We start from the raw sequence: 72,089 nt of genomic DNA, 5'->3' as shown, positions 1-72,089 counted from the left end.
TTTTATTACCTCAACCTAAACTTAACCTCACATCTAAACCTGATTCTAAATCTAACCTAACCCTAGCCTTAACCCGTCTAATTCAATCTCAACTTATACTTAAACCTAAAAATGCATCTTAACCTAACCTAAACCTAACCTAACTTAACCTGTCAATTGCACTAACCCGTCTACTTTTATTACATACCAGGAGTGGGATAGAGGGGTATAAAGCCCCCCAGCATTGAGCTGTGGAGCAGTGGAAGAACAGTGTTCTCTGGAATGATGGTGGAGGAGCTCCATCCAGCACTTTTGGGATGAGTTGGGGATGAGGTTGGAGAGGTTTTATCAGGTACATATAAAATATAGGTGCACTTTGTGGGCACCAGTGGGATGCAGCATCATAGGACCACTCTGGCTCAGGTATCATTTGTTGGGTGGTCTTTATTAAACTACACAGAGTCTATAAAAATATATTCTAGACTGATTGAAGGGGGAGTGGTGTTATCTAGTAGGGATAAAATTCCAATCCTCCTCCATACAGACTTCTCCATACAGACTGCTCTTAAAGCTGGAGAGGCCGGAGTGACAGGCCACGGGCTGTGGGAAGATTATCAGCGCGACGCCACCAGCAGCCCGGCAGCTGAGAGAGAACAGGAAGTGGAAGCAGGAGTAAGATGAAGATCCAGAGAGTGAGGGCTGTGGGCGGACGCTCTTTATCTCTCTCTCGTTCTTTCCCGATGGTGAATGTGGTCTTTCTGGTGGGCACAGGGCAGGGCTGGTCCTTAGGGTGAGTAGCGGGAGGCGATAAGGCTGTGGAAGAGTGGAGCTCTTTCATGCGTCGTGCTGCGGGAGCTGCTAATCCACTCCAGCCCAGCCAAACCACACAGCCCAATATTAGCTTTCCTGCTGTCTCTGGCCCTGCGCAGCTAATGAACATAAGCATGTTTATTTGATTGTGTGCAGGCGAGTGTGCGCGCACGCGTGCTTGCGTGACATCCTAGTTTTCTAAGGGAAACACGCCGTCTCGCAAAGGCCTCTGTATATGAAGGAAGCTTCAGGCGCTGGGCCGCTGCCCTCAGTTTGACCTTTGTGAAAGTATGCACTATATCAATACGGATTCATTAATGAGCTTTTATTAAAGGATGCTGGTCTATGTATAGCAGCTCTATGCAGTCTGAGGCCTGGTCCGCACTTACACTGGTATATGTGGGGGTTTCCTCCTTTTTTTTATGAAGTGGTCTAGCGGTCTAAGATGCTGCCACTTTAACCTGAGGATCACTGATTCAATTTCCGGGTCGTGCTGACAGCCACCAGCAGCCGAAACTTGAGAGAGCACAACTGGCCTGGCTCTCTCTCTCACCCGATGCTTCAGTGTGCTGCTGACCGGCACGGACGTCTGCTAGCCGATGCATCAGAGCTGGGATCTATCCGAGCGTGTTGGTTGCTAGGTGACATTGCATCAGTGGCAGTGCGAAAAGGACGGGTTCCTGCCGAGGTTTCTCCTTTCAACACTGCCGTCGTTGACTTGCTCACCAGAGGGTCTTAGGTTTTATGGATCTCTTGTCCTCTTACTGGATTCCTTTAAAGCTGCTTTGGGACAACGTTGTTTGTGAAAAAGCGCTTAACAAATAAATTGGATTTGATTTGATAGAAGCTCCAGTAGGTGTAATTTGTAGGTGACCAAATACTTTTGTCTAAGCAGTTTAGTTCTGGTTTACTTGTTTATTAACCATGCAGCCTCGACAGATATACCTCACCCCTTCAGCCAACATTATTTATCATTCTAATGACTAAAATAAAACACAGATGGCTGTAAAGAAGCCAATCACATGCTCTGCTGTAATTATAACAGGAATTATTACCAGTAATATTTAGTTATCATTTATAATAATTTCACATGTTGTTCAGATATCATGAAGTCATTTTTTTTAATTATGATTAAGTCAAATAGTTTGTAGGCTGTTGGTAATTATTGCCTGTCCCACATCTTGAATCTATAATGCTAAAAATAACTTTTTTATTACCTTTATTTCAGAATTTATGCCAAACATCTCTATTCAAGCAAACAGGACAGAGTCACAACATGCAAACTTCATGACCTCGACATAGGTTTGTAAATCAAACAACCCCACCTTGGTCCCTTTTTTAAAGTTTAAAGTGTCAAAGTGCTATTACTGCTTTTATTTCCCTGTCGTTATCTGCTAACACCAGGCATAAGGCATGTTGTTAATAATCCACACTCTCTCTACTGCTCTCTTCCTCCCTCTCTCTGTTTATTACCTCTTTTTAATGAGGTCTTTCTCTCCGCCACCTCTCCAGGCTGATTTACTGGCCACCAGGCTGAGATCAGAGGACCGGGCCGTGCAGTGCACTCTGGGACGCCGGCAGTCCCTTCCTGACGCCCAGGGCAGGCCGGTATGGGCTGGGCATGGGTCGGGCGAGGGCTTGGGGTGGAGAGGGGGGTTGCGCGCACAGCTGGGCCCAACATGGTGAGAGGTGTGAACTCCCGACTCCTAATGAGGCAGCGCAGGCCGCTCGTCGTAGCCCGGGTCAGAGGTGGTGGGACTGGGGCCAGCAAGGCTGGAGATTATGGGACAGGAGGATTAAGAGTGAAAAGATTAGCCTCTTTGTGTTAAAAGTTCAGGAAAGTACAAAAAGTTAGAGTGAGCTGCGACTGTTCTGAACTGGTCTGATATATTTCCACTGAAAACAAGAGATTATACAGACAATAAACTTGGACATTTGGTCACATTTGAAATTCTGTATTTTAAAAGACTAAAGGATGAACTCTTCTCCTGAGGTGATTTCTCAAATGCTGCCATCCCATTCAATTTCATACATGTAGAACATGATCTGACGAGGCTGAAAATGCATCAGTTCATAGAAATAGAATCAGATTCCAGTTGCCTATAATTGACCGCTTTTCCACAGCAGCGCCGAATGGTTCAGAGCATGGAGGGCAACGGTTGAGCACAAAAAGCTTACACAGGCCTACGTTGCATGAGCTGTTAGCTCAGCATTGTTAGCACCAGCTGACGGGCCCGTCCAAGTATCGCTGTGTTATCATGACCTGGCTCACCTAGCACTGAAACTAGCATTGCCTTCGCAAGCCAAACACTTCAAAGTGAGCTGCAGGGTTTCTGCAATAACAGCTGATGTGGAACAGCTGTGCTGGACTATGTTCATGATTTTGTGGCAGTATATCAACTTTTATTCCAGGACCACGACTATAACTATCGTTAGCATAGTGCTAACTGCATGTGGAAGTCACCACACACTCACGCCAAACTCATGCCAGTGGATTCCAACATTATTTGGCATCCTGCATCTATTAAGTCCCCTCTTTGGCGTGATGAATTACGGCTTCAGTGCATTAGCTAGCATTAGCTAGCTACCTTAGCACAGACGTTGTGGTGTAGGACTAAAAAGCAAATCAGTTGCATAATTATTAAGAGATTCCTGGTCCTGATTTAGCCATACAGCAGATGGACAAAGAAACCGCAACCGATCTAAAAGAGGTTTACTCAGACTAAACAAACCAAAAAGAAGCCCTTAGCCATGTGATTATGTTCACAATACAGTTTTATGTGAGAATTGGTATTTCATGCTCCTGGGCTCCCCCTACAGTAGAGATATTCGCAATTTGAGTCACCACTAAAGAAGGACATGCTTTACACATGCATTTCTGGACGGTCTGAGAGATACAGAACCGTCACTGAAGGTAGAGAAGCATGTGGACCGAGGCGGTGGAGTAATACTACAGGATTTCACTCTAATATGAATATGAGTTTTGGAGAGAGGTTCTCATGCAGCTTCACCAGAGCACTACAGTTAGTGCAGTTAGCAGGGGACTGAGCCGGAGTAGCAACAGCAGAGACACTGATCTCCCTGATACAGTCAGTGGAGCGTCAGCATAATCCTGAAGCTGCTGATATGAGCTTCAAATGCAACGAAATGCTGCTTTAATATATATATATATATATATATATATATATATATATATATATATATATATATATATATATTAATACATAACCATTTACTCATTTATCAAAAATAATGAATAGTTATATAATAATAATAATAATAATAATTAATAATGAACAGTTTAAATAACTAAATTATCTCCTTTCAGTTCTATGCCTCGAAATAAAATCAGCAAAAAAGAAAACACCCTGTTACATAACATGCTTTTTTTCATTTCCATGCCAATATAAAATAAATACATAAATTAAATTAAAAATCAAGTCAAACTGATATATTTATTAATTATATAATATTGTGTATATTTACATTTGTGTTTATATATATAGTATTAAGGCTGTGGTGGGAAGCAGTTTGACCAATTGTTGATGTAGATGCAGGTACATGTAGATCAACAGTGGTGGTGAGAAGGTGGTGCTTAAACAGCCACAAATATGTAAAGCTGTAAAATATATATATGATGAGATTATATATATATATATATATATATATATATATATATATATATAGATAGATAGATAGATAGATAGATAATATATATATCATCACTTTTGGAACACAGCCTGTATTGGTTTCTTCAATAGGTCAAAATGTAAATGGCAGCCAGGGAGATCAAATTATATAAATAAGACTTAAGTGACAGTTAGAATAGACACATCAAAAACACATCATGTTTTGATCAAAAACAGCAATGCAGAAAATGACTAAACACTCAATTTCAGACTATTTTGTCAAAAGACTTTCATTACAACCATCGCAAACATGAGCACTGTGTTGTTTTAGATTTATTAGGAACGACTGTAGTGCATCCAACAATAAGGACAGCATCTAGCTGCTTTAATACAGTGAGAGAGAACACAATTACTCAAGCTGATCCATCTTATTTTGGTCAATACACACACACACACACACACAGCCTGGCTATCCTGATTGTGAATGCACGGCCACTGTCCTGTTGGGTCAGGCAGGGTTTAAATGCAGATGAAGGTAAACTCCTGGCAGTGAATCCTGAACTTTACTTTCTTTCCCATGTTTCAAACATGTTCTGATCTGCTCCTCAAAGGTTAAGTGTTAGTGTTGTGGTTCATCTCTGGTTATTTATGAGGGCGCTGAGCTCTTGGCTAAAGGCAGTGAGGAGAAGCTCAGGGCTTTTATGGCGCACAGTTTTAGTTCATGGCTGTGGAATGATCAGTGGGGCTGGTGGACAGGGTCTGTTTGGACGGTCACGCTGTTGGAGTTGAAGTGCCAGCAAGGGAAATCGATTGTGCCCTGGGTCAGAGCCTGGGGAGCTGCGAACATCATCCTCCTCAGCCCTCATCTTCCCTGCTGACAAAACTCTTTTCCCATGTTCCCATGATCCCCTGGGGTTACAGCGGCCGTCATCATAACGGACATAAGAGCTTCATTGGGGGCAGTAGAACAGAATGAGAAGTAATTACATCATTACAATTACAATTTATTTATATTCTGTACTGATAGATTTCAGTCAAGCCTTTATCTACAACAATGAGCTTCATCAAAGGCAAATCCTAAATAAACTGATGCAGTGTGGTCCCCATCTTCAGCTGTGGTCCAGTTAGCTACGTGTGAGGAGTCACTGACTGTGAATTAAACCATGATTTTGGGAAATTAGCTCAGAAATATTGTTTAAAATATTGTTTCATTGTATTTATTATTTTTTATATTAACCCTTTAAGGATAAAACGCCTTCCGGCAACATGTTCACATTTAAAACCTAAATTACTTCACAACCATTTGAGATGAGAAGCAGATCTTTACAACATATGTGTGTAATATTTCTCTGTGAGATCCCAGGTCTGATCTACGCTACATCTCTACTGTCATTTTCATTGCATATCTCTTAATTCACAATACAAACACAACGATCAGCCATAACATTAGTACCACCTGCCTAATACTAGGTAGGTCCCTGCTGTACCACCACAACAGATCCATTCGAGGCATGGGCTCCACAAGACCTCTGAAGGTGTCCTGCTGTGGTCTCTGGCACCAAGACTAACGTTCTAAGATGTGAGGTGGGCGGGGCCTCCAGGAGCATAAGTGAGCCTTAGGTGCACATGACCTTCACCCTGTCCTTTCTTGGAGCACTCGTACTGAGAACATCCCACAAGACCTGGCGCCTGATGTTCTGGAGATGTTCTGACCCAGTGGTCTAGAACATCACAGTTTGATTCTTGTCAAAGTGTCTCAGTGTCGCTTTTTTCCTGCTTCATCACCTTCATCACCTTCAAGACCTGACTGTTCACTCACTGACTAATAGATCCACCCCCTGACAGACAATCATTGTTTTTCACTTCAGCTGTCAGTGGTACTAATGTTCTGGCTGCTCTGTGTGTAAAGTAATAGATTTCAGCTTTAATGTGCTACACTAAAATGCATCGCTAGGCCGTTTGTCTTGCTTGTGCCAGTGCGGCGCCAGGGTACACATGACTTGAGAGAGGTCTGTGAGAGTGTGAGACAGACGCTGTCCTGTGCATGAGTGACGACTCCCCTTTCACCCGGCAGGTTTAGCCCATTGGCCCAGATCTTCCTAAATAACCCATGCCCTCTGACTGCACTCAGCAGCACCATCAATCTGTCCCTGCTCCAGCTCCAGCCCAGCTCTGTCTCTTCCGATTTGTGCCGGGTGTTCATATTCCCTCTCTATATGACAGTCAAAACAAAGAACTCTCAAACTCACATCTCTCCTAAAGTCAGTGCTTACACTGTCCTCCCCCAGTCAGGGACTCGTCTTCTAGAGGATGCCTTGTGGTCGGAGTCAACCAGTGACTTATCTGTACCATCACACCTCCTCCCCATACAAACACACTCAGCACCCTGCACTTACAACTGGATACACTTTGCTCAGTCACACACTGCACCCACAAAGACTTTCTCCCACCCACCCACACTACACCTGAACCCCCCCCCCCCACACAGTGTCTTTTATGAATAATGAAAACATTCAGATTAAATCAAACCTGTACATTTACCTGCTTTTACCAGAGCAGTTCTGTAAATAGAGAGTGTGTATAATGTGTGTAATGTGTGTATACAGAGCAGAGAGGAGAGGAGAGGAGAAGAAAGGAGCAGAGAGGAGAGGAGAGGAGAAGAGAGGAGAAGAGAGGCGAGGAGAGGAGAAGAGAAGAAAGGAGCAGAGAGGAGAGGAGAGGAGAGGAGAAGAGGAGAGAGGAGAAGAGAGGAGAAGAGAGGCGAGGAGAGGAGAAGAGAAGAAAGGAGCAGAGAGGAGAGGAGAGGAGAGGAGAAGAGGAGAGAGGAGAAGAGAGGCGAGGAGAGGAGAAGAGAAGGAAGGAGCAGAGAGGAGAAGAGAAGGGGAGAGAGGAGCAGAGAGGAGAAGAGAAGAGGAGAGAGGAGAAGAGAGGCGAGGAGAGGAGAAGAGAAGAAAGGAGCAGAGAGGAGAAGAGAGGCGAGGAGAGGAGAAGAGGAGAGAGGAGAAGAGAGACGAGGAGAGGAGAAGAGAAGAAAGGAGCAGAGAGGAGAAGAGAGGCGAGGAGAGGAGAAGAGAAGAAAGGAGCAGAGAGGAGAGGAGAGGAGAGGAGAAGAGAGGAGAAGAGAGGAGAGGAGCCGAGAGGAGAGGAGAGGAGAGGAGAGGAGAGGAGAAGAGAGGAGAGGAGAGGAGAGGAGAGGAGCCGAGAGGAGAGGAGAGGAGAGGAGAGGAGAGGAGAGGAGAGGAGCAGAGAGGAGAGGAGAGGAGAAGAGAAGAAAGGAGCAGAGAGGAGAAGAGAGGCGAGAAGAGGAGAAGAGAAGAAAGGAGCAGAGAGGAGAGGAGAAGAGAGGAGAGGAGAGGAGAGGAGAGGAGAGGAGAGAAAAAAGGAGCAGAGAGGAGAAGAGAGGCGAGGAGAAGAGAGGAGAGGAGAGGAGAGGAGCCGAGAGGAGAGGAGAGGAGAGGAGAGGAGAAGAGAGGAGAGGAGAGGAGCCGAGAGGAGAGGAGAGGAGAGGAGAAGAGAGGAGAGGAGAGGAGCAGAGAGGAGAGGAGAGGAGAAGAGAGGAGCAGAGAGGAGAGGAGAAGAGAGGAGAGGAGAGGAGAGGAGCGGAGAAGAGAGGAGAGGAGAAGAGAGGAGAAGAGAGGAGAGGAGCCGAGAGGAGAGGAGAAGAGAGGAGAGGAGAGGAGAAGAGAGGAGAAGAGAGGAGAAGAGAGGAGAGGAGCCGAGAGGAGAGGAGAGGAGAGGAGAGAAGAGGAGAGGAGAAGAGAGGAGAGGAGCCGAGAGGAGAGGAGAGGAGCAGAGAGAAGAGGAGAGGAGAGGAGAGGAGAAGCGAGGAGCAGAGAGGAGAGGAGAGGAGAAGCGAGGAGCAGAGAGGAGAAGAGAGGAGAGGAGAGGAGAAGAGAGGAGCAGAGAGGAGAGGAGAGGAGAAGCGAGGAGCAGAGAGGAGAGGAGAGGAGAGGAGAGGAGAGGAGAAGAGAGGAGCAGAGAAGAGAGGAGAAGAGAGGAGAGGAGCCGAGAGGAGAGGAGAGGAGAGGAGCCGAGAGGAGAGGAGAAGAGAGGAGAGGAGCCGAGAGGAGAGGAGAGGAGAGGAGCAGAGAGAAGAGGAGAGGAGAGGAGAGGAGAAGCGAGGAGCAGAGAGGAGAGGAGAGGAGAAGAGAGGAGCAGAGAGGAGAGGAGAGGAGAAGTGAGGAGCAGAGAGGAGAGGAGAGGAGAAACTGTTCTTTCGGTCTGGGTGGGCTGTGAGACGGGTAGAGAGAGAATGAGAGACTGGGACTGAGGGGCTGTGAAATACGGTCCTCTGTGGAGAGCCTCTTTTTATTCTCTTGTAACGAGCCTGTAAACTGCCTCTCAATACCCCAATCTAGACACCCCAGGTGTGGACCTTGTTTAGTGCCTCTAAGCTCCATCTCCAGCAACCTGGAGGAGCTTCCAGTTCTCATTCAGGCAGCTCTGTAGTTCTGCTGGGGGGCTTGTAATAGCAGTGTTAGGGCTGTGTTTACGACAGCTGTCTTTCTTTAACAGTTGATTGCAATATACAGTCCTATAGAGCAGTTCGGGCACATTTTCAGAACTCTTTGAGAAGTCTGATTAACACAGCCTCATTAACACAGTCTGATTAACACAGTCTGATTAACACAGCCTGATTAACACAGTCTGATTAACACAGCCTCATTAACACAGTCTGATTAACACAGTCTGATTAACACAGCCTGATTAACACAGTCTGATTAACACAGCCTGATTAACACAGTCTGATTAACACAGTCTGATTAACACAGCCTCATTAACACAGTCTGATTAACACAGTCTGATTAACACAGCCTGATTAACACAGTCTGATTAACACAGCCTGATTAACACTGCCTGATTAACATTGCATCTGAGCTCGGCTGCAGCTCTGACGCTCTGCTCGGACGCTCTGCTCTGACGCTCTGCTCTGGAGCTCTGCGCTGACGCTCTGCTCTGACGCTCTGCTCTGACGCTCTGCTCTGGAGCTCTGCTCGGACGCTCTGCTCGGACGCTCTGCTCTGACGCTCTGCTCTGACCCTCTGCTCTGGAGCTCTGCTCGGACGCTCTGCTCGGACGCTCTGCTCTGGAGCTCTGCGCTGATGCTCTGCTCTGACGCTCTGCTCTGACGCTCTGCTCTGACGCTCTGCTCTGACGCTCTGCTCTGACCCTCTGCTCTGACGCTCTGCTCGGACGCTCTGCTCTGACGCTCTGCTCTGACCCTCTGCTCTGACGCTCTGCTCTGACGCTCTGCTCTGGAGCTCTGCTCTGACCCTCTGCTCTGGAGCTCTGCTCTGGAGCTCTGCTCTGACGCTCTGCTCGGACGCTCTGCTCTGGAGCTCTGCGCTGACGCTCTGCTCTGACGCTCTGCTCTGACGCTCTGCTCTGACCCTCTGCTCTGACGCTCTGCTCTGACGCTCTGCTCTGGAGCTCTGCTCGGACGCTCTGCTCTGGAGCTCTGCTCTGGAGCTCTGCTCTGACGCTCTGCTCTGGAGCTCTGCTCGGACGCTCTGCTCTGGAGCTCTGCGCTGACGCTCTGCTCTGGAGCTCTGCGCTGACGCTCTGCTCTGACGCTCTGCTCTGACGCTCTGCTCTGGAGCTCTGCTCGGACGCTCTGCTCGGACGCTCTGCTCTGACGCTCTGCTCTGACCCTCTGCTCTGGAGCTCTGCTCGGACGCTCTGCTCGGACGCTCTGCTCTGGAGCTCTGCGCTGATGCTCTGCTCTGACGCTCTGCTCTGACCCTCTGCTCTGACGCTCTGCTCTGACGCTCTGCTCTGGAGCTCTGCTCTGACCCTCTGCTCTGGAGCTCTGCTCTGGAGCTCTGCGCTGACGCTCTGCTCTGACGCTCTGCTCTGACGCTCTGCTCTGGAGCTCTGCTCGGACGCTCTGCTCGGACGCTCTGCTCGGACGCTCTGCTCTGACGCTCTGCTCTGACCCTCTGCTCTGGAGCTCTGCTCGGACGCTCTGCTCGGACGCTCTGCTCTGGAGCTCTGCGCTGACGCTCTGCTCTGACGCTCTGCTCTGACCCTCTGCTCTGACGCTCTGCTCTGACGCTCTGCTCTGGAGCTCTGCTCTGACCCTCTGCTCTGGAGCTCTGCTCTGACGCTCTGCTCGGACGCTCTGCTCTGGAGCTCTGCGCTGACGCTCTGCTCTGACGCTCTGCTCTGACGCTCTGCTCTGACGCTCTGCTCTGACCCTCTGCTCTGACGCTCTGCTCTGACGCTCTGCTCTGGAGCTCTGCTCTGACGCTCTGCTCTGGAGCTCTGCTCTGGAGCTCTGCTCTGACGCTCTGCTCTGGAGCTCTGCTCGGACGCTCTGCTCTGGAGCTCTGCGCTGACGCTCTGCTCTGACGCTCTGCTCTGACGCTCTGCTCTGGAGCTCTGCTCGGACGCTCTGCTCGGACGCTCTGCTCGGACGCTCTGCTCTGGAGCTCTGCGCTGACGCTCTGCTCTGACGCTCTGCTCTGACCCTCTGCTCTGACGCTCTGCTCTGACGCTCTGCTCTGGAGCTCTGCTCTGACGCTCTGCTCTGACGCTCTGCTCGGACGCTCTGCGCTGACGCTCTGCTCTGACGCTCTGCTCTGGAGCTCTGCTCGGACGCTCTGCTCTGGAGCTCTGTTCGGACGCTCTGCTCGGACGCTCTGTTCGGACGCTCTGCTCTGACGCTCTGTTCGGACGCTCTGTTCGGACGCTCTGCTCTGGAGCTCTGCTCTGACGCTCTGCTCTGGAGCTCTGCTCGGACGCTCTGCTCTGGAGCTCTGCTCTGACCCTCTGCTCTGGAGCTCTGCTCTGGAGCTCTGCTCTTACGCTCTGCTCTGACGCTCTGCTCTGGAGTTCTGCTCGGACGCTCTGCTCAGACGCTCTGCTCAGGCGCTCTGCTCTGACGCTCTGCTCGGACGGTCTGCTCAGGTGCTCTGCTCTGGAGCTCTCGCCTCAACAAAAACAGAAAACTGATTATTTTCTCAAAAAGATTCAAACAGTTTCTAGTGTTTGAGTATTTTATAATGATAATAATAAAAAAAATACCCCAAATGAGATGATGCTAACTTACTGATGCTAACGTACATGAGTCGTGTGATATGAGGCTGTGTAGTCGGCCTGTGCTGCACATTCACATGTACAGAAATTGGAATTCGGGAGCAAAAAGAAACAAACGGGACAGTAATAGTATCCGAGATGGGGTCCTTGTGTAGAAGGAGAAGGGCTTTGCTGAGGCTTTCAAGGCTGCTTTTTGTGGTGACTTTTGTCCAGCAGAGCTAATTTGAAACAGGAGCCACTCCAGACACTTCCATCCCTCTTCTCTCAGGCCGGCCGTCTCTGGGGCTGCCCCCGGGGAGCAGCAATTTATGCCTGCGGAACAGGCACAGAGAGAGGGGGCCCGAACTGCGCCTCAGGCCTTGGAGGGATGGAGCCGATTGTTCATGGCTAGAGATGCTCTTCCTCTCTCTCTGAGAGAGAGAGAGAGAGAGAGAGAGAAGAGGAAAGGGAGGGGAAGGCCATTCTAGAGAGCAGATCATTATGAAGACATCAGCGTCTGGCTCTCCACTTTCACATCTGCCCAAGATTTCAGCTCCTTGTCCTGGAGAGGAGAGCAGTCTATGGTGCAGGGCTCCAGCAGGGCTCCAGCAGGGCTCCAGCAGGGCTCCAGCAGGGCTTCAGCTCCAAACCCTGCACATCAAAGCCCTTCTCATCTCCAGATTAGATACCGAGCAACTTGAAAACGAGCGCACGGTCAGACAAAACATACACGCTCATAAACAAACAAACTAGCACACACTGCTGTATTCCCCTAGCCTGTCCTGCATACCTATCAGACATGCGCACACACACACACACACACACCACTGCCCGTCATCCATGTGTGACTTTGCTCTGGCTTTACAGTGATTATCTACAGATATCCTGTTTGCAAACAAGCATGAGATGGCTTTTGGAAGTGTCTGCCCACGCTGTGTGTGTGTGTGTGTGTGTGTGTGTGTGTGTGTGTGTGTGTGCCATTTTTAGGATATTTACACTATAGGTTGGTTTCCCAACCAGGGATTAAGTCTAGTCCTGGACTGCATTTCCTTTCAACATAGAATCTCCATTCGGAATGCTGTGTAGTCCAGGACTCGGCTTAAACCTTGTCCAGTTAATTGGCCCTATGTGTCCAAATGTTTGTGGACACCCCTTCTAAGGAGTGCAATCAGCACAGCAAGTTGTGTATTTATTTATTTATTTATTTATTTTTGTTAGAACAAATAAATGCTTAATGTCCAAAAACAGCTTAACTCAGACAATGGGACAATTCATCATTTATGCTGTTTTTAATGTTTTGACTTGAAATTGTATAACAAACGGACCAATAGAAATGCTCCAAAATGACTTGGAATAAACTTTTTTACACTGACTTCTAATGAAAGTTAAGTTCTGCTGTAAAGCTGCAATTTTGGAGATATGAGGTTTTTAGCATGACAGCAGTGATATATATATATATACAATGCCATGTCCTGACAAAGCTTAAAAACAAGACTGTTTGTATGTGTGTCTGAGTGAATGTAGGCCATTACAGAGAGAATGTCTGTCTGTGCATATGTGTGTGTGTGTGTGTTTCAAGATTTATGTGTGTGTGTGTGTGTTTGTGTTGGTGTGTGGGTATGTGTGTCAAGCGGAAGAGAGATGGATGGTATCTCCTTATGGGATATGGGATTTGGCAAGAAGCACACACTCACTGATCTGATACACTTTACTTCAGTACTCACTACTGATAGACACCAAACCCAAAATACAGACAATGTATCAGTCTTTTCTTTAAAGCAGCTTTATGCAAGAATTGGTATTTTTAGCTCTACAGGAAGAAAGTGTATGTTACACTTCGAGACACTTCGAGACACGCATTTCTGGACGAGCTGAGAGATACAGAAGCGTCACTGAAAGGTAGAGCAGCATGAGAACTGAGGTGGTAGAGTAATACTACAGGATTTGACACTAATATGAGTCGGGTTGTGCCTGAACATAGAAAAACGCTCCATTCGTATTTAACGTTTCCTCAGACAGATGCACTGGACTCCGCTGGTCTGAGTTCAGGCTGAGGTCTAAGATGAAGACAGAAATGAGAAGACACATATATGTGTATACATATCCAGAGTATGTAGAAGTCTAATGTCACAAACCCACTGGTATGACTGCTGCAGCTATAGACAGTCAGTGATGTAATCTACCTGCAGCAGACCTCCTAAATCTAAGCATGACCTTTATGTTGGGGCTTAATCTGACATGTTAGGCCTTCAGTCCATTTCCTGATGGCCTAGACCAGTGTTTCTCAACCCTGGTCCTGGAGGCAGCCTCTCCTGCACATTTTAATGCTTTCCCTGCTCCCAGCACACCTGATTGAACTAATCAGCTCATTATTGAGCTCTTCCTGAGTTGCAGAGGGAGTGTTAAAGCAGGGTTAAAGCAGGGAGTCCACTAAAATGTGCAGGGCAGGGAGCCTCCGGGAGCAGGGTTGAGAAACAATAGCCTGGAAAATGGGAGAGCTCACTTGGCTGTATCTACGTAGGTACAACTGGGAAAAATCATGATTAGACAGTCGTTCACCAGGCATTTCAGAAAAGCATTAGACCTTGTTGGAAGGCCTAGAAGGCCCTGAGGGTTCCTTGGAAGTTGTCTTGGAACTGAAATCGCAGTTTCTGCACTGGTTTGAATTAATGGTGGAAAACACTTTTAGGTCTTATTTACAAGAAACACAGAAACTAATCAATAAATTAAGGAGTAATCTGAATGTAAGCAGTGGATCACTGAAAGCGCATGCGTGGAGAGTGCAGTCGCGTAGCCTATTTATAATAAGCAGGTTGTTTTTATCGGCCGTTGTCATGGAGCTGCATTGGGAATGCTTGCTGACAGCTTCAGGGTCGCTTCTAAAGCAAGGATAGGATGATTGATGATGGACTGGCTGCTAATGCCAGGTGTGTGTGTATGTGTGTATGTGTGTGTGTGTGTACATAGCCTGTGAAATGCCTCTTATTGCATTCCAGTGCTGTGAGCATCTCCCTGGTTTGATTTCCGCTACCTGCATGTTATTGTTACTGTGCCCGTATGCAGCAGCGTGCCGCGGCCCAGTCTAACCAAAACACAGCATTAGAGCCTGCTAACTAAACAAGCAGCGAAATACAGCATCACCCCTCACAGCATACACAATGCCTGTCCTGATCCTGCAGTCTCCTGAATTTTATTATTGGACCATCTGGTCTCTTTAAGTCCAGTGAGACGGTGGTTGTGGTCAGTCGAGAAGGTGGCGACCGGTGCAGATGCAATGGAGGCAGCCAGCCCTGACTGCCCTGGTGGGGTAAAGCTGAGGGCAGGGCCCCGATGGGAAGCCGTCTTGCTAGTTTAACTGCTGCTTTTATGGAATACTGTACGTGACGGGGAGGTCTTAAAACAGCAGCAGTTACTGTTTATTTAGTCCTTCTTTTGGAGTAAACACTTACTCGACCCCCCCCGCCCCCATATACCCAAATGACCCCCCCACACACTGCAGGACACCCTACTGATGAGGAATGCCCTTCATTCACAAGCTGGTGGCCATCTCGAAGGCTTGCCTCTCACTTCCTGTTACCATGACGACATGCTGGAGGCATGAGTGAGAGCTGATAAGCACGTGTGAGTGTGTGAGAGAGAGAGAGCGCGAGAGCTGTAATCCCTCTCATCCACCTCGTTTTTCACATCCATTCATTCCTCTGGGAGTCACGGCTACCGAACCCATTTAGCGACTTCAGCTTTATTGGCTTCAGCAGCGAACCATTCAGGACACGCCTTCCAAACCAGGACTAACAGCTCAGGACTAATCACTGAGCCCGTTAGGTCTCACATACCGTGGATGACAATGTTTAGAACCTGCATTTGAACCGTTTGTTTGTATGTCCTGTATTGTACAAAGACTGAGAATGTGAATGCAGGGAGTAGATCAGAGGTCACTAATAGGCCGACTATGGTCTAGGAATGGACCCAGACACTGTCCTATCTGGACCTGGACCTGGTAATCTATTAAGTTCTACCAGAAGTTTCCAGAGGCAAGCAGGTGAGAGGCCTCGTCGTCCACCCAGGTCTTGTAACATCTGGACCCTCGAATGGGCAGAGCCAACCCCCTGGGCAACCGAAAGGGGCCAAACTGACGATGGCAGGGAGGATGGAGGGAAATACAAACCTTGTTAAGGCAGTGAAATGTAAGTGTAAGCAGAGGTCCTTCACAGACAGGTGGAAGCTGGTGGTTGGTTGAGGTAAAGATGAGTGTTTATTTTAGGCAGAGTGACTCGGCTAGTCTTTATGGTTCAGGTTTAACAGGCCAGGAAACTTACAGACTTGTATTACGCTACTCAGCCAGTCAGATCTGTGCATGATGATGAGCGTTCACATGGCAGCTCTGAAAAGAGAAACATCCACAAAGCCAAGACTGGACCAGTCAGCCCCTCTGTACTTGATGGCGATGGTCAAAAGCCGATCTTTCACCAAGAGCCCTTCCAGCTTCAAGTACGGCTCGGCTCGCCCCGCCATCCTTTAAGATCCATGGAAGACGAGCGTCCAGACTTTTTACTGTCCTGCGCCGAAGTGGTGGAACGAACTTCCCCTGGGAGTCCAACGCTCGCTGTCCTCAAACCCAGAAGAATGAACATTATGGTCTCCAGATGAACACATATTGCTGCTACCTTTCCCCACTTTCATACTTATGTCTTTTTATATTCTATTATTTTATTTATTTAATAATTGCTCATTGGGAGTAACTGGGACCTGAGATCACAATTTTGTTCTATCCCAGGTACCACATGTGATGCGAATGACAATAAAGTCTCATTTATCCTTTATTAGAGGGATCTGTGGATCCTAGTCTTTACAAACTAGCTATAATGACTACTGCTGTATTCCCCCTGAGCTCCATGTAAACCCTCTGCTGCAGGTTTATGCACTGAAAGCCGTCACAGCTCACTCTGTCTGTTTAGAGGAGATGTGTATTCTAACTGTCTGGTTACTAAGTGTTTGAGAACAGGATTAAACAGTGCACATTAGCATTAGCATTAGCATGAATCTGAATGAGGCCTCATTTACACCTGGTTTTAAAAAGAACAGGACTGGATTTGGGGGCTGGAGTTTACAGATAGTCTCCATGAACGTTTGTTTGAATGTTGTGGCAGTGTTGAGCTTTTAGTCATTTCTTTGAGCTCTTTTGCGGCAGAATGTCGAGTTATGAAATATTAAAGGAAATGCAAAGAGTTACATTATGATAAAAAAAGATACTGGGATTTTTAATGGAAGCGACAATATGGATAAAAAAATTCATAATAAAAATATATAGTAATTGTAGTTACAGTTATTGACATTTATAGAGAGGTAGAGAAAGAGGGAGAGGGAGAGAGAGAGAAAGAGAGAGAGAGAGAGAGAGAGAGAGAGAGTAAGAGGGAGAGAGGAAGAGAGGGAGAGAGAGAGAGAGAGAGAGAGAGAGAGAGAGAGGGAGAGAGAAAGAGAGAGAGAGGGAGAGTACAGTGATATGTGTGAATAAGTGAGATGTTACATACTGATGAAATTCCCAGAGAGACCAGGATGGATAATGTGATCTAGGCACAGTGATGCACAAACCAGATGGGGAGTAGGGGTCTCAAATCACACACACACACACACACACACACACACACACACACACACACACACACACACCTGTCTGAGCCAGTAGATATATGGTCTTCCTGGGGGAGATTGGTTACGTATGCTGTAAAGCAGAGCGAGAAGCTCCTCTGGCTCTGTTTACTACTCTGTAAAAGTGCAGCGGCTGAAGCTGGAGGACGTGTTTCGAGGTTTGAATGGATGTAAAATGCTGCTTTTGTTTCACTAAACTGTTTATTTTTGCTTTGTATTGTTTCACTCTGAGTGTTTATTTGAGCCGAAAAAAACAGCAAGAGTGTTTATCACATCTCATTTTTAGGCTGTTTTTACAGCATGCAGCTGCACCAGCACACAATGACTGACGTTCTGCTGCCTCCCAGAAAACCCAGCAAACCTCGAGACCAGGGGTGGTCAAAATGCACAAATCCTGTACCTGAGTGAAAGTACAGAGGCTTTTTGTAGAAGAGCAGTGGAGCTAGGCTCTCTGTAATGATGTTTGGAGAGTTGGAGATGCAATCAAATCCTCACAGCAATGCTTCTCCACAATCTAGTAGAAAGTCTTCTTCTCTGGACAGTAGAGACAGTTACTCCAACAAAAGCAGGATCAGCTCTTTAATACCCTTGATTTCAGAAGAAACTATGAATGAGCAGGTGTCCCAATACTTTTGTCAATGTAGTGTACTTGCAGTTTCTAAAATGGGGGGATGTTTCCTGTTTTTCTCAGTGGAGCTTCTTTATGATTGGAAAACCAGTAGCCAAGGGGTGTGGTTCCGTAGTTTAGTGAAAGGAGCAGTGTGATTGGTTTGCCTCAGTTGTGAGCAACGGCTGCAAGAAGTATCCTCTCTTTAATCAGATTTATAAGAACTTGGGATCCGTCAGCAGTGTAAACCCAAACACCTGCCCCTTTCCCATCATCCTACTCTGGCTGCACACCACAGGACAACACATCTGATAAGACTACAGTGGCAAAAGCTATATGTGCTATGCTGTGGTATGTGATGCTATGTGGCTTTTGTGAGCCGTCACAGTGCTGTAAACCAGCCAATCAGTGCGCAGCTCGTCAAATTATTCATGGACCAATTCTGAGGAAGGATAACAGGGCTGTAAATTGGCCTAAAACCACATCTGGGCCTTTTTTCGCCCCGCTTTGTGGTCGTGGAGCATACTCAAGTATTTGTATTTCAATACTGTACTTACATATTATTCTAGAAGAGCTGCATATTTATACACATGTACAGTATATATGATTATATTATCAATAGAAATAAATACACTTTAGTCTTTTATTTAGATTTTATTTGCTGATCCTCCTGAACGGGTGAATTTTTCCCCTTTTCAGAAGCCAACTTGAGTTTCCCTGCATTTACTTTGAATTTGTTCATTGTTTATATTAAAGAGCCCCACATTCTACACAGTTTATTTATTTTTCCCCTGACGTCTTTAAGACTCAATACTCAGTATTGTAAAGAAAATATTGTAATTTTTGGAGTGGTACTGCTGATTGGGCACATTACACACTTTACACCATTGCATGACTTTTCTTTACATTTATTGTTAAAACCTTTCCTTATTATATACATAAACAATCTTATATATATAAAATAAATCAGTGATGTGCATGAAACTGAGCAGCAGTGTGCTCACTGACCTGATATCCGGGAGCAGCTCTAGCTCTTTTCCCTGCAATCCGGCCGAGAGTGTTTCACTTGTCATTTGTTCAGGAAACATTCCTGTGCGACACCCCCACCCATTTGATTTAGCAGTGTACCCTGACCCCTGACCCCTGAGCCTTACCCGCTGCGGCCCAAAGGTAGTGATGGCACTCCTGCTATCCAAAATGACCTTCTGAAGGGAGCAGTGTGTCATGGGACATGCTGATAGTGGAAGCCCTGCACTGGCCTGCTTTGCAGCTCATAAACACTCTGTTGACAGTGGTCGGACACAGGCGCACACACACACATACACACACACACACAATGACCAATAAACAGAGCAGTAGTATTAGCACCTGCCAGTTGGAGGGGTGGAGGTGCTCCTCGTAGTGACACAGGGGCTTATTTTAAGAGGTTTGAAGCTGTAGGGAAGGAATGATCATCTTAAAGAGTGTATTTTGGGGACTGAGGTTGAGGCAGGCTGGAGGTTATGGTATGCTTCGGCCTCTGCACCTTCTCTGTGACCATGTCCAGTTGCATTGCTGGGTTTGAAGGGTTCTCTATGGACAGTTTGCCTTTACTAAAGAACCCTTGAATAGCCCTCTTTTTAGGAGTGTACAGCATTCTCTACAGATAACGTCACGTTTATCATATCAGCATGAATTTCTTTTCATTTAAGTGATGCTGGCTTTTTAAAAGCTTACTGGCCAGATGCACACTCCCCTTGTCAATGCCAGAGACAGTTGTGATTGGTCGAATGAGTTTGTGTTGTGTGCAAAAGTCTGATTAAAGCTTTTAATGTAATTGAGATGAAGATGTGTTTGTGGTTGGGGAAATGTAATGTAATGAAGTGATGCAGTGATGAAGAGTCAGTTCTAGGACTGTCAGAGAGTCTCTGCCTTCAGTGATTCTGCCTGATCTGGTAGCCATGTGGATCCATAGGCTACCAGCAGACAGTAGAAGATCAGGAGATTCAGTTAGTTGCTGCAACTCCACCGCTGTCTCTATCATCCAAGGAAGCACTGCTGTGAGGATTTGATTGCTTTCAATCAACAATAGATTCCTCAACTCACCCCAAAAGTACTGGATGGAGCTCCTCCACCATCATTCCAGAGAACACAGTCCCTCCACTGCTCCACAGCTCAATGCTGGGGGGCTTTATACCCCTCTAGCCCACGCCTGGCATTATTAGGCAGCATGGTGCCAATAGGGTCACTATTGTTGATCTGCTCCAGAGAGTCCTATTCTATTGGCAGTACTTCTCTAAAGACTCTAGACAAGCTGTGTGTGTGCATTTGCACATCTGTGTCAGCAATGGGTGCAACTTAAAGTAGCTGAATGCGTTTATTAGAAGGGGCGTCCACAAACTTTTAGTGTTTAAAAAGTTTACTGAAAACACTTGTTTTAAGCGAAGTTCCAGTATTCGGTACTGTCGTCTTGTACATTATAGTGTAAGTGTGTGTGTGTGTGTGTGTGTGTACATACAGTATCTTACTTAATATAAGTTTGACCCATAAGCCAAAGTATGTCGAGAGAGAGAGAGAGGGAGGGAGAGAGAGCAGTTCTGATTGTATGAAAAGTGTCTGTGCTCCAGTTCTCAGCATGGCTCTTCTATCCTCTCTCTCCTCTGGTCTTGACCCCCCTCCCCAGGCTTTTGTATACTGGCCTTCATGTGGACTGCCCGCTTTCTGGCCTTTCACATGCCACTGTGTCCAATCGCCCTCTCACCCCCTCCTCTGAACCCTGCCATGCTCTCTCTCTCTCTCTCTCTCTCTCTCTCTGTCTCTCTCTCATTCTTAAAATCAAACTGCAGCCAGAGAGTGAAGGAGAGATGTAGGGAGAGCTTAATGAAGAAGAAGGTAATTACACTGAGAGCTTTGATGTACAGTCTGTATGGTCAGCTCTCAATCTACACTTCTGAATTCTAGTATTGATTTGACCTGATTATTATTATTATTATTATTATTATTATTATTATTACACTACTGTTATCCAACTTATAGTACCAGTGAAAAATAAATGTGCGGATAACCATCTTAAAATGCTAGAGTGACCATATCTGTGTTTGAAAAAAAAAAAATACAGGACACTGAGGACAAACAGGGTGTCCACCGTAGTTAGGATGTCATGGCTAAGGGCTAAGTTGTAGGACAGAGTGTATGTGCGTGTGTGTGTGTGAGGACGAGAAAACTCCTCAAACCCTGCAGCTACAGTATGTAAATATTAACGTACATTAATACACAAACATTTACTCATTCAGCAAAACCAGTAAATAACCTTAACAGCCTGTATTTTAGTTCAACTTACAGCTCAGGCCTACTGGACTCGCCCCAGCCAGGACATCCTAACTACGGTGGACACCCGTATGTCCCCATTGTCCTCTTTACTGAAAACACAAATATGCTGTTCCTAGCATTTAGATTTTTTATTAGATTTATAAGATGATGATCAGCACACATTCAACCAGGTGTGTCCAAACTTTTGACTGGTACCGTTTGTTATTCTTCTTATTCTGTATCTGCCACATTTCTGCCCACCTAACCCAGTTTTTCTTTTAAAGATATCCACACCAAACCAAACGTAAACATCTGTTGGTTTTACTGACAGGACCAGAGGTCTGCAGGTTCACCCTAGAAACCTCCTGGGCTTTAATGTATATTTCAGGGGCGTCTGAGCAATGCAGTTTCTGAACATTCTGAAAAAAAGCTATAATTGAATGTTTTAACTGCTGAAAAAATAATACAAATATACACAAAATCCTTACATGAATAATCTTTCCACTGTCAGGATTTTCAAGGCCTACCTTCCTGAAACTTCAGTCACCTTTTGCTGGGTTTAGCTGTCAGACAGCAGCGAGCACCTGCTGTCCCAGCCCACCTCGGCCTGCTTGTCACCGCAGCCAACGAATATAGGTGCAGGGATGATTATCCTGTTTACACATGGCCATATGCAGAACAGATGACCATTTCACACAGGCCTGACCAGCCAACAAGCCCACCAAGTCTTGCAAACACACACACACAAACCCCTAGTGCTGAGGAAACAGCCCCAGCCAAATAACACGACGTCCATCCAACCAACAATCCTGAGGCCAAAAACGACCTGCGGCCATTTAGTTGCTCAAGCCTGGCCCCGTTTCAGTCATGTTAATGAGCGCGGAGTACGCCAGCACAGTCCGTTAAGCGTTTTACGCGGCCCTGTGTTGCGGTGACGCGAACAAGCCACATGCATATCACCATATCGCAGGAGCTGGTTTTCATTTCGACAGGATCCGTCGTGCTGTTGATGAGTAATGTGTTTGAAAGCCTCTCGCCTTCTTTTCTTCAGCCTTCCTGTCAATGAATGACAGAGGTATGTACAAATATATCACCTACTTCCTGAAAACTCGGCTGCACGGCTGAGGATTATAAGAGCGTGCAGAGTGGGGCACCACCTGCCATATGCCTTACCATTATTCACTGTGACTCCCACCCTCACATTCATTAGAATTAACACTGACACTTCAGTCTCAACAACTGTAAAGAATATGTGTGCAGGTGTTGAGGCTTTGTTTGACAACTTTGCATCATACCAATACTCTGTGTGTGTATGTATGGTTTATGTATATGAATAAAGTGTATAATGTATATATATATATATATATATATATACATATATATATATATATATATATATATATATATAACTAAACTGTACTTACAGTGCAATTGTACTTACGGTACTATTGTTGAATTGTGCTCTCCAGAATGACTGGTTCCCATAATAAAATGAAAAAGTAATTTTCTACATAGTCCCTCTATTTTCACATGTTCAAAAGTAATTGGACAATTGATTGATATGCAGTTTTTTTAGCCGAACCGCGTTCCTTCATAATATCATGACAGATGAAGGAGATACCATGTGTTAAAGTGTTTCCTAGTGTTGAGTTTGTTTTTGGTGGCTGTTAATGGGAACTCTTAATATGCAGTCCAACATGGTGATGATGGTGAAGGAGGTCATCTTTAGGCTGAGGTATGTTTGAAAGGAGAGCGTGCAAAATCATGAAAGGAACACCTCTCCAACTGTTAAGCATGAGGGTGGATGGATCATGCTTTGGGCCTGTGCTGCAGCCAGTGGCACACAGGGAGTTGGCCATGGCCCTCACTGTGTCCTGACCACAAAGTGTAAAATGTATAGCTACTGCAAGCTTTGCTAGATAACCTATATGTCCAGATATTTGTGGACACCACTTTTAATGAATGCATTTCGCTTTTGTAATTTAAAAAAATTATCCTCCAAGACCTTTGCTAGAAAAAAAGGGGGAACACTCCCCAAACAAGAATTAAAAGACTATTGGATGGCTACAAATACTATTTACAAGCAGTAGCACTTCCCAAAGAGGTGCTCAAACTTTTGCTGTGGGCTTTTTTTTTAAATATAATTTTAAAACTAGAAATGCACAAAAGATATCTCAACCATGGGTGTCCAAACTTTTGCATGCCACTGTATCTGTCAAAATTCACAAATGACATATAGGTAAAAATATGAGACGATGAGTAAATGCATGCTCAACTCCAAATAATCACACTACCTTGCCAAAAGTATTGGGACACCTGCTCATTCACTGTTTCCTCTGAAATCAAGGGTATTAAAAGAGCTGATCCTGCTTCTGTTGGAGTAACTGTCTCTACTGTCCAGAGAAGAAGACTTTCTACTAGATTTTGAAGCAGAGCATTGCTGTGAGGATTTGATTGCATTAGTGGGGTCAGGATGTCAGATGATGATAAACTCCCCAACTTATCCCAAAAGTACTGGATGGAGCTCCTCCACCATCATTCCAGAGAACACAGTTCCTCCACTGCTCCACAGCTCCTCAATGCTGGGGGGCTTTATACCCCTCTAGCCCACGCCTGGTATTATTAGGCAGCATGGAGCCAATAGGGTCATGATATTGATCTGCTCTATCTCAGAGAGTCCTATTCTATTGGCAGTACTTCTTCTCTACAGGGACTAAACAAGCTGTGTGTGTGTTTGTACATTTGCACATCTGTGTCAGCAACGGGTGCAACGTAACGTAGCTGCATGCATTCTTTAGAAGGGGTGTCCACAAACGTTCACGTCTCAGCAGAGCTGCTGTAGTGTGAACTGTGTAGGTTTCTGGAGGTGTGTCTATAGTTTTGACTGGGAGTGCATGACCACAGAGCAAGCCCACTCCGAGAGCCAGTCCCGTGGTGGGTTTGGGGGTGTAAAGGGGGCGGGGAGCGCGCTGATCTTCATTTGGGTTGATGGTAAAGGCTTGTTACCACACTGGCAGTAGGGCAGCCCCCTTCTCCTCTGGAACTGCCCTGCTGGGCTGTGGGCTTGGAACATTCCACCATCAGCCTGCGCCTCGCTGCCACGATCTGCTCGGCAATCCGATACTCGCCTCGAGGATGTGTGTGTGTGTGTGTGTGTGTGTGAGAGAGAGAGTGTGTGAGAGTGTGTGAGAGTGTGTGTGCTCGGAGAAAAAGACAGTTGTAGCGCGAGGCAGAGCGAGCAGAGGAAGGAAGAGCGAGACTAGTCCGCGGTGTGTAGTGCTCACTCGGCAGCTCCGCGCGGGCTCGAGCTTCCTCCGCCTCGGCGACTTTGTACTTCAGCCGCTCAGCGCGAGCGAGTCCCGCACAGCCGGAGAGGAGCTCGAGCTTCCGCCGCTCCTCCCCGACCGTCCTGCTGCCCTGCACGTCGAGCCCGGCTCTAATGGAGGGCCCGGTGCGGATTTGCTGTCAGAAGAATGCGGTTAGCTGCTAACTCTGTCCGCCAGAGCTCCGCGTTTCCCCCCGGCTGAAGGTAAGAGCTGCTCGGCCTGCTTCGGCTTCCCAACCGAGGGGCTCGTGTACACACTCTTACACACTCTTACACACACTTTTAGAGGGCTGGGGTGCTTTTTCTACACCCCTCGCCTGTCTTTCTGCCTTATCCTCAGCTGTAGTGGTGGGACAGTTCCTCTGAGGGGATGAAGAGCAGCAGACCTCCAGACCTCCAGACCTCCAGCGCTTCTTCTCTGAGGAACCTTTCAGTTCAATCTGAAGCCTGGAAGCATAAAGCAACCTTACAGAACTTCTACCAGCAGAAGCGAGGCTGGTTTTATTTCATTTATATTATATTTAGGCTTATAAATTCATTTTAACTGTTAAATTTGCGTTTTCTATAAAAAAACCCAAATAATTTTTTTGTCACTTTTCACTTTTTTGGTCTAAATCTGAATCTGGCTGTTGTTCTTTACGCTGTAGTGAAATTTCATGATGTGAAATGCTCTAAAATGACCTGTAAAGAGGTCTCTCTACGTTGACTTCCATTTAAAAGGTTACGAGGTTTTTTCCTCCTCCTGGAAGATTTGGAATAAGTCTTATTTTTGGTGGCTGTTAATGTGAGGAACTCTTATTTAATCTGGGATCACGCGCGTGAAGGAGGTCATCATCAGGCTACAAAATAAAATAATAAAGTAAAGAATGTAAAAATGTAATTAAAAATAATTATAAATTGAGTTGTTTTAAAGTGAAGGGATGCACAAGCGAGCACTTGTTCGGGCTGTGGTGTTTTTCCTTGCCTCACCAGACTTCCCACCTAACTTTCCTTTCCGCCCATCTTCATCTTCATCACCCAGCACGTGAGAGTGACCCTCTCCAGTGAGTGTAAATACAGCACGCGGCCGCTCTGCCTGCTTCAGTGCGCTGACCTTCCTTCTAGCTCACGTCTGCAATGTTTACGTCGAGTCCTGCAGACCTTCAGCAGTCCTGTCCTCTGCTGGAGAACCCAGCACCAGGCCCGAAGTGCCTCTCGGTACCGGTACTGTGCATCACCTGCTGAATGTCTGCAGTGGTCTCTGCAGGGGGGTCATTAGAACTGTGATTAGGGGCAGGCTGAGGGAAAAGCCCTGCATTAGTTGTCTTCATGCCGGCGTAATAACCTGGATGTGCCTGAAACTGAATACCTGTCTGACTCAGAAGAGCTTCTTTAAGACAAGAACAAACAAAAGCCATTAATGAAAAACGAGAAACGCGTTAGAGAGGAAGTGGCACCTGTGGGGAATTCTGCTAAAGAGAGCCTGTGGTCGCCTGCAGGAATCTGACTGTGTCACTCACAGCTTTCATTAATGTAGAACACTGAAGATTTCTCAGAGCAGGCAGATGAGGAAAGATACAGCTGGGTTGATATGCATGATTATAGCTAGAACAATAAACAACAACAACAAAAAGAAAGTTCTAAGTGGTTCTACAGAGGTTCTAAGCACATATCTAACTAATGGTACATGTCTTTAGTATAGGCAGTGGGTTTATGTGTATGTATGTATATGAATCCCATGGTCAGACCATTCTTCACCATGATAAAGAGCCTGATGTGTATAGTTCTTAAAGTCGGGGAGATTTTCTGGTCCACCTTGACACAAAACGGGTTCCTTAGTAAATGCAGTGCTCCTGTACGGAACTATGACCCATGTTTCAGTGCTTATATGGTTCCTAAGCACTAAAAAAATATTTTTTCTCAAATGCAATAAAAATCTCTTTAAAAATAATGTTCTCTAAAGCAGCTAATGAAAAATTATTATTATTATTATTAGAACTTAAAGAACCCTTTTGCTGAGAGCGTGGGAAGCTATAGGAGAGTCGTTTGTGAGTCCTATAGCTTTTACAAAGCATATCTCTGCACAGATCCCAAAGGCAAGTTCTAGTATAAAGGCTAACCCCTGTATCACCAGCTGAGGGGTAGGGTCTGCTGTGTATTTGCAAACAGGCGGCGTTTGTGCTCGTCAAAGGCGACGGATGATATAGCCTTTTCTCCTCCAGGGCTGCTTTTGATGTGCCTGCTCTAAAGAGACGTAAATGGAGGCCTACATGTGGCATGTGAGTGGCTTTTGTGTGATCAGAAAGGTTAAGACAACACCACCGCCACACAACGAAACCCCCATGCCTTCTGCACAGAGAGGTCCTTTCATGATAGCACCACAATAGAAGCTGGCAGCTCTGTTTTAGAGATGTCTTCTAAATGCGTGGTGAGGGGTGAAGACGAAGCCTCGTCTTAGGCTTCAGTTCTGCTCTTTGCGGTTCTGCTTGTTCGGGCCAGGCTGTTGTTGTGCTGCGCGAAAGCCGGGGTGTGACCGAGTAGCACCGAGATAAAGCTGAAATATTGCTTCAGTTTTTTGCTGAAAGAAGAAAGAATTTATAGAATCCAGCCTGTTCTGGATCACCTCAGCTCACCTGCTGGGGTTGCTGTAGCCCTGTCCCTCTCTCTCTCTCTCTGTCCCTCTCTCTGTCTCTCTCTCTCTCTCTCTCTCTCTGTCCCTCTCTCTGTCTCTCTCTCTCTCTCTCTCTCTCTCTCTGAAATTCTGAACGACTAAGAAAGAGGGGAGATCTCTGAACTGTGATCCTTGCGCTTGAGTGCTGTGAACTGTTTCACCTCATAAAACTGTTTTTTTATATTTGTTTTTTGATAAAACTGCGTTTAGAAGCAGTGCTCTGAATTTGTGGTACATTCGCAGCAAAGTGCAACATATTTCTATACGGGCCATTAGTTGGGTGATAAACGTTAGTTGTGGAAACACTGTCTAACTGTGTAGAAGCTGCTTCTGGGCAGCACAGGCAGATTACTTTTTCTAATAATAATAATAATAATAATAATAATTAGAAAATACTTCAAATATGTTTTCATGGGAAAATATTTGAAGAATTGAAAAAGTTAAAAAGAAGATTGAAGAAGTGAAAAAGGCCTTCTCCCGCTCTGCTACTTCTCTCACTTTGATCAGTTTCCAGTTATGGGACCTTTCTGAAATAGATACTGTTTTATTGAACTCCCACATCTCTCCTATTCCCTCTGTTTATTTTGCCTCTGCCACTGTAGAGTAATGACACCCCTATCCCTCCGCTGCCTCCTAGAAACCTTTTCTTAAGATAGGGGCTGCACTTAGAAAGTGGAACAGTTACCATTCGTTCAGGAGAGCGAGGTTGTGAATGATCGTCCCGAAAGAGCTTGACATGCTGCCTGTCAGACGTGCGCAGATGGGCGCCTCGGAAGAAAGCAGCCGCGGGTTCAAACGGTTGCTCCTCGAACTGCGTTTCATCTTTCCAGGGACAGCGGCGTGTCTTTTAAGCTATTGAGGGCTGGCCGTTCTTTAGGGGCGGGCAGTAGGAGTATATGTTATTGTGTTTGTTATGATTAATTATATCACAGTAAGCTTTTCTGGATGTGACTGGAACAACTGACGTCTGATAAAAGTAGAGGGTAAGAAGGTTGTTTTCATTTTCTTCTTTGATCTAAGATGAATAATAATAGTAATAATTGTGTTCATAGTTTTTCTGTGACTCAAACTATGAGTATTGATAAACCTGGGAAAAGGCAAACTACCACGATGCATATAAAAATGTAATCATATAAAAATGTCTCGAGGTTAGGGGTGGGAAATATGACAGTATGAATAGTTTTGTTGACGAGATACAAGCGAGTGTATCGTGAATATCGTCAGTGCTTAATCCTTTAATATCTAGACTGATTATTACGTTTTTAATCCTAATGCAGAAACTATTGTAAATAATTTGGCAGCTGCTTGGGTTAGCTTAGTTTGTGGAGTCCAGCAGGGTTCTGTTTTAGGGCCTATGTGACAGTTATGAAGTTGTAAGAGTGAAAAACTGAATTGTGGATTTACACACAGGGTCGAAGGGGGTAAAGAGTGTAATTAGTGCTTAATTAGCAGCAGGTTTGAAATATAAATCAGTGTCCTGAATCACTGAGTGTGGGAGAGTATTTGAACAGCAGTTTCTTATGGATCTGCAGCTACTGATGCATTTTCTCTGCATGTCAAAAATCATGAAAATATTGTGTTGTGAAATAATATTACCATAAATATTGTGATATAATATTTGTAGCATATCGCCTGAAATGTTCTCCTGTCCGCCCTCAGAACGTGGAACGGTTCAGCGCACAAAGTAAACGAGCTGATGTGTTTCTTCTTGTTGCCGTTTGATTGATTTCCAGCCGTGAGTTAACGAAGAAAGAGCTCACTAATCATCTAATCAGATGACTGGGCTACATCCTGCGATTTCAAAGGCATCGCCCATCAGTGTCTCTGGGCTAAGCACAGGCATTAATAAATCATTAGCATGCCGACGCTTATCATATGGGCCGACTCTAAACAGCGCCTGTGCCATTACGAGGGCTAGAATAATGTTTGGCCGATTAGAGCGTTCTGGCTAATGCTGAACACATGTGGCTGCTACAGGAGGTATTTTAAGTGGCCAATTTGAATGTAGGCTTGTGTAATGCTTTCGGAGCGGCCTTTCTGCTGCTCATGACGCACGGCCGCAGCATACGCCCTCCGACCTGCCGAGCTCCGGCCCGGGGAGGCAGAGAACAGGATATCTGCACGGGACCCTCCGTACGCCTGTCTGTCAGGAACAGAGGATGTGCATCTCGCGCGTTGAGGAAGTGGGTTCGGTACTTTTGTGTGTTTGGGTTGCGGGCAGGAGAGAATGTAAATGCATAGTAAAAGTGAATGATGGATACATTGGTGTAACTACAAGAGGCAGACCGGGCGTGTCCGCCAAAAAGAGAAGAGAGAGAGAGAGAGAGAGAGAGGGTGCAGTTACAGTGTATTTTGGGACTCCTCTTTGGCTCCGGCTCCGTTGCCACACAGATGTTACGCAGTGCGCTAACCCCATCTCTGGCCCAGGCTGGATGAAAGTGAGTTTGAGCTGCTAAATCAGTGTGTGGTTGGCCTGTTTATTTGGGTTGGGGCTGTGATCTTCGTTCGCCCTGCTCCAGGAGGATCAGCTGTGGGACATAAGATGACTCTGTGAAATAAGTGAGTCAAAAAAACACAGCAGCACAATTCACACATTCCATCACATGTGGAATGCATGCTGCGCAGATGTGCGCTCACAGTGGGGTGAGAGCATCACTGGGGCGAGTTCTGGCTATGTATAGTCTTGATTAGGAGAATTGCGAAACTGCTGGTGAATGTTACATTTTACTCCAGTTTATAACATCTAAATTAGATTTCTTTAATTAAAAATAAAAAACACTCTATGTCCAAATGTTTGTGGACACCCTTTCTAATGAATGCATTTAGTTACTTTAAGTTGCACCCAGTGCTGATACAGATGTGCAAATGAAACTCTTTTTTAATACCCTTGATTTCAGAAGAAACAATGAATGAGCAGCTGTCCCAATACTTTTGTCCATTTAACATAGCTCCTCTTCGACCTGCAGACACACTTTTGCAGGTGCTGTTAAAGGTTTCTGCACTTTCAGCAGAATTTCTCAAAACAAACCTGCAGTAGCTGCAGTGATCCTAAGATGCCCCATAGTCCAAAATAATTGACTGCAGTGGCTGACGTCCAGCTCGCAGTTGACAGCACCAGTGCTCCTCCAGAGCTGGGTGGACAGGAGAGGCCAGCTGCCAAAGGCTGCACTGTGATTTAGAGCCCACTGTGGTGCTGACTGACATTGGCCAGCAGCTCTGAAGAGAAAGCAGATGGAAAATATGAACAGGGGACTGATGGAAGAGATGGACAGGTTGGAAGGAGCAGGTTGAGGGGGTTGCCGAGGGCTGGGGTGTTGGTGAGTGCACTCTGCTGGTTGCTTGGAGTTAGTAAGAGGAGAAAAACCATTTGGGAATTTTTAGTTAGAATATTGACTTTGCACATCCTTTAGAAAAACAGTCCGTATTTAGAACTCATCATGACTCACTTTCCGGAAGCAGTTTCCTCTTAGGTGGCTGGTCAGCTCCCGTAAGCCTGGCTCGTAATTACTGTATGTCACATCATCTGTTCTTATCCAGGAAGAGCTGTAAAATACACTGTTGTTGTTAAGGAGATTCATTTAACTAATCACTGACTGCCTCTTTTTCCGCTTACCTGTTCACTGATCTACTGTACCACAGAGAGAACAGATAGAACACTTGCTTAACCACTTTTTTCACCTATATATTTAATTATACACATATAATATACTTATATAATAGGTTTTATTTTTTATATAAGCAGTGAAACACTTGTTCTGGAAGCAAACATTCATAAAGCATTTAAAATAAACTGTCGGCAGCTGTGGTTGCCAGTATGCTTTTTTGGCAACTGTAAATTTTATATTCAATAACAGGTTTGTTTACAGTACATTACTGTGGTAAGAGAATACACTCTAAAAATTCTAAGCGGCACCTATTCCTTAATAGACTAATATTAGCTTAATATTATTATCTGCTAATGGTCACAAACAGACAGTGTAATCCTGTGGTAATGCAAGAGTGACCACTGCAATCCCCAGCCAGCATAGAGACCCACTCAGCAGCAGAGGCAATGCTGACTTGCTCTTACAGTCTTCAACACTGAGGCCAGACAGTCTACCACTATACAAATTATAAACGTGCACCCAACAGAAAGTAGCCTGGGAGGAATAACTACACACTGATGGTGAGCGAAGGGGATGGAGACATGCAAAATATGCAAATAGATGATGCCAGGAGCCAGTGGGCTCCCAAACCCACTGTATATTTTTGAACCAGCACAGCCAACTCCATATGTTCCATATGTTCCATATCTATAAACGTCAACGTCAACAACTGATTCAATCCAACATCATTTTTTTAAGTGTAGTATACATTATATATAAATATTACAGAACACTCTGTTAAACATTGAGTAAAGTGAATAAATAAATATTGACTATTCAAGATTGGAATCATGTATTTTGTTTGTTCAGACAATAGATATATAATAATGGGGTTTTGGCTGAAATATGTATTATTGGTATTTCACTGTTACAGAAACTGTATTTCAACTTTTTGGAGTTTACAGTCTTTTGCTGTCATGGTTTGACAGTTTTTCCCCTGTAACTGCACTGCTCTCTAAATTAGAATTTATACCTCATTTTGCTTTTGTAATTATTAAACCAGCTATCACACTAATTATACAGTATTGCAGGATAATATCTGTGCTCAGATCATTATGCAAGTGGTTCCAGTCTGGTCGACCCTGCAGCCAGTCAACATTTTTGCGCTTTGTTGGACTTGATTAGGTTTCTGTCTGGCCGGCTCAGAAGATTGATTTAAGTTCACTTTACAGACTAAAGTCCACTTATTCATTTCAGTGTTGATTTTTCGAGTGACTGATTAATTCCCTGAATTTGCTGAATCGCAGTTCATTCCTTCCCTCCCCAGCCTTACACACACTCCTCATTTTACTCTGGGCTGTGTGTGTTTCTGTTTGACCGTCCTGGCTGGAGTGCAGAGTGGGGTTTATTTTTTGAGGGCAGAAATATTCTACTTTTAATCAGTTTTTATTGTGTTCCTAACTTCAGTGAAAACACTAAAATGAACGTAGAATTTAAACTATATGTCCAAATGTTTGTGGACACCCTTCTAATAAATGCATTCAGCTAATTTAAGTTGCACATATTGCTGATACAGATGTGCAAATGCACTGACCAACAGCTTGTATTGTCTATATAAAGAAGTATTGCCATTAGAATAGGACTCAACATCATGCTGCCTCATGCCAGGCATGGGCCAGAGGGCTATAAAGCCCCCAGCATTGAGCTGTGGAGCAGTGGAACAATACTTTGGGGATGAGTTTGGGAGTTTGGGATGAGGTGGGGTGGCGTGGTGATCGTCCAGCCCTTGATCTCAGAAGAAACAATGAGCAGGAGAAAATGAACAGGTGTCCCAATACTTTTGTCCAAATAGTGTCAGATCATTGCGATTGCATAGTCAGTCGTTACATGATTATTGTGACTATTGTGCCTCAGTTGTTGTATCCACTTTGTGTTCATAGGGTCCTCGCTGGGGGAAGGTCAACACTACAAACCCAAAATACGCTCTCATGTGATTCTTGGCGGGTGTGACTAACGTTTATGAGAGCACTTAGGTTGATTGCACTTGGCCTCATTAAGAAAAAAGAAACCAAAATACAATTCCTCAGGAAGTTGCAACATGGCATGATAGAAGACTAGGGTCTCACTGCCGCCAAAAACAACCATTTGTCCGATAATTGTCCTGCAGGATCTGATGAGACTGTATTTTTCCCAGTATCTAGGGTGTGCAGAGAATCCTCGCCCTAGGGGGAAGATTCGGGGGCTGAACTTGTGAACCAGACCCGTGCTGTCAGCTACCATGGAAAAAATCAGAGGAGAGAAATTTCTGCATCCTTAGCTACTTCCTGTTTGCAAGATTCATTTCTCTGGCCTTTTCCTGAGCGTGACCCTCGTTGCACTCTCCAGATCTCAGAACTGTCCACCCACACTCATCCCCCTCCTCCTACCCCTCCGTACCATTTAAACCCAGCAGGGTCACACCACGACTTTCTATTTCCATCACCTGAAACCCATAACCAAAATATAACAAGGGGTCTACTGGTAGATCCCAGCGGTTCGGCTGTTCTGGAGCCAGGAAACTGGGGCGAGAATGAGGAGAACTATATTAAGGCAGAAACGGCCGTGGTTGGCACCCTCCGTACGCTGGTCCTGACAAACAGCCTGTTTGTTTGGCGGAGCAGCGCAGCGGACAGATCAGAGCGCGAGGCAGTGTGGGCATTGCCGCAGTGGGGCGTGTGGTTGTGACTTCCATTTTGGGCCTTATGGCATAGCAAGACATAGCAAGCAGAGAGCAAAAATTCATTTACAGGGCTGTTTTAAATCTGCTTGAGGAGGCTTTGAGGAAACAGGAATTAATTACTGGGCCCGGTCTGAAGAAGGCCCCTCATTGTTGCACTGTTGACCCTTCTGTTAAAAACAGCCAAGATTAGATTAAGATACAGGATGGGACATTCATAATATTTATGACTCTCAGACAGACTAGCTTCCTGGTTGGTCTTCATAAGATACTCTGTCCAGTTTCTTTTTTCCCCTTTTGGTTAAAACCCCATCTGTGGAGGTCAAGGCCTCGGTGCGCTCTCCTAACAGTAGCTGGAGCATGTGCTGTTCAAGCACGGTGCGCGATAGCTCTATTATTGCACTGTTTTGCTGTTGTCATGAGGCCGTGTTGGTGTTGGCTCCGCTGAGTGCAGTACGTCACCGTCCAGATCAGCACACACCTCCAGCGCTGCTCCAAAAATCGCTGAGTCCAGAACAGAACGTGGCGAGGAGTTTAATGGCCTGACTCTTAGCCAGGGATGGAAAGTCAGATGTGTTGGTTTATTGAACTCACACCACCCAATTTATTTTCTGATCTCGGGCAGCGAGGCAAAAACAGGACCTTTGCACTCCGAGAGAGTTACAAGACAAGACAGATAAACATTTAGACAGCCTAAATAGATGCAGCCTTGGCTCGTGTTTGGACTGTGTATTTATTTCTGTGCCCTCAGACTTGTACATACAAGGCAGAGAGGTTGCTTTATGTTTTGTGGTTTTTCACTGTCTTCCGAGGGAGACCGATCCGGACTTCTTGACCTTTTTCACATTGTTTGTTTTTGTTTCATGCAGTTAATTTTTTCTGCTCTGCGAAGTTCATGAATGCAACCGCACAAGCAGACGTTGTGTATACCTTCAAACAGCTCCGTATAGCTACTTCCTTTCATCACCATAACCGTTCTTTAGACTAGTAGCCTCAGCACAAGAGCGCAATCCAGCGTGATCTCTCTTCTCCCCAGGCCACAGATAATTCACAGATGCCGGACTGTTTGCGAGCCTCTCTCAGCATTCGCTTCTTGCAAATATCTGTTTGGAGACGCACTGTCATCTTGTTTTTGTTTTCCACATGGTTCGAGTCGCAGTTTTTAATATATGTCTCTACCCTGGGAGTGCTTTTGGTCGAGGGCCAGGGACCTATCGGTGGGAGACTGAGCAGAGCCCATTATGCAGCTGTATGTCCGGCCTGGTTACCACGGTGACGGACGAGGTGATGGAATCCAGAGAGATCAGGGAGCGCTGACTCCGAGCCGGAGTTAGTGGGAAAGAGAGAACTCGGTCGTGCAAGCAATCAGATGGAAAGCTTCAGGCCGGGCCCAACGCTTAATCAGCGTGGCTGCCGTCCTGGAGTAGTCAACAGTCACCATGATGGGCCCTAATGGAGCAGGCTTGGCCGGGTAAGCGGAGGGAGTTGAGAGAGTTCGGACATTGATAGAGTAAAGACCCAGGCTTAGTTACGTTACTTCGGGTGTTTTTGTGGGGGTTGTTTTTTTTTTTTTTTTCTTTTTTCATGCGATCTACCCTCTCATAGTCTGAGCCTGTGGAATGTGAGAGCTCAGCCTCCTCCTCAAGAGGAGCTGTCCAAAGCTCTGACATACTCACACATACTCCCTAGCCTAGCCTATGATCTATGAAACAGACACACTTGGCACTGGCTGCCAATCAGCTTAGTCTCTCAGTGGTACCCCCTCCGAGGCTTGCACAATCTCAGTCTCTCCTACATTCCTGCTCTCCGTCCGAATTACCTCCCCTCTGCGCCCATCGCCGCTCCAGGGCTCCGGTGAAGCTGTGAACTCAGCTGGAAGGGCAGCTCGGCAGCTCCCAACAATGCAGTGGGCGTAGTTCCTTTTTCCCTGCATGCCTTGCAGCAGGCCTGGCCGCGGCCTTGTGCAGAGGCAGCGCCCTGAGATCCGTTTCCAGTGTCCGAGACGGCACTATTGAGTTTTGGCTCTGCTCTTAATCCCTGTTGTTGAAAACCTTGGGAAACAACTCACTTACCTCTCCACCCCCGTCTCCCTCACTCTCTCTCAGCACCCCCCCTTCTCCCCCACCTCACCCCCAGCCCCCCTTTCCCAGGCAAATAAGACGCCACAGAACAAACTCCAATTAAGAGCGTTCCTCTCTACTGTACTGAGGCTCGGCCCCTCCCTCCCAGCTCCGGCTCACCAGGCGATCCCCGCCGAGTGTTTGTGTCCGAGGCCAAGCAGCCCGGGGCGGGAATTAGCGCCGTCTCCCAGGTCTGGGGCCTGGCACTCGGGGAAGGAAGGCGGGGTTGGACGGGTCAGGGCTGGGAATCTTCGAAGTTGGGGAGGCAATGTGTGTGTCCTTGGTAAACAAGACTTTGTGAGACTTGTCTGATTCCAGGGGCCTCCATTCTCATTTCTCTTTTGAAGACCCCCCCCCACTCCTTCCTTGTGTTTACTTCCTTGTATCTCCTTCTCTGCAAACTTGGGCCACATTGCTTTGCCCGAGTCACCCTCATCCTCACAAATGACAAGAATTCCTGTGAGCAGATGAGCTTTATTTTATTGCCATGAGGAGAAGAGGGGCCTTGAAAGCAGTATCAGACTCCTGCAGAAAAAAAAATATCCAACACACACACACACACACACACACACCCACACACACATACACACAAAGACAGTTGAAGGCTACCCTCACTGTGTCATTTCAATGGGACAACTGTCATTCCAATCCGCTTGCGCAACGGCTAACTCCTCCAGTCTGATTTCCTCCTTCGTTCCCATTAAAACAAAGACGGGCTCCTCTGTGCTCCCACTCTGAGCTCCCAATCTCCTTCTCTCCTTCTGTTTTTTTTTTCAGACATATGTCTCTCTCCTGCTCTGTCTCTCTCCCTCCTTCTCTTTTTCTCTTGTTTTTTAATAAAGTCTCCCTCCACTCTTTAATCAGAGTGGGGCTGCTCAGTTGAGGCCCAGCATTTCCATTCATTAGTCTCCTCTGCATGGCCTGGGGCTGCCTTCATTCCTCAAACTTCAACCAATAGTAGCCAATTACAGGCCCATTCAGGCCAGCGGTGGTGCAGGGCCCCGCTGACTGTCCCCCGTTCTCTCTCTCTCTCTCTCTCTCTCTTTTTCTCTGTCTGATTGCGCATTAAGTCACTAAGTTGTACCATCAGCAGGCTAGGAGGATTACAAGCGCGGTTCACACAGTATCGGTTTGTCTCTGTCAGGCATTAGCAGGGGAAATGAGCTGAGGTTTGGCAAGTATTCACCTCCCGATGAATCCCCTCTTTTTCTTCTGCTAACTCCAGCCACCCCCCCATCAACCGTTCCTCGTCTTACTTTCTTGCCATTCTCAGTCTAAGAAGACTTTTTTTTTAGCTTTTTCCTGTTTGAAATATGATGGGGATAGTCTTTTATTGACCTTTTGGTTTTTCATTTCTTGCTTAGCCTTTTCTATCTCTCTCTCTCTCTCTCTCTCTCTCTCTCTCTCTCTCTCAGAGGAATGTGTCTGTGTGTAGGAGCTCCTCTGTCAGCAACTCGGAGGGCAAGTATGGACAGGTTCAGGGTATAGCATAAAAGTCAGCTTCAGCACACGGGTCAGATCAGACCATTACAAAGACAGACTCCAGTTTCTTTTCACTTGCCTTTCTCTTTTATTCTTCCCTATTAAATTCGCTCGTGTGTGCAGTGGGTTCGGCACAATGGCTGGTTTATCTTCTCGTCTGTGTGATTCAGATAAATAGTTTTTGTGGTCTTATCATCAGACTTTCACGACTCTCATTCTTTCTACCTGAAAAACTAATTTAGCCCCCCCAACCCCCCCCACCGCTCTCTCTCCCCCTGTCTCTGTCTTGCCCTGCCCTGCGGGGTCTTTGATACTTTCTGCCGTTGCCTTTGTCCATGTTTACCCAATATGACAGGGATCTGGGCATGAGGCAGATGGCTCTTGAAGCATTTCCTGTGGCGAGGGGCGCCTCTTTCTATTCTCCCTTCTTTTCTAGAGGGGTGCAGGTGGCGTTAACCCCCCACCCACCCACCCACCCACCCTCAGGGGCCTGTTGGAATGTTTATTTTCAATGGTGTCACCCTGCCAGGAGCCTTCACTCCTCCAAAAATGCTCATCTTGCTGCAAGGGATATGTGCAAGTAGTAGGAGTTCAATGGTTAGCTCTTATTTAAGGCACTTAGCATGATTCACCCTGGCCTGAGGATACTATGCTCAGACACTACTCTGAAAAAGACTTGCTCTATGGCTTTCTGTGTGTTAGAGCTGAGGTCAGTGAAAGTACCAGAGCACACAGTGAATAACATAATGTGAACAGTAGTTCAGGGTCTCAGGTAAGAGCCCTATCTGGGTGTTTATGTCCCTGACTTTGCCTGCTTATCTTGATGGACATGCTGCATCATCGGTTCCTGCATCATATAAAGTCCTCCCTCTCATCTGGCTTACCGAGGTCTACTTTATTCATCAATACACATTTACACATAAGCATGAAACCAGAGCAGAAGGAAGGAGACGGAGGACATCTGCTTTTTCGTCTGGCTGACATTTCACAGGCCAGAGATCTGTCCATGAGAGCGGTTTAGAAACACAGGCTTTAATTTCTCATTCTTAATAGCTGACCACAGATCAGTTCCCCCAAACTGTCCTCCAGTCTGAAATGTAATGAGCAAAACAGCAATTTACCCCGCTAAATAATACACTGTTATGGGCATACAGCAGTCCGGGATTACAGCTTTCCTGGTTCCCACAGTGGTGAGATGAAATCCTACCCACTGACACTGCACTGGCGATGCCTCCGTACTGTACAAATGCTGGCACCATTGTTTTGGGCCTGAGCCCTATTCACTATATGTCCAAATGTTAGTGGACACCTTTTCTAATTAATGTATTCAGCTACTTTAAAGTGCATCCGTTGCTGACACAGATGTGCAAATGCACACGCACACACAGCTTGTCTAAAGCCTGTAGAAAAGTACTGCCAGTAGAATAGGATAAACATGACCCTATTGGCACCATGCTGCCTAATGCCAGGCTAGAGGGGCAAAGTCTTCTTTTCTGGAATGATGGTGGAGGAGCTCCATTCAGTAAAATCTAGTAGAAAGTCTTCTTTTCTGGACAGTAGAGACAGTTACTCCAACAAAAGCAGGAGAAACTCTTTTAATACCCTTGATTTCAGAAGAAACAATAAATGGGCAGGTGTCCCAATACTTTTGTCCATATATAGCCAATTGTGAATAAGTTACCGTAGTGGGTTTGAAATGTGTAGCACCTTTTGCACTTTCTACTCCCACAATAATCTCTTTTGATGTGGCCTGTATGGTGAAGATCATCATCTACGACTACGGGGACTTCCCATCTAAGATTGGGCATGTATCAGCACCCCAGAACTCTCTCTTTTCCTCTTACCCTCTCTCTCTCCTTTCCATTGGCGCCTGAGCTCAGGCTCCAGACTTTGCCTCTTTGCCGCTGTCTCTCCTACCAGCATCCAGCTCCTCTCCCCATCTCTCTCTCTCTCTCTCTCTTTCTCTCTCTCTGTCCCTCTTTCTCTCTCTCCCCCTGTTTTGATGACGGACACCAGATATCCCTTGCAGCGTCAACCTGCCCTGAGCCCGCTTGCCTCCAGGCGGATGTCAGTAGAAAGGCAGTGAGATAAGAGGCAGGAATGATGCCTGTGTGTTTCCTCGTCTCGCCAGATCCCCGACACAGATAAGCCAGAGATGCGGAGGTGCTGCCTTCACACCCGTCCCCTGCCAGCTCCCATGAGTGTCCTGGTGACACCAAAGGAGGCGGGGGGAACAGCAACAACTGTGCTCACAGCATCCCAACCCGCAGGAGCGTGCCGAGCTGCCCAGCGCTGGCTGGCTGTTAATGCGAGCCCGTTGTTATTATTGTAATTATATATGATTATTCTGGCAGCGAGGTGGAGATAGTTTCCACTGATGGCATAGGGGCACTACAGAGGACTTGTCGGGACTTGTGGTGAAACAGAAGCGCTACTCTCAGTATGGCAGGACAGAGCAGATGCAGCAGCATACGCACACACACACACACACACAAGCATGCTTGATACAGTTACCAGTCTGTACCTCACCTATCTCAGCAGGCCTTTCTATAAAGTTTATATGAGAGCTGAGTCACTGATTTGAGATTCGTTGTGGATAGTGGATGACCATGATGATCTGGTGCAAATGTTACATCATGATACAGTTTCCTGATACACGACACATATCAAGATTTTTCAACAGACGCACCGCTCCACCAAACAGCTCTCAAACCCGTGAGCAGCTGTGATTATTATAGTTATTTTAGAGATGAACCGATATAGGAATTTTAAGCTGCATTTATCTGATATTATTTATATATATAAACCCATCCTTGGGTCAGATGGCATGGACTGTATTAGATGATGGAAGGTGCTCATAGTAGAGGTTAGCTGCTCCACAGTGGAGCGTCGATTGCTCCGTACCACTCACTGGCGTGGGGCTCCACTGTGCGAGAGTCTCTGTACACCTTCACTATGACGGCTAGCACCCTTTGCCCACTGTTACAGTCATATCAGAACATTACGACCACCCCTGGTTTGGAATGAACTCGGCCCAGGACGTCACGGATGCTGTGTGACAGGGGTTCCTGAACGTATAAGTAAGCGAGCTCACCAGTCAGCTGTAGCAGAGTGCAAAACCATTGCCATGAGCAAAGGACGCAGCTTGGCTGAAAAGGGCATGATAATATGGTACTGGGCGAAAGGTGGTAACATCTTGGAAGCCGTTATCTTTGTGGGATTTTCCGACACGAAACGACTTCCTGTTTAGTTTAGTTTTTTTACTTGTCAGAGCCTACACCAAGCAAACGTCCAGGTCTCAGGACGATAAACCGATAGTATAATAAATACTGTAAATATATGATCAATTATCTGTATTAATTATAGGTCACATTTAAACATCTGGATACCAACGTGATTGTGATATTATTTTGCATCCATATTGTTTTGTAATGTTTCTTAATGTATTATTAATGTACAAATATCAAATGATTGATAAAAATAAATCAATAAAATAGGATCAATGACTTATTTGTTAATTTTCTATTTATTGCTTTATTTTTTAATATTTATTCCTTTTATTAAGACTTTTTCCGTCATGCACAAGTATACGCAAATTCTACAGGTAGCAGTTATACACATAACTGTGTGTGTACACCCGTCTGTCCGCGTAGCTCGATTTGAGCTGGTCAGAGCAGTACATTCCCCGTCTCTCTTTCTCACCCTGTTTTTTGGGGGGTTGACCCTGTAGGCCTGAACCAGGGCCAGCAGACACCCGCTGACTCTGTGCTCTCTGGTGACCTTTGACCTCGTGGGTGAGAGAGGGCATGAGCAAGAGGCTGAGGGAGTTTATTATTTCCTGTGTTTCCTCCTTCAGCCAGTGTGTGTGTGTGTGTGTGTGTGTGTGTGTGTGTGTGTGTGTAGGTGTCTGAGTGTTTTTTTGGACTTCATTGTAGTCTTCTGGCTCTCCTGAAGTTCACTGAAAAACCTACACAGTAAAGTTTATTGTCTGGAACAAATGATTTTTTGGGAAGTCCTGGACGGGGTGTCTGGACCAGGATTGAGTGGACAATTTAACTCAGTTGTTATGAGGCCATAATCTTGCCAAAATCTAACAACCCCTCTTTCCCTCAAAAGAAAAGAACAGAATTGGTTTAAACTTTAACTTCCATTTCACACAATCAGGGGTGTGTGTGTAAGTGTGTGTGTGTGTGTGTGTGTGTGTGTGTGTGTGTGTGTGTGTGTGTAAGTGTGAGGGACAACCTAGATATGGTGTGGCTGTAAAAATAGGCTGATATTAAGGTTTCGCTGATTGATCAAAATTCTTGGTTTGCAGCCCGAGACCAATTCAGCTTTAATTTGGACAAATAAATGATTTTTTTCTCAATTGAAGTGCATTCTAGACCAACGTGACAGGGTGGTAACAACAATCATTAATCAGTGTATTTTTAGATACTGACCATGCTTGGCAGCGGGCGTTCACATGAATAAAGTGAACACATTTTTCACATTATTAGTAGTATTTTTAGTAATAGTGGTAGTAGTATACTTAGTAGTATTGGTATTATTATTGTTGTTGTTATTGTTGTTATCATTATTAGTTGTAGTAGTATTAGTATTATTAGTATTATTGTTGTTGTAGCTCGCTTTGAGTTGGTCGTTTTTTTGGGAGGATGACCCTGTAGGCCTGAACCATGTGACAGGGTGGCAACAACACTGTCAGTGTATTTTTGCATATTGACCATGTGTTGCAGGGGGCTTGTGCATTAATTAAATGAATCTATTTATTATTTGCAGTATTATTGTTATTATTATTATTATTATCGTTGTTATTTGGGGAGATGTGATTGTGACATCACACCATTAAATCTTTACAGTCACATTCAGATTCACAATAATATCAGATTCACTGCAGTACTGAAAAATAATTACCAGTATTGTTTGATGATTTTAATGTATTTATTGTACTCTGGAAAAGAAGACTAAATGTTCTAACTAGAGCTGGGCAATATGACGATATTTTAGCATATCGTGATCAATTTTGTTATGGTGATAACAGGAAGCTTTTCTAAGCATATGGAGAATACTGGTGCAGGTTTCGTTACTAACCGTGTAATTAGACTAGTTTAATTAGATCAGATGTTGAGTATAAATCACTGTCTGTCGCTACTGCTGTGTTTAGTCTGTGATTACATGCATCATGATAAATATTGCATTTCGCAAAAAAGTCTTTGAATATTATGATATAGTATTTGTACCATATCGCCCAGCCCTAGTTCTAAAGACTAGAAATGTTCAGATATCAGCACCAGCCCAGAATGGCCAACTCCCTGCATCCCTGCAGCCATATTTTACAACTGACAGTCCCATCAGTCAGAAATGCATCGCTACAGAAAACCACTGATCTCTGTTTTGACAGTGTTTTTATTGTGGATTCTTTTGGCTTCTTTAGCATCAATTACAAAACTTTCATACCAGCCGGGCCCCTCTGCTCATATCCTTCATCTCATCCTAGACTTGTTCAGCTCTAGTGATCCCACCTAGACGTCACCTCTTTAATTTGTCGCAGCCGAGCGGCCTGGTGTCGGGCCGGTGTGGGGCCGGCCCTGAAGCTCCATGGCCTCCACAGCCTGAATGTCGCAGCTGGAAGGCTATTGTCCCTCACCCAAGCCACGGTTACAAACCAGGAGCCAGTGATCAAAGGGCCTGCGGATTACCCCAGCCCTGAGAGAGAGGGGTTGTGCCAGAGGGGAGGAGGAGAAGGGGGGTTCAAAAGGAAAGAGGAATGCTCCTAATTACGTTCCTTCCACTTCTTTTCTTGTGTCTCCGTTTGGGTTCTCTCTCTCAGCTTTCTGCGTGAGTGTGTTACTGTGTGTGTGTGTGTGTGTGTGTGTGTGTGTCTGTCTGTCTGACCGCCCCGTGGCAGCTCTTCAGGCTAGAGTGAACCTGTGAGGAAGCAACACAGTGTGAGAAGAGAGTGATATTAGGAGTGGACAGTGGTAAGCCTCTGTAACAGCAGCCTGGAGCGAGAGAGAGAGAGTGATGGAGAGAGAGAGAGTGGGTAAGGCGAGGGGGGTGGAGCAGAGAGGTAAGTGGGAATTCCAGTGTGTGTATGTGGAGACTCTCACAGTGGGAATCTGGGTGGGGGTCAGCAGAAAGAGATTTCTCATAGGGGGAAGGCTGGCCGAGATCAAGGAGTGTATAAGAGGATGTGTCATGAAGATTATTGGGAGCGTTGTTGGGGATTAAAAAATAGGTGCTGCTATTCTCGTAAGCTGAAGCTTCGGGCCGGGGTCCAGGCTGAGTTGGGCTGTCTTGGAATGACATGTGGACAGAGCTCGTCACTACAGGCGGAGGCAGAGTGAGTGTGTTTGTGCTTGTATTGACTGGGCCTTTGGGATTGACCAGCAGTGTGCAATCTGTGTGTGTCAGCACGGTGCCGGAATGGTGACCTCGGTACCAAAGCCCGGACCATGGTCTGAACCAAGGTTGATGGTTTTTGTTTTAGTTTTGGTTCCAGAACTGTGCTTCATCATCTCCTCTGTGGGCTGCATCTGCCTATACTTGACCCTGGGGTGTGCGTCCGGCATCAGCATGTTGTCAGTTCGGTGTCTCACCTTTCCTGGAAAAGATCAATAAGCAGGTTGATTTGGTTCCACTAAACTGCTGATATTACAGCATAACTACCAGCAGCATCAACGTCAAGCTCAGAACTCAGGATTAGTCCAATTCCCCAAATGAAGGAGCTCATCATGCAGCCTTTACATCATCACCCACAGAGAGAATCGGCCCCAGGTGCCCCCACCGCTCATTTTTACGTCTTCTTCGGTTGTTTTAACTTCCTGTAACTGGTCCGAAAGGCCAACCAATCCAAGACCAACCAAACCATCCATGTTTTGGTCAGGCCAAGTAGAAATGGGAAAAATTTGCAATACAGTATACTGCAATGCTTTAGAGACAGAGACAGTTATAATAATGTGAGAATTTCATACTGTTGCAACCCTATATCACAATTATACACATCCACCTGCTCAAGTTATCCACCTACAGCAGTTTAGCCCCGCCCATTCACTCTAAAAACTAAAAGAAGCTCCAAAGAGGCGCAATACAGATCAGCCAATTATAATGGAGGTCATTTACATGCTCAGTAACTGAAACTAACTGTTCAGTTATAAGGAATATAGAAAAGAATGATGAACCAAAGTTGTGTAAATGTCTAACATAGTTCCAACACATCAGCTGATGTCTGTATATGTGTGTGTTGTGCAGGTGAGGCGTGTGTGTGAGACCCCTGGTTAGTGGGTGGAGGTGAAGCAGCATCATGGACGACGGAGGCCTGAGGGGCCTGAAGGTTCTGTCTACTGTGTTGTGTGTCTGCCATACCCTGCTGTTCAACTGTCCTTGTGAGTACACACAAACATCACACACAAACACACTCACAGGCTCTTTTCCACAAATACACACATGGCACACACACAGTTCTGCACAGTACATCCCACAGACTGCTCAACTGAATACACACAGTCCCCCTATGGAGGGAACGCTGTACCTCATGAGAAAGAACAGGACGAGGAGTTTCTTATGTAACCGGCATGATTACATATCTGCCCATAGGGATATTTGTAGAGCTGCAGCCCAGTGTCATCTAAACATTCTGCTCTACACTATATCTCAAAAAGTTTGTGGACACCCCTTCTAATGAGTGCATTCAGCTACTTTAAGTTGAACCCATTGCTGACACACACAGCTTGTCTAGTCCCTGTAGAGAAGAAGGACTGCCAATAGAATAGGACTCTCTGGAGCAGATCAACATCATGACCCTATTGGCTCCATGCTGCCTAATATCAGGCGTGGGCTAGAGGGGTATAAAGCCCCCCAGCATTGAGCTGTGGAGCAGTGGAAGAACTGTGTTCTCTGGAATGATGGTGGAGGAGCTCCATCCAGTACTTTTGGAATGAGTTGGGGTGGTGATCAACATCCAGCATCCTGCTTGCACCTTGTTATTTTACACTATTCAGCGATCATGTATTTTCCTTCACTATTGTTCTCATAACTTTCCATACAATATGCAAAATCAGATGATATAATGCTAATACTGATATTACTACTGTACTATTACTAATACTACTTCTATTACTACTGCTAATAGTGATAATAATAATGCACCAGGTCATTAAACACCATTATGCTCTTAAGAGAATAATCTTTATAGCATTTGACTCATCTTCTTTGCCTTATAATTGTTTATTGCCGTTCATTTTTATTACAGTGTTGTTATTAATGGTGTATTTTTAAGCTGTTTAAAAGTGCTGCTTTATACATTTAATACAGTGCTTCTCACTGTGCCCTGTACTGCATGGCCTCTCCTGTGTAAACGTCCCAGTAGAGACAAGCTTGTTTATGTCAGGTTTTCTGTCTCTCTCTCCCCTCTCTGCAGTTGTGGTGTCTCTCTCATTCCGTACGCAGCCTGCCTCTGTTGTTCAGAAACAGGGTGGGGCTGTTATCCTGCGCTGTGTGGCGCGTCCCGCCTCTGTCAGCCTCAACTGGATGTTCCAGGGTCAGCCTCTGCAGCCTGGGGTCCTGTCTGGAGTGGAGGTTCAGCCAGGTTCCCTCTCACTGCCTTCTCTCCAGCCCCAACACACAGGCATCTATCAGTGTGTGGCCCGGTCAGAGACGGGCGCCATCACCAGCCAGCAGGCACGGGTGACCATAGCAGGTATGTGGATGAGGTCGCACACATTAACACACTCCCTCACTCACACAGACAGGTGTGCACACACTCGCACAGTTGTGTATCATCAGAAGTGGAACATTATGGTGCCAGGGCAGCTTTGCACTGTCTAGGCAGATGATAGAAAGTCCTGGCATACCGGGCGTGCCTTTACCCCCTCGCCCACCATCAGTGTGTAGTCATTCCCCTAGGCTACATTGTTAAAAAGAGGAGATCCTTGAGGAACCTTTGGAGATTCTTTCATTTGAAAATGTGGAGAAATCTCTTAAGTTGCTTTAAGGACCCTTCAAGAAACCCCCATTCTTCTAAAAATCCTTTCTTGAAGGTTCATTAAAGCACCTCAAGAGGTTTCTTCACAGTTTCACACTGAAGAACCTCCAAATGTTCCTCAAGGATCTTGTTCTTTTAACTGAGATACTCTGTAAAAAAAAAACGGGTAGTTCCTTGAAGAACTCAGGGGCTTCTCATTGCTCTTCAAGGTGCCTGTGAGAATTTTTGTGATTTCTCAGTAGATAGTCTGGGTCTTTAAAGAACCCATTTGTAGACTAGATAATCGTTAGGCTACTTTGAGGAACTTCTAGGATGTCTCACTGCAGTACACTTTACATAATAAACATTAGTTCTTTGCAAATTTTTTAGGGTTCCTCTAAGAACATTTTCTTGAAGGTTTCCTGAGTCACTTCAACACATTCTTCCACAGTTTCCAATGAAAGAACCTCCAAAGGTTCCTCAAGGATCTTGTCCATTACACAGTGCATCTTCTCTTTGAACAGTTTTTAACAGTTAAGTTAAGCTTAGTTGAACAAATAAAAACTTATTTGTTCAACTAAGCTTAACTTAACTGTTAATTTATTAAAAACCAACACAAGTTAGGAGCACTTATCCAGGCTTACCGTGCATTTAGGTGATACAGGGCTTTGTTACAACAGCAGTGATATGCAAACACAGTCGTTTACTCACCTCCATGCGCCCAAGTGCAAACGCAGGCATGCATATTTTCACTAGACCTCAAAGAACAACACTACCACATGAATGTGCTTCAAAGAGGAAGGTGGTAAAATGCCTAGCGAAACGGAAGGCTCCTTTTCTCGAGCTGCTAACCGTCCGCACAAATAGCCGGCCATAGCCCCTCTCAGCTAAGTGCTGTGGGGGGAAGGAAGCGGTGGCGTTTTTTTGTTTTTTTCCTTTGAGGGTGTTTTTAAGTCTGGCACTTTTCCATGCACCTCTTCAACAGTATCCTTAATGAGCCTGGGGGCTTCCTGTGCAGCAGCACAGGCTGATGCCGGGAGGGGAACACTATCAGGCGCAACACTCGCCCGTGGGCCCGGAGACTGATCGGCGTTGCTGATAACACTGTGTTATTATGCAGCAGAAAGGACACGTTCCCCCGGCTGCCCTCACTCCAATACAAACACTTCAGTGACAGAGGGCTTTTGTGCTGGGTCCGGCGGTGGTTCGTGTGAATTGTGTTGCGGTGATGTAAACTTTCATAACTTTGTATCTTCCACTCTGTGTCTAGATATCGAGGAGTTTGGGGAGAGCCATCGGAGGTCTCTGGCAGTAAAAGAAGGGGACACTGCTGTTATTCAGTGCCCGCTACCCCACAGTAATCCTCCTGCTTTACCACGCTATAGAATACGGGGCAAATGGCTAGAGGAGTCTACAGGTATACAGTAATGTCACATACTATTAAAAATATACCACACACTCTTTTTAATATATCATAATAATTTAATAAATAATTAGCTCTTGAAGATCATATATAAAAGATGTCATTATATATTTTTCTTTTTTTTCCAGATGAATATTTAATCCTTCCTTCTGGGAACCTTCAGATAGTCTCTGTTTCCCCAGAGCATCAGGGCATGTATAAGTGTGGTGCATATAATCCCATTACCCGAGAGGCCCGAGTAGAGGCCCATGGCACTAAGCTAATAGTGAAAGGTAAGATAAGGACATGTTTAAGAATGCTGGTTAAAACCTGTTTATTTACCAGAAGCAGGACCATAGAAAGATGATGTCCTGTGTGAATTGTATTTCGTTAACCTCTTCTCCCTTCACAGATTCAGATGGTTCTTCCCCTGTGGGGATAGTATATCCACTGAACCCTATCAACCTGACAGTGGAGCAGTCCGCATCGCTGGTCCTGGAATGTGTAGTGTCCGGAGATCCCTCACCTGTAGCCAAATGGACGAAGGACGGCAGAGAGCTGCGGATGTCTCCCAGACTGCAGATGTTGCACAGTAACCTGCGTCTCAGTGATGTTCAGCTAAGTGATGGTGGAAACTACAGCTGCACCGTTCAAAGGGAAGACGGGGCCTTGGTCAGTGTCCGCTATACTGTGAACGTGCTTGGTGAGTCAAATTGTTCATTGTATCACTAATAATATAATAGTTATATTAATCATTGTCAGAATATCTACATTTAGAGTGAGTGTCTTTGTTTTGTCTAACTGTCTAATACTGCTCCTTACCTCCCCTCTCTCACAGGGGCTGCCAGTATACTGAGAGCTCTGTCGGACCAGACTGTGCCGTCCGGCTCATCTGTGCGATTCACGTGTGCCATGTGGGGAAACCCGCCCCCTAAAATCACCTGGCTGTTCAACTCGTCCCCAGTTTTACCCTCGTCTCGCTTCCAGATATCAGACTCCTCCCTGCGCATCTCCTCAGTCACCGCTCGGGATCAGGGCATGTACCAGTGCCTGCTAGACAATGGGATTGGTTCTGCACAGTCAGCTGCCAGACTTAGCGTCCAGTCAGGTAAGGATTCTTCCTAGGGGTGTCATTTAGTTTACAGACTGGCTAATTGATCATTTAATCAAAGTCAATTCAGTTGTGTTTGTAATTTAATGAGAGCTTTACAATAAATACAGTACCGTGCTGTATGGTGTACTGGTGTAATGCTCTAGCCACAAGCTACTGTTAGCACTAAGCTAACATGCTGGACACAGCACAACATGGTCTTGATACAGCAGTCAGAGATATAATACAGTACAATACACTGCCATAACATTAGTACCACCTGCCTAATATTCAGTAGGTCTGCCCTGTGCTGCCACAAAAGATCTGGCAATTCGAGGCACGGACTCCACAAGACCTCTGAAGGTGTCCTGCTGTGGTCTCTGGCACCAAGATTAATGTTAGCAGCAGATCCTTTAAGACCTGTAAGGTGTGAGGTGGGCGGGGCCTCCATGAGCATGAGTGAGCCTTGGGTGTTCATGACCCTGTCAGCAGTTCACCGGTTGTTCTTCATTGGAGCTTTTTCGGTAGGTACTGACCACTGCATACCAGGAATGCTCTACAAGACCTGCTTGCTGATGTTTTGGAGATGTTCTGACCCATTCATTGTCTGGAACATCGCAGTTTGGTTCTTATCAAAGCTTTGATAAAGACCTGACTGTTCACTCGCTGCCTAATAGGTCCACCCCTCGATAGGAGCCACTGTAGATGGAGATCATCAATGTTCTTCACTTCACTTGTCAGTGGTGCTAATGTTATGGCTGATCAGTGTATGCTGCCAGTGTGTTACTACAAAGCGAAGTGTAGCAAATTCATGCCGTATCATTAAAAACATTTTCAGAGCATTAGTCTGTCATTACTTCCTCCCTATTTGAGTGTCAAACACAGAAATTCTCTGGGCCTTTCTGAGATTTAAGGACTTAGTGACGGTACGGAGATAGTCTGAGTTTAAGGAGTGGGACAGGCTTGGCTGTAAAATAGATGTGGACAGGCTTTGGCTGCAGCAGCGCTGGGGGAGGGTTACAGGAGCAGGAGAGATTTTGGCGGGCAGCGGGGCCGTGAGAGTGAGCTTTGTGCGCACTGTCGGGGATAAGCTCTCAAACAGCGGAATGTGAGGAGTAACTACACAAGGTTATGACGAGAAGCAGACCACCCAGCTGTCAACATCACACACAACCGGCCTTATATTTATTAACGAACACACGCGTACACACATACGCATACTCACATTCGCAGAGCCTCCCCTGCTCTCCTCTGGGTCTATTAGTCAGTGCTGCCCTGCATCCCTGAGCATGATTGATAAAGGCAGAGATATGGGGGCTTCAAGCTAGAAAAAAGACGACTGAGCTCATTTCCAAATGTTGGCTCGTGCTGTTTTGTTCCTGGCTTGCAAAGAGGGAGAGATTTATGTGGCTCTGATAAAATGCAGGTCAGTTCAGAATCATGGGTGTTTATGTTAAAGTGTAGATTTGGAGATATTTGAGGAAAACACAGACTGGTAGACCATGCAGGCCTAAAAATCTGCTCCTTTTTAAATTTTTTCTCATCATTTAAAATGCATGAACACACCCACCTGATCAGCCAGAACATTAGCACCACTGACAGGTGAAGTGAAAAACACTGATGATCTTCATCTACAGTGTCTAATTGTGAATCTGAGACACTTAGACAAGAACCAGTCTGTGAGGTTCTAGACCACTAGGTCAGAACATCTCCACAACATCGGCAAGCAGGTCTTGAGGGGATTGTCTGTGATGCAGTGGTCAGTACCTACCAAAAGTGCTCCAAGAAAGGACAAGCCAGGGTCTTGGGTGCCTAAGGGTTACTAACGCTCATGGATGTCCCACCTCACAACTTACAGGTCTTGGTGCCAGATACCACAGGACACCTTCAGAGGTCTCGAATGGTCAGATCTGTTTTGGTAGCACTAAAAGGGATCTACTCAGTATTAGGCAGACAAAGTTTGTTGTCCATTAACAGCAGTAAAAGCAGTGAAATCCGGTGTTGTTGTGTGGTATCAACTCTAGTGTACCTGTACAGGTACCTCACTCTGTTAACACATATATGTTTATTTTAGGTGAAACCTCCCTGCCTGCGATCCTGTCCCCTCCGGAGAGCGGCGTGTATGCAGAAGGAGAGCCGGTCACTCTGTCCTGTAACGCCAGCGGTCAGCCTCTCCCTGTGATTCGCTGGTACAACTCAGAAGGTCCCATCGCCACGCACCCCGCTCTGCTGCTCCAGGCCCCAAGGGGAAAGGCCTTGCCCCCAGGAGACGCCCCGGCCCACCTTACCATGTCCCGCCCTGGCAGCAGCAGCCTCTACATCCAGGCCGTGACCACAGCCCATGCTGGGAAATACATCTGTGAGGCCTCTAATGAGCTGGGCTCCGTCCAGGCCGAGGCCTTTCTGACCGTGGGTGAGCACGACTGATTTAAGACCTATCCACTGAACACTTTCTACAGCATGCTTTGATGTACATGGTCATCTCGCCTCGCCCCAGCATATATAGTCTCTTGCTCTCTCTCTTTCTCTCCCTCTGTCTTTCATTGTAGCCAGGTGTGATGGCACTCTCCCAGTGGTAGTGTTTATAGAGTACCCAACATTCCTCCGTTAATGGAGAGAGAGGGAAGACGTGAGTCAGACTGAGAGGGCGAGAGAGAGAGAGAGAGAGAAAGACAGAGAGAGGGATTGAGAAGAGAACACTCAGACAACCTTTACCTCACCCACTCTGTTCACTTTCGCGCTCTAGCTGCTGCAGGGCTGCGGCTACATGTCCAAGTGCATCGGGGGATTTGCACTGTGGAGAGGCAGAGAGAGCGAGAAAAGCACAGGAGGGAGAGAGCAGTGTAGTGATGGAGCCTGAGCGTTTAGAGCTGGTCGAGGGCTCTGATGCTCTCTGGTATTTTAATGGTTGGGGTGGAATGTGAGTGCACTGGCTGCAGGCCCAGTCTCTGCTCTACTGTTACCAGCTCTGGGCCTGTTTGTTTTGTAAAGTAAACCAGCGCCACGCACACAGAACCAGGCCGGATCAGAGGTCCAGAGGCATGATGACTCAACCCGGCCCTGCACCACACGCCAAACCCCACGAACGACGCTGTTTACTCACCTACGTTCAATTACCGCTCTTCCCTTGGCTTACAGTGCTGTGGCCAGCCACAGAGCAAGAGGGGCTCACCAATAGACACACACACACACTTTCGCTGTCCTCCAGAAGACTCTGAAAAATTTCCACCTTTCAGCTGCCAAGCCCGTGTCAGGCGTAATAACATTTCCAGCTTTCATTATTTCCCAGGTGGACCGTACTGGCTGCAGCGGGCATTCAACATTAAAAAAAATACAAACAAAGCCTTATTATGTGGTGCCATGCATGCCCTGAGCTCTCACCACTCCTGTGTGAGTGTGTGTGTGTGTGTGTGTGTGTGTGTGTGTGTGTTTTTGTAGGTTGAAATGGCTTTTTCCCCGATATAAAAGTTTTAAGCATGGGCTGGACACAAGTCTGCTGGTGGCGTCCACAGCTCTGTGCACTGCACACTACTTTCAGAGAGGGTTCTGGGAGCTTTTCCCAGGAGCGGATATGAAGTCCTCAGCACAGACAGTCTGTCTGCTGTCTGCAGTGCTCTTAACCTGCCTCTTTATTATGGGTCTTTCCAATACTGGGTCACTCTGGTCATTGCATAATGGTGCCAGTGCGCTAAGCCCTGAGCAATGATTTGAGGATTGCGATTTAATGAACAATATTAATATTTATAAGGACCTGGTAACTTCAAACTAATCTTTGCTGTTGTAACAGTTCAGTCTAGATTACTGTGAGAAGCACGAGTAGATGTTGATTGTTTCATGCCAGTAAATATTAATATTTTATTGGAGGAGCTTATCACTTTGGGGACCACAGCAGGGCTGGATGATATGGTAAAAATAGTATATCATGATATTTAAAGAAATTTTCACGATACATAGTGAATTCACCAGTAGCTGCAGACATTTACAAGTGCTCTCCTGTACCTAGTACAGTGACTTTTATTCTGTTCATTTCTACTCTATCCACTTAAACAGGACTAATTACACCATGTAATGAAACGTGGAGTTAGTCAGTGTTCTTTAAGCTACTGATGATTTTGATTATATATAAAAATATATATGCGTAAAGTCTAAAATGCGTATTGTGTACAATGATTGAAGAAATTGAAGAAAATCCCCCAAAAATACTTGAACTTGTTGATGGAATTTGGGTGTGTATAACATTGTATAACGTTGTTCTTACAGAACCTCAGTCCAGTACCACTGCTGCTGTAGAGATACAGCCCTCCGTTCAGCCAATCCAAAGTGACGAGGGGGAGGAGCTGTTCCTGCCTATGGGGGATGGTGGCGCTCTAGGTCCTCCCACCGAGAAGGCCAGTGACAAACCCACTCCTGAAGCACCTATCATCATCAGCCCGCCCCAAACGCATAAACCCAACATGTACGATCTGGAGTGGCGGGCCGGTCGAGACTGGGGCAGTCCAATCAACGCTTACTTTGTGAAATACCGCAAGGTGAGCACAAGCCTCCTTTTCCTTCTTCAGTGGAAAGCGAAAGCACAAGTTACATCTAACCTCTGAGAAACGCCTGGAAAATCAATGCAGAACACAATGGATTCAGTACAGTGCTATGACACTTGAATCAGACAAGATTTCTAACTGAAATATATGTAAGTAATTGATTCTGATTAGTGAAAAAGTGTCAAATTTGATGCCTTACTATTGCTGTGAGGATTAAATTACATTAGAGAAGTCAGGATGTTGAACTATAATCACCACCCCACCTCATCATCCAGAGAACACAGCTCTTCCACTGCTCCACAGCTCAATGCTTGGGGGCTTTATACCCCTCTAGCCCACGCCTGGTGTTAGACAGCATGGAGCCAATAGGGTCATGATGTTGATCTGCTCCAGAGAGTCCTATTCTATTGGCAGTACTTCTTCTCTACAGGAACTAGACAAGCTGTGTGTGCATTTGCACATCTGTGTCAGCAATGAGTTCAACTTAAAGTAGCAGAATGCATTCATTAGAAGGGGTGTCCACAAACATTTGGACATGTGGTGTATTAATGTGAATACAGTGAGGCTGTGACTTTCTCTCAGATCAGGACTTGCTAGAGTAATCTCTCTTGCCTCACTCGTTCGTTTTTGCAGTGTCATCAGAAATTAATTTATTGCATTTTAAAAAGTGCACATGGCCCCAACCCCGCCTAGCAGGACTCACTCCAAAGCTGGTGCTAACACAAGTGCGAGAGAGGCATGCCAGCAGTGAGCGGTACGTTATTGTAAGGAGTCGGAGTCTGTCATTTCCTCTGTAAATGCTGTGTTTTCTTCAATAATAAGCTCGCTCAGCCCATAAAGAGCAAACGGCTCTTGTTAGGATTGCACTGGCTGAGCTGTCGCGCTGGCTCAGGAAAAAGTGACACAGTGCTCGCTCAGGCATCGCTGCGTAGGCCAGGCCTTTGTCGTCATTCCGAGCAGGGGGGGGCGAGAAAGAGGTGGGAGACAATGGCAGACAGAAACAGCCAGCGTCTGCTGCCTCTGGCCCTGTGTTTGATGATTTAAGCATGTGTGTAAGTTTGGGTGTGTTATTCTTCACCCTTATGTGTGTGTGTGTGTGTGTGTGTGCAACGTGTGTTTATGCATGTGTTTGTGTATAACTCACAGTCTGTGTATGTGTATGTGTGTGTTCCTGTAGGTGGATGACATGGGGAATGTGGTGGGCAGTTGGCACACAGTGCGTGTTCCTGGAAGTGAGAAAAGCTTACCCCTGTCGGACCTGGAACCGTCCAGCCTGTACGAGGTGCTCATGGTGGCCCGCAGCACAGCCGGGGAGGGTCAGCCTGCCATGCTTACCTTCCGCACCGGCAAGGGTGAGGAACGCGACTACACAGACACACACACACGCACCATATTGTTGCTGTCCCTGAACTTTGATGGGGCGGTAGGACCCACTTTATAAAAACATTGTTATTGATTAGAACAGAGCTGCCCAGTGAGACAGCAACCATACACTATATGGACAAAAGTATTGGGACAGCTAATCATTGTTTATTCTGAAATCAAGCAGTTGGTCCTGCTGCTGTGAGGATTTGATTGCATTCAGCAACAATAGCATTAGTGAGGTCAGGATGTTGGGTGGTGACCACCCCACCTCATCATCCCCATCATCCCCAACTCATCCCAAAAGGACTGGATGGAGCTCCACCACCATCATTCCAGAGAACACAGTTCTTCCACTGCTCCACAGCTCAATACTGGGGGGCTTTATACCCCTCTAGCCCAGTACTTCTCTACAGTGACTAGACAAGCTGTGTGTGCCTGCCTTTGCACATCTGTGTCAGCAATGAGTGCAATTTAAAGTAGCTGAATGCCATTAGACGTATACAAATTTGTTAAACTATAAATATGTAACAAAATATAAAGTAATGTATTAACATCTTGATCAGAAACGTATTGTTTTTGTATTTTCTCAACTTTTTAGTCCTCAACCCGCCACAAACAATGCTCTTAAACTATGCTGTGAAAACCAGCATCACTCTATTGATGAACAGTCTGTATATTATGCAGCTCTAACAGTAAAGCATGGCAGGGGCAGTGAGGCTGTAGGGATAAATGGGACATATGGGCTTTGACACAGCCCTGGCATAGCCAGGAAACCACAGTGGGAATAACAAAGCTATGAATCATTACATTTCTCTTAGTGGTTCCCTCGTTCTCTCACTCTCTCACACACCCTCGCTCTCTCTTTTCTGCTGCCATTCTCAGAGAGGAGCTCCTCCTCCAATAAAAACCCCTCCAAGGCACCGTTCGTCTCTCTGCCTGAGAAAACTCCGGAAGACAGTGCTGGCAACACGTACTATGGAGTCGTCATACACGACAGAGGTAAGTCCACGAAACAGGCCGCTGAAGATGAGTGAATCACCAATGGTCCGTGTGACTGGAGTGACTTTAGCATGCCTGATATAGCAGCGTTCTGGAGCCTGAGGAGAGCGGCGTATGATTGAGAGCGTGTATATGTAATAAATAGTGATTAAAGTTGGGCATGTGTGTGTGTGTGTGTGTGTGATAATTTGTTAGAATAGTAATACAATCCTCACCTAATATATCATACAAGTCTTTTATTTCACTAATCCTCTTTGGCTCTCTCTCTCTCTCTCTCTCTCTGTTTGCCTCTTTCTGTCTATGGCCCAGAGCCCGTTCAGTAAGTACATGCTCCACTCTGGCATGCAGTTTGTCTATGTTGTGTGTGTTTCTGTTTATTTTCTCTTTCTCTGTGTGTTTGGCCCTTTTTACAAGATGGATGGTCAGCTGTTTCCACTTCGCAGGAAACATAATGATTTTAGAATAATCACATGGTGGTTTATAGTACGGTCGATTGGGCCAACTGATATGAATGTTTTCTTACTGATTCCAGTGCGATTTTGAGGAGCTTGTAAAACGTTTCTTTGTTGTAGTTGTTATTATTTGTTGTTGTCATGTTAAAAATTACAATTTGTTATATTTTACTTGCTTTTGCTATTTGAAGAATGGTGTTCATGCTTAAATCCACCATTTCACTCTATTTTACTGTGTTTAAGGTAGGGATGTCCCAATCAATTTTTTTTTTGAGGTTTGTCTGCAGCAGCTGAGGATCATGTCTATTAATGATGCCTAGAGGATCGGAATCTTAAAATACCTGATCCTTTAAAAATGCCTGGCCTCAATCTCAGGTCACTGGATTGGATTGGGACATCCTTAATTTAAGGCGTTTTTACAGAAGCCTTTTTTTCTTGTTCTTGTTCTGAGAGTTTGTGTGAAAGCAAACCAGTGCCAATGAGCCCCTCCCTCACAAACAGGTCTGAAATCTGTCTTGGATGCAGACTTGTGTATTCAGGACAGGTGTGAAATCGCCCTAAGTGAGCAGATAATGATAAAGTTTAGCAGCTTTTGTAAACACTGGTAAAGCTTCCAGACCTCGGTACCATCTAACATTATCTCCCTAAGACTATATCAGTGTTGTCCCAGTGTGGCCTAGTTATTAATTTCTTAATTTTGTCCTGCAGTTCCAGAGGCCCCGGATCGGCCTACAGTCTCTATGGGGACAGAGAGTTCTGTTTATGTCACATGGATCCCACGGGCCAATGGTGGTTCTCCAATCACAGCCTTCCGCGTGGAATACAGGAAGCAGGGCCGCAGCGGAGACTGGGTCATCGCCGATGACAACATCTCACCTCTCAAGCTGTCTGTGGAAGTGCGCAACCTAGAACCGGGTGAGGGTCTCATGTATTACTGGGCACATAGGCTTACCTATTCAGCTCTATGTTGTTGAGTCCAGTCACCCGCCATGACTTACAGCAGAAAAAAGCTTCTCAAAGAAACACAAAGATGAAAGTAAACCCCACACTTTTACTCCAGCATGGCTTACTGTAAGCCCTGTTAGGTCACTGTAATGATATAGCAGTAAATAGACTGGACAGGGATGTTGGAGGTAGACTGGATGTGCCATTATTGAACCTCTTGAGTATAAGGGTAAGAAATCCTCTGCAGCGGCTCGACAAGTGGAAACACAGAGCTAACCGGCAGTGCACGGCGTTGTGTTCCGGGCTGTTAGCCTCCAGCACTGACAGTGTGGCAGTTATGATAGTCACAGGCTCTCTGTAGTCACAGAATTAAAGCGTATACCACAAGACTGCTTTCTGCATTTGATGAACAGCACTTAATCCGAGTGGATTTGGTAAGCTTATCCACGTTTCCATCCACAGGTGCCACATACCGCTTCCGCGTCATCGCCATGAACAATTACGGGGAAAGTCCCCACAGCGCCACCTCCAGGCCATACCACGTGGTGCAGACCAGTACACCCATCTCCAACCGCCCAGTGACTGGACCCCATATATCATCGACAGATGCCGTCAGTGACACCCAGATCATGGTGCGATGGACTGTAAGTACTGCAGCAGCACAGACACAGAAATACACTCTGATCAGCCAGAACATTAGCACCGCTGACAGACGAAGTGAAGAACACTGCTGATCTTCATCTACAGTCTCTCCTATCTGTCGAGGGGTGGATCTACATATTAGACAATGAGTGAACAGTCAGTTCTTGAAGATGATGAAGTTGATGAAGCAGGAAAAATAGACAAGCGTAAGAATCTGAGACACTTTGACAAGAACCAGACTGTGATGTTCTAGATAATGACTGGGTCAGAACATCTCCAGAACATCAGGCATCAGATCTTGAAGGGATTTTCAGGTATGCAGTGGTCAGTACCTACCAAAAGTGCTCCAACAAAAGAGGGGACAGGGACATGGGCACCTAAGAGTCACTGATGCTCCTGGAGGCCCCGTCCACCTCACACCTTACAGGTCTTAGAGGATCTGCTGCTAACGTTAGTGTTGGTTTCAGATACCACAGCAGGACACCTTCAGAGGTCTTGTGGAGTTCATGGCTCGAATGGTCAGATCTGTTGCGGCAGCAACTACTTAGTATTAGGGAGATGGTGTTAATGTTATGGCTGATTGGTGTATAGCTCAGTATACTCTCTAAGTATATCCTAATACTTAATGAATTGGCTGTTCCACTCCTCAGATCCACTACTTTGTCATGCACCTTTAATGTCAGAAATGCCTCATGAAGGCCCTATAGCTTGCCTTTACTCTTGGCTTGCTTTGGAAACCACTAGATTAAAAAAAGCCATTGAACCTTTTCCTTAGTTAATACCCAGACACAAGGATACGGCTTTAAAATGAGTGTCTTACTCTAATGTCTAAGCCAGGTGCTCGCGCTTCGCATAATAGCCTAGCCACATCAATTAGGCTCACATTTCTTGCTAAAAAAACCACGCCGAGCTTAAGTTCCCATCAGCCTCCACCACCAAAACCTCTCATGTCATCTGTGAGCTCTGACATGCGGCAAGTGAGGAAAGAGAAGGTTTATTTTTGTTAGTTTTCACCTCCCTGCTCGCTTCATTTGTGTGGACTCAGTGTCAGGGTGTGTGGTGTGTGAGCCTCTGTGTGTGTGTGTGTGCGTGTGTGTGCATGTGTGTATGAACGTATGTATGTGCTTTTTTTCCAAATGCTTTTGCAGGGGGTGGGGGTATTCTATTTCCCATCAGCCCCTGAAAACTTGCCCCATGGCTTACACTGCTAAAGTAGGCCTCTAATTGGTTGAGCCCACTGTGACCATTCAGTAAGGCAGCAAGTGTGTGTGTGTGTGTGTGTGTGCGTTTGCAGAACATATTAGGAGGCCCTGTCCAGATACGGCTGTGGGGAGCGGAATAGAGTGAAGCCTATTTTTAGAGTACGGCATGGGAGGAGAGCGGAGAGCTTTAAATGAGTGGTGTGTTTTAGTGAAATAGAGGAGAGAGAGAGAGAGAGAGAGAGAGATGTGGTTTCTCTTGATGTTTGTCTATAAATAATAGCCATGCGTACTTTGCGTATGTGGAGCAGACAGGGTTCTACTCTGGGGGTCAGTCTGCTGACCTGCTCTGAGGTGCTGCTTGTTTTTTTGAAGCAGGTCTGTGTTTGCTGAAGGATGGAAGCACCCGTTTTTTGGTATACATGGTATGAAAAGGGATGGTTGTCATACTCTGTATATCTGTTTAATACTGATTTTTTTTTTTAAATGCAACCGGACAGAGAATCCCACCAAGTTCTCACTATTTTCAGAGTTTAAATACTGAACAATCACTTGATTAATTGAGAAAATAATCATAAGATTAATCTATAATGAATATAATCATGACCTTACATCCAGCTTGCCTATTTAATTATTAAATGAAGCCATTTTCCATATAATTCTGTTATATGTAATATAATGAATATAGTAAATATGTTGTTCACTTGTTCTTTATAGGGCAGTGTGCAATAATAATAACATTAATAAAAATAATAATAATCATGAGAGGAAGAACAACAACAACAACAAGAGGTGCAGTAGTATAATACTGTAAACGGAGGTGGTTATCATACTGTGAAAATCTCACAGCAACCCTAGTTTAACATCTACAGTGCAGTCTGTAATGCCTCCATTTGTCTCTTTATTTGTTCATTTATTTTACTATCTCTCTCTCTTCTCTCTCTGTCCTGCAGTACACCCCCTCTAGTAACAACAACACCCCAATCCAGGGCTTCTACATCTACTACCGACCCACAGACAGCGACAATGACAGCGATTATAAGAAGGATGTTGTAGAAGGTAAGAAAGCTCGTCCCATGCTCGTATTGAGCCATTTTCATTTGTTCATCCACTCTCAATGGCAGGCTCTTACATATGCCTACATCCTCAGCTAGGCATACTGACATACACTGAATGGACAAAAGTTTTGGGACACCTGCAGTTGGGGTAACTGTCTCTACTGTCCAGGGAAGGCTTTTGCTGTGAGGATTTGATTGCGTTCAATGATAAGTGTTAGTGAGTTCAGGATGTACTGAATGATGATCACCACCCCCCAACCTCATCATCCCCAACTCCCCAGCTCATCCCAAAAGTACTGGATGGAGCTCCTCCACCATCATTCCAGAGAAGTTCCTCCACTGCTCCACAGCTCAATGCTGGGGGGCTTTATACCTGTCTAGCCCACGCCTTTAGGCATTAGGCAGCATTTGTGTGTATTTGACAAGCTGTGTGTGTGCATTTGCACATCTTTGTCAGCAGTGGGCACAACTTTTCTGAGACGCTGCCTAAAAATCCTCTGCAGGATGATTCCAGGTCAAATACAGCTTAGGTAACTTAGCATAGCGACCACATTTAAGGTTTGTCATGACATTTAAACTTTTGGCCTACGTGCTGAGTACGAGATGCATGTGAGGTATTTTTACACCATCACTCAACTGGAGCCAGCTGTGGTACCTAGAACCCAGATTCAGACAGTGTTACTGGCTACGTGGGTCAGATAAAGTAGTAAGTGTGTCCTTTGCTGTCTGGAGGAGCTCAGAATTGTAAAGCTGCAGTCACATTGTGTGCCTGTGTTGGGTAATTTACCACAGCTGAGAGATAAACACAACAAGCTCTAATCTTAAGTAATGTCGCCGTGTCCCTCTTAAACACAGCAGCTAGTGCTCGGGCAATCTTAAAGGGTCTTAAAGTCTCTGTGAAGGTGAAGGAGAAATAGAAATGAGGTCTTCTGGCCTGTATATGACTTTCTGCTGTGTAGAACAGGCATGTGCTGGCCATACTGAGGAGAGGTTCACTCAGATAGCTCGTTGTCTCATAGTTCATACCCTTTTCGACCCCAGGTCCGCTCGCAGAACAGCAAAGAAGCTTCTCCGCCACTCAGGGCCCCGTCCTCTCACAGCAATCGCCAACAGAAAACCCCCTGACCTTCACCAGGGGGCACAAACAGCCTCCAAAGCTTTGAAGAGCGAATATATATTAAATATCTAAATTATTAAGGAATAAGTTAGAAAAATAGCAAACATTTATAAAACAGTTACTATTGAGTAGGAAGGCGTTGTTACCTTCAAACACTCCCATCAGTTGCCTCTAAATTTTTTTATTATGAAGCCAGTTTGGAAGTATGGGTCCGGACTTTTTTCCTATTAGCTCATGTTTCCAGTGCAAATATTGACTGCTATTGGAAGCATCTTTTCAGCCTCCAAAAAACAATGGTTTCGGGTGTGTTATCTTTATGATTCCTCTGTTAAATCTCTTTATTTTGAAATTAAAGCAAGCAGCTTTTACACAGCGCAAACTAAATATATAAAGTAATGCTCATCCAAAATTTGAATAACAAATTACTCAACAAATTCAGCTGGATCCCACTTATTATTCCTGAGCCGTTCTCCTAGGCCCTGTTTACACCTGGCATTAACAAGCAGTTTGTATCCGGACAGTATCTGGATTAGACCAGATTCTGTTCACTCTTTATTAAAATGTGACTCCAGTGAAATCAGATGAGATCCAATTTTACTTTCCTGTGTAACAATCACACCAACCTGTACATCCTAAAAACAACTGTCCAGAAGGAATGTGGAGCAGTTTAGAGGAACGGTGGCGTTCTTCTGCTACAGAATAGACCAACAGATTGTTCTCGCATTCCTTTAACGGCTCTATTAGAAAAAGCGACAGACCATTTAAACCACAAGAGAACAAACTGTAATACTGCCCTCATCCACCGGGGAAAGAGCATGAGCATGCATACACACACACACACAGTAGGAAAGAGACATAATACAGACGTATTTCCGCTTGCCTGACGAAATCTGATCACAGAAAACTTGTTTTTTGAGTTTGAGTGATCTGATCGTAATCCAATCCGATCACAGTGCGTCTTGGGGGTGTTAAATGCAGACAAGGGAATTCCCAACGTGATCCGATCACCACAAACTCTGCTAATGCCAGGTGTAAACAGGCTCTTAGCTGATCCATGAAGCTACAGACCACACAACACAACACACACACTTCATCCCCTTGCTCTGAACACTGCACTCATGCTTGCAGAGCAAAGGATGCGGCTGCTCTGGCAGGCGAGGGGGTCGGTATGAGGTATGAGGTATGGAGTGGACCTATGTACCAGGGATGTGTTTCTGTGTGTGTAATGGATATCCTGTGTGCGAGGGGGCGGGCCGAGGGAAGCTCATTCTGCTGATTGATGTGCAGTGAGTCTGGAGCGTGGCGTAATGAGCCAGGCTAAAATGTGTTTTTAATAAATGGCTGGCTCTCTAATGGGCCCGAACTGAAACTCTACACTGCGGACTGCGAGAGGGGGCTTGTACGGCTGAGAGGAATGTTAACAGTGATCCCCAAACCTCCCTCACTTTTTTTTCTTTCTTGAGTTATGTCTCTCTCTCTCTCTGTCTCTCTTTCTTTCTGTTTCCCTTTTCCTATGGTCTAGTGTTCACCTCAGTGTTGCACCTCAGAGCAGCAGACCTGAGCTGCATGCTTGCTCAAATAAGCTGCGTGTGTGTGTGTGTGTGTATGCAGTTGCTATTCAGGCCTTATTCAGGTGCGTACACAAGAGCAACTATTTACACGCAGCATGTGCTGCAGTGTTTGATTAGAGAGCTGAGTCCGAGTGCATGCATGTGTGTGTGTGTGTATTTGTTTTTAATACATTGTCAAGACAGAAATGCCCTGCCTCTGTAGGAAAACTGAAGAAAACCAGCTGTGCCAGAGGAAAAAAAGTTGTTTTATCAAAGGTGTTTAATTTTAATATTAAAAGGACCTTAACTATTAACTTTTGTTACTAAACTTAAGGTTATGATGCATAAAGGCAATTACAGTTATATATGTGTCCATTAAACATACAGTAAGTCCTGCCACAGGAAAAAAACAAACAAACGTGAGCACGTATATAAGTGAGCCGAGCTCACAGGGCCGCTGTGTGTTCTGAAGTCTGAGTGTGTGCAGTGCGGTGGGAATTACTGGAACCAAGCCAGAACAAACATTAAGCTGCCTTATAAGGAGCCTGTCTGGAGTAAAGCATGTGTCTGAGGCCTCGTGGGACTGCGCGAGAAAGCGCGAGAACGAGAGACAGAGAGTGAGAGAGAGTGAAGAGGGAGAGCAGAGGGAACAACACATGCTTTGAGAGAGGCGGCCCCATGTAATTATGCCACGCTAACCCCCGCCCTCTTCCTCTCCCCTTCCTGCAGGAGTCAAGCGCTGGCACATGATTGGTCAGCTCCAGTCTGAGACGTCCTATGACATCAAGATGCAGTGCTTTAATGACGCGGGAGAGAGCGAATACAGTAACGTGATGATCTGCGAAACCAAAGGTGAGAGAGAGAGGGAGGGAGGGAGGGAGAGTGAGGCACTGAGACTGTACTGTTATGGGAATGCTGCACTTAAACCGAAGACAGGAGGCTATAAAAGTCCCTGCTGTAATTACAGCCCTGAACACAGCGATGGTTTTATTAGAGCCAGAGACAATGGCTCACATTGTGCCGCTTTGCCTTTACCTCATGTGCTAATGACTGCTATTAATACAGGCCTGGTGAAATCACAACAACAAGCCTCAAAGCACAGAATCGGCGGCTGTTACCACTGCAGTTCTGAACCTGTACAAAAAAAAAAGAAAAGAAAGCAGGCTGAACAGATGTGTGTTTACAAAATCCGTGCATGTTTGTACGTTTCATTGCATGCCACTTACGGCCATATGTAACCACATCCACTCGTCCCCCACCTCTCTTCGCAGCCCGTCAGCCTCCAGGTGTTCCCAGCCAGCGGCCCATCACCCCACCGGGTATTTACCCTCACGACCCGCCCAGCTCGGCGAGTGGCGTGCTGTATCTGATCGTGGGATGTGTGCTGGGTGTCATGGTGCTCATCCTGCTTGTCTTCATCATTATGTGCCTGTGGAGGAACCGCCAGCAGCAGAACATGCACAGTGAGTCCAGATCCAGACCTGTGGAGAAGTCCACTGCCATGTTTTAGGAGCCTCCAGCAGGCCTCAGCAGGGCCCTTTGAAGCTCTTTCCCTCTCCCTCTCTCTCTGTGAATGGGGTTAAGTAACAGAGTAAACACTGTGGGCTGTGTGTGTGTGTGTGTGTGTGTGTGTGTGTGTGTGTATGTGTGTGTGTGTGTGTGTGTGAGTAAAAGTAGTAGCCCACATATTCCACTCCCAGAAATAGGCTACATTCAGCCCATGTGGTGTGTTCTGTTACAGATGTGTTCAGCCACAGCTGGCGAGTTTGTAAACAAGTTATGTGCTGGTTTATCAGGACCTGAATTTTTTTTGATAAACTGGAAAATTTAAAACATGACAAAACATCTCCATCTCTCTATTTCTCTCTTCCCAGAGTATGACCCTACCAGCTACCTATACCAGCCCGCTGAGATGAATGGCCATGTTCTGGAGTATGCAACCCTTCCAGGCTCCAGCCGGCTAAACGGCAGCGTGCACTCTGGCTGTGGCCACGGTGGGCCCGTCATGCCCCAGGGTTGCCACCACCTCCACCACAAACTCCCCAATGGCTTGACACTGCTCAATGGCTCTGGTCCCCTCTATCCTGCTGGACATCCGCACAGCCACGACACCCCCCTGCCCCACAGCACTATGGACTATGAGCACACACACCCCCACCACATCCACAATGTGAGTGGCCACACAGGCTGATCTGTAAAGACTGTAGCTAGTCCAGTTATTCATTTGTATAGATTTTTTGTTATTGTAAATATAATAAATAATAGATGTACAGGCCTATATAGTTTTACATGGATTTACATGCTTTTAAACTGAAACAGGCTCCAATACATTGGTATTAGTTATACATATATCACATTGTAATATATATCCAAATGTTTGTGGACCTTTTCATGAATGCATTCAGCTATTTTAAGCTGCACCCATTGCTAAAACATTGCTGAGCTTTTCTAGTCCCTGTAAAGAAGTACTGCCAGTAGAATAGGACTAATAATAAACAGAAAAGCAGATAATAAACATGAACCTATTGGCGCCATGCTGCCTAATTCCAGGCGTGGGCCAGAGGGGTATAAAGCCCCCCAGCATTGAGCTGTGGAGCAGTGGAGCTGTGTTCTTCGTAATGATGCTGCTGCATCATATAATAACGCTCTTGAGGCTGAATGCAATCATGTCCTCACAGCAATGCTCCTCCAAAATCTAGTAGAAAGTCTTCTTCCTAGGACAGTAGAGAAAGCTACTCCAACAAAAGCAGGAGCAGTTCATTTTAATATCCTTGATGTTAAAGGAAATACAGAATGAGCAGGTGTCCCAATACTTTTGTCCATATAGTGTAGCATGGTGTATGCAGTCTTTCTTATTAAGAGAATAAATTAAATTAGGGGAGAGTATGGCACAAACTAATGTGCAAAGATATGTAACATGGCAGGTGTCCCAATACTTTAGTCCACGTAAACTCAAACAGCAGAAACTAATAAACAAGCATTACTTAGTGCTGCTTAGAAGGTGGAGGTCCTGTTGTGTTTATAATATCCATTAAAAAATAAATGCTTAAATGAACCGTATCAGCTCTAATAATCGATCAGCAGCGGTCAGGTGATGATGTAATAATAGTAACAGGCCTAGTCGGGACCTAATGCATGGTCAGCAGCTGCTTTTCAGTGCTGGCTGAAACATCAGCGTGGAGGTGTGTGGCTAGTGGGTGAAAGACTGGAAGGTTAACCGTGTTTTTGCTGTGGCAGGGGGGAGGAATGTACACAGCTCTGCCCCAGACGGACTCCTCCGACTGCATGAACTGCCAGAACTTCTGCAACAACAACAGGTGAGAGAAAGAAAGCTGTTCAGCATGCTTCCAATCAGCAAACCAATCATCTGCTTCTCGGACCACCTCTGACCTGAGTGTGTTCTGGTCCAGACACGCGGATACACACACACACTGCGGCATGCGTCCATCAGTGAAGCTTGTTTATGTATTCTAGTGTGTCCGGCACTAACAGTTTATTCGGAGTGCAGCCAGTGGGGATCTCTTAATGAGAACAGTGTTTACTTCCTCCGGGCCCGGCAGGGGTGGTGGTGGTGGTGGTGGGAGGGGGGTGGTGGATGAATGGAACTGATATGAGTAAAAGTCATTCAGAGCTTACTGTGTTTGTGTGTGTGTGAGCATGTGTGTTAATCTGTTTCTGAGTTTATTTACCAGTGTGTGTGTGTGTGTGTGTGTGTGTGTGTGTGTGTGTGTGTGTGTGTGTGTTTATATCCTAGTGTTTTGTTTGTTTTCGTGTGTATGCATGTGTGTCTGCGAGAAGCCAGCTGCAGCTTTGTCTTACGACTCAGCAGAAATGGTCAGGCCTGTGCTCTGATAAAGAGCCCACAGGAGCCCAATCAGACCGGCGGCTGATAGGATTAGAGCAGTGATCTTTGATAGGATCAGTGTGTGAACACGATGCTTAGGAGGCGCTCACACAAGACTTCTGTATGTGCCAAAAACACAGCAGTTGATTTCAGTGAGAGCGATGCACTGACCAACACGGCCTAGCGCTCCCTAGTGCTTTAAAAAGGTCACCAGAGTTTAACCTATGATGGCGTGTAGTACAGCTTACCCATGTATCAGCCAGCAGGAGACAGGAGTGTGGGGTGGGGCTTCAGGCAGTCATGTGCTGTGTCTGAAAATCCCTATTCCCTCTCCCTCTACATGTGAAAATCCAGATGACTATATAGAGCTATAATGAACGACTTCGGACACCTCATAATGTGTGTGAGCTTAAATGAGTTTCATATCAATCATATTGAATCAGCTCACAACAGACCAGCAAAGCATAGCTATAAAGAAGACTCGCAGCCTTTTTGTACTGTAGAAAACAGTTGATTACCACAGACAGTAATTATTCTGTGCTTAATTAAAGAACAGACTCAAAGGGGCCTCAGCACCTGCCTAACTACAGGGTATCTGGCAACTGAGAGTGAAAAACACTACAGTATCCCTATAGTAGGAATGTCCTGTTCCGACCCAGTCATATTTGAATGGATCGGATATCAGCTATTTTAATCCCAGTCCAATTCTGAGTCTTTATTTTAACCATGGGGTTCAGAGCGCCATCTGGTGTCCTCAAGGCACCATTAACAGACATTATCTCCAGCCGGCTGCAGCAGCAGTGTGGACGTTCTCAGAAGGTAAATAAAGGAGTTGAGGTTCTGCAGTGTGGAGCTATTTTACAGTGGAACCTGAAAACAGACCATAATATCTGACCCTTTATAAAACTCCTACTGAAAGGCTCTGTTTTACCAGCGGGAGAACCGCAGAACCGCTCACTCGCCTTCCTCTGTTCTTAACCCAGCACTGAAGAACCCGTTCAGAACCGAGTGGAGGCTAACGCTAATGCTAACACACACGCTATAGAGACCCCAATCACACACACACACTATTAACCAGTTACTACACACCAGTAGACCAACAGTCTACTGAATCCAGAGTGTGTACCACTACACACACACACACACACAGGAAGTGATTAGATTAATTGGCCTGATTGGTCAGGGAGGAGAGTCAGACTGGATTATAAGATATTAAACACTATAAAACATCATTTTAAGTCTCGACTAAACTAAATGAAGTCCAGAATGTCTGATTATAGAAACTGATGCTGAAATAAAGGGATTTTACTGATCAGATTAATCAGCAGCTCGTCTGATCTAAACTGTGGGACTGGATTATTTATACAAACACAAAGATCAGATCAGATTGGATCGGCTGATACTCAGCATTAAGAGACTCAGATTCAGTCAGGGGCTCAATAGTCTTGTAGTAAAGTATAGTATATTATTCCTGTAATATAATATAGGGTATTGTTATTTAGAGTGCTCACACTCATAAACAACGGCTGAAATCGGACATCCGTCGAACAATCTGTCGGAAGTAAACATCTTTCTCAGTGAGCGCCACTTGAGGCACACAACCATGTGATGGTTGCTGTCAAGAACAAACATGGTGATGATTAGGACCAATCACAGTCAGTCAGAACAAACAACACCGTGATTAGGACCAGCCGTGGTCAGGTAGTCAGTACTACTGGCCTTAAACACACACACCCACTAGTGATGCAACCGGAGCAAAGTTACAAGCCCAAAACAGCAGCAGTGGCAAAACAGCACAAACAAGCAAACATGATAATGAAGATTATGAAAACCATTCCTAACTCTTACTGAACACACACACACACACACACACACACACACACACACACACACTCATATCAGCACAAGTGCAAAAGCTGGCCTGGCCAAGTCCTCATTACTGCTCTGCACTCTGGCAGCTCTGAGTGGGAAGAATTGACACTTTGGCAAGCGAGCCCCAGTTAAGAGCCATAGGGTGTGTATTAATCATACAAGTGTATTTGGAGAAAGTTTTAGCGTGTTTGGTCAAAGTGCCGTGTGGAGAGCTTTGGGAAAGGACTGCTCTACTACTCAGTAACCTCTCTGCATATACTTCCCATATAGTGTCTGATCTCTGTGTGTGTGTGTGTGTGTGTGTGTTTCCTGACCAGGTGCTACACGAAAGCCAACGGCAATTTCTCCGGCACTCTTCCCCTAATGCACCGCGTGGCACCCTGCCAGCTCGACGGCCTCGAGATGGTACCCCTGAACCACGGGTCTCCCCGCTGCCGTGGCGACGACAGCCCGCAGCATCATGGGAGCAGCGAGCAGGAGGTGGCTGAGGATCCAGATGAGGACACGGGCCTGACCGCTATCCACAACCACTCCTGTGTGCAAGTGGACGTGGAGCCAGGCGTCGAGCAGAGAGGAGGTGAGCCAGAGGACCAGAACACGTCAATCAGATTCTGAACTGAGTCATTTAGCAGTGATCATTTCAGCTTTTCAGACCATTTTCATGGAGGATATGTCCAAATGTTTGTGGACACCCCTTCAAATGAATGCATTTAGTTATTTTAGGTTGCAGCCTTTGCTGACACACATGTGCACAAATGCAAACACACACACACAGCTTGTCTAGTCCCTGTAGAAAAGTACTGCCAACACAATAGGACCCTATAGAGCAGATAGACATTCACCTATTGGCACCATGCTGCCTAATGCCAGGCATGGGCTGGAGGGGTATAAAGCCCCCCAGCATTGAGCTGTGGAGCAGTGGAAGAACTGTGTTCTCTGGAATGATGGATGGTGGAGCTCCATCCAGTACTTTTTTGTGATGATTTGGGGATGATGAGGTGAGGTTTCCATTGGGTGGTGATCATCCAAACTCACTAACATTCTTGTCACGGAATGTAATCAAATCCTCACAGCAATGATTCTCTAGAATCTAGTAGAAAGTCTTCTTCTCTGGACAGTAGAGACAGTTACTCCAACAGAAGCAGGAGAAACTCTTTTTAATCCTCTTGATTTCAGAAGAAAGAATGAATGACCAGTGTCCAAATACTTTTGTCCATATAGTGGATAGCCATTGCCTTTTTTCTAAGTGACTTTTCTACCTTCTTGCAAATTTGTGTGTTAGTTGAATTGAGTTGAATTGGGTGGGACTCTGATATTCAGTGTTCCCTGTAGCTGTCCGTACCACAGCCCTGCCCCTTACAAACCAAACCCTCTTTTAAATTTTGTCAAACAAACCACCCCGCTAACTAGAATTTTAAAAACACTCTGTAATCAGGGTAGAAATCACTGTAAGGCACAGCTGTAATTTAAAAATCCAATTACAACTAATGTCTCCAGTGTCTGAAGTCTACAATTTCACACTCCTGAAACTGGCCTTTGCAAAGCAGCTCATCAACAGAGCCGTTCTGTTAAAGCACTGATGGACCAAAGTCTCTAAACTCTAAATATCTAAAGCACAGTGCTGAAGTTCAGCCACTTACATATTGACCTCCTCAGTACTGTAGACATCTGCCAATCTCTCCAAACACTCTTACTGAGTCCTCTCTCTCTCTCTTTCTCCCCGTCTTCAGAGCCAGAGGAGCCGGTGCAGTGTGTGGACATGGACGGGCCGGTGGTGTGCTGGGAGAGGCTGGGCCTGCCTGATTTGGACTGTAAAGAGAAAACAGCCTGGATCTCCAGTGCAAGTCTGTCTGGAGAGCTCATCCAGCCCACAGCACAGGAGATCTGAATAAACACATACACACACCATGAGCAAATGCACACACAGACATTTTTACATGTACACACACACACACCGAACATGCGTACACAGGTGAGGACTGGGAAAGGAGGAAGACGGCCAGCGATGGCAGGATCAGAGACTATGAGTAACCTGAAGGACGCTATACTGACTGACCGCCGGGCTGGATGAGGGTGAGCGAGGAGCAGAGAGGGATGTAGAAACAGAAAGGAATGACAGAAGCATGTAAAAAGAGACGCAGAAGGACAGATTCTGGAGGAGCTCAATCTGACCCATCTGTGGAAAGGACTCTTGGGAGGGGGGGAAAGAAACTCTTTAGATGACTTATTTATTTTTTTGTAGTAGTAAAATATTATTTCATATGAATGTATCTGTTTTAAGAAAAAAAGGTTCATCTTTTATATTATTTATGCTTTTTTTGATGAGATACTTTTTATTTTTTTGTCGTTTTCTTGTGGTTTTATTTTTGTCTCCTGCCGTCCACACAGTGTGGAGTTTAGCCATTGTATTTGTAAAGTTGTGTAATAATATAAAGAGAAGATATGGAAGAGACAGCTCTGATTTTGGTGCTTTTCATTTTTTTATCAGTGGTCTGAGGTTGTTGCAGGGTCACAGTTTCATGGTGTATGACTGGACACTTGCACTGTGTAGACAAAAGTATTGGGACACCCGCTCAAGGATCTTTTGTTGGATTAACTGTCTGTAATGTCCAGGGAAAAAGGTTTCCTGCTAGATTTTGGATTTAGGATTCGACTGTATTCAATGACTGGAGCGTAAGTGAGATCAGGATGTTGGATGGATGATGATTACCACTAACCAGATCACTACTATTTACTACACTGTAAAAAGTGTCTTGTCCGTCATCAAAAGTGACTTGATTTATTCGGGTTTATTCAACTCAAATACATACTTTTGGGCTTGATTGTATGAACACCTTTTTAGTGGACCTATTTAGTGGACTTGAAGCTTTGATGCTTCAGGCTTCTGGTTCTGATCACGACTACTGGGAACCGATCAGTATTATTCACATTCAGTCACTTTGATTGACTTTGTTGACTTTGTTGATTTATTTCTACAAACATTTTATTTACAGATTTAAATACATTGATTTTTGGCGACAAAAAAACAGGCAGGTCTTGTGGGGTGTTCCCGGCATGCAGTAGTCAGTATCTATCAAAAGTGCTCCAAGGAAGGGTCATGGACACCTACGGCTCACTGATGCTCATGGAGGCCCCGCCTACCTCACAACTCATAGAACTTAGAAGGACGTGTCTGCTGCTATCATCTTAGTACTAGACACCACGCGGCACCTCAGCGGTCAGAGCTGCTTTGGCAGCAGAAAGGGAATCTATACAGTATTAGGAAGGTGGATCACACACATCATATATAGCATTATATATAGAATATATCAAACTAGCATTTTTAGCAACCATCTGCAAATCTACAAGGATAACCTCAAGAGAACCCAAATAAGACTCTAAATAAGATAATAAACATGAACCTATTGGCTCCATGCTGCCTAATGCCAGGCGTGGCGTGTTACCCCTAGAGGGGTAAAAAGCCCCCCAGCAGCATTGAGCTGTGGAGCAGAAGAAGAACTGTGTTCTCTTGAATGATGGATGGTGCTCCACCCAATGCTCTGACCTCACTAATGCTCTTGTTGCTGAATGCAGTCAAGTCCTCACAGCAATGCTCTGTTCTAAAATCTAGTAGAAAGTCTTCTTCTCTGGACAATAGAGACAGTTACTCCAACAAAAGCAGGATCAGCTCTTTTAATACCCTTAATTTCAGAAGAAACTATGAGATGAACAGATGTCCAAATACTTTTGTCCATATAGTGAGTTTGAAATGAACTGTGCACGTTTTTTTTTACGAAGTGCTCAACATTGTGAGAAACAAAGCGTAAGGTAGCTTTTCCCCTTCTCACACTGTAGCTGAGATCCGGACGTCCCGGATCGGCAGGGTAGGACATCATCTGCATAATCAGACCTGCTGCTTTGTTTTATCTGTGGTTTTTTTTTTTGCCTCTCACTCGTCAGTGACAGACATATTGAGTGATCTGCTCGGAGCTTTCCTGAGCATGAGCCCCTCCCCTCAGTTCTCTATGGCCCTTTGTTCTCCCTAAACCAACACCGCGGAGCCCGGCCGACCTTCCACCTTTTGGCCTATTTTGAAGTGAGGCGATTGTGGTCACTGCTGTTTGGCTTGGTTGCTTGGAGATGCTCATTTCTGTGGCAGCTGTGTCTGAAGCTCAGATGTGGTTTGCACTTTGATTGACTGTCTGTACACACCAGTCGGCTGCGTGCG

At 45.7% G+C, this 72,089-nt stretch overlaps 1 protein-coding gene across 1 annotated transcript; it reads left to right on the top strand.

Moving 5' to 3' along the window:
- The first annotated feature begins 23,972 nt into the window (after positions 1 to 23,972).
- Positions 23,973 to 70,334, top strand: cdon (cell adhesion associated, oncogene regulated). The gene is made up of 20 exons (XM_072694645.1): positions 23,973 to 24,505; positions 44,102 to 44,235; positions 45,270 to 45,548; positions 47,083 to 47,229; positions 47,364 to 47,507; positions 47,627 to 47,917; positions 48,053 to 48,322; positions 50,379 to 50,717; positions 52,565 to 52,833; positions 54,017 to 54,191; positions 55,087 to 55,203; positions 56,364 to 56,570; positions 57,063 to 57,244; positions 59,395 to 59,500; positions 62,896 to 63,018; positions 63,438 to 63,629; positions 64,041 to 64,336; positions 65,404 to 65,483; positions 68,200 to 68,459; positions 69,613 to 70,334. The coding sequence occupies exons 2-20, from the start codon at positions 44,154 to 44,156 to the stop codon at positions 69,768 to 69,770; spliced, it is 3,717 nt and encodes a 1,238-aa protein (XP_072550746.1). The 5' UTR covers positions 23,973 to 24,505; positions 44,102 to 44,153; the 3' UTR covers positions 69,771 to 70,334.
- The last annotated feature ends 1,755 nt before the right edge of the window (positions 70,335 to 72,089 follow it).

The sequence above is a fragment of the Salminus brasiliensis genome, chromosome 13 (genome assembly GCF_030463535.1).
Source record: "Salminus brasiliensis chromosome 13, fSalBra1.hap2, whole genome shotgun sequence".
NCBI lineage: Eukaryota > Metazoa > Chordata > Actinopteri > Characiformes > Bryconidae > Salminus > Salminus brasiliensis.
This window is presented reverse-complemented; position numbering and strand designations above follow the sequence as displayed.

Bases quoted from the DNA above. Each gene is read 5' to 3' on its own strand.
- cdon (XM_072694645.1), top strand. From the start codon at position 44,154: ATGGACGACGGAGGCCTGAGGGGCCTGAAGGTTCTGTCTACTGTGTTG. The intron at 55,204-56,363 runs GTAAGTCCACGA...TTTGTCCTGCAG, and splicing joins AGTCGTCATACACGACAGAG to TTCCAGAGGCCCCGGATCGG. The intron at 65,484-68,199 runs GTGAGAGAAAGA...TTTCCTGACCAG, and splicing joins AACTTCTGCAACAACAACAG to GTGCTACACGAAAGCCAACG.